Raw genomic sequence first — 72,089 nt, forward strand, 5'->3', positions numbered from 1 at the left:
CAAATCACAAGACATAAACTGATGAGTGACCAGCCTTCATAGATTCTGCTACTTTATGCAAAGTATATATTTTTTTGTGTCCCCTTCAATACATATTCTTGAGAAATTGTACCTAAATTTGCATATACTGCCTGCTTCATTGCATCATAGAGGAATGGCCTGGTGCTCAGTAAACCTAGTACAAGGTACATGTATTAGTAGGATTGTTCTTCAGGTCTAGGAATCGAGTCTGGTGTGCCAACACAGAGTTTTGTGAGACCTGACATGTTCTTCCTTGCTTTGATTACATAGGTTTATGTGATTGTTTCATTTATCATACACTTCTGAAAAGAAAACAAAACAAAAAAAAGTAAATTCAAATTATAACTCAGGGACTGAAATTAACTTTAGCTGTGTTGCATGTATGATTGTCCCATATATAATAATTTAAACCTCTTTCAGTCCCTGGCACTTGGATAACTAAATAAGGATGTTAGGAGCTTTGCCATAAGCCTTCAAACAAGACCACACCTAGACCCATCTAAAGCTCTTTGGTATCGGTGTGGCACATCAATATGAAGTCTGCTGAACAGATAGTAGATCTGGTTTCTGTCTCTTCTGAAGAAGGGAACCCAGCTTTTGTAAAATCTGGGTTCCATATGCAGAGCCAGCTATGAAGTCTTTCCTTTCGCAGGAAAAGCCTGCACCAATGTCCTCAAGTTTCATCAGCTCTGTTATGTGTCTCATGTCTCTTCCTCCCCACCCAGGAGATTCAAAGTACCAGTGCTTCGGTCAGACCTGCCTCTTCTTTACTAGAGACATATGGCGATAAGCACGTTTCATGTCTCCTCTACCTGTTGCTAAACAGAGGCTCAGGGATAAAAGCAACTGGCATGTTGCAAGGACCTTGGTAAAGAGCCTAGTGAGGAACCGCAACTTCTGGTGTCACTTCTACAAGGCAATGAAGAAAATGTGACCAGGTGGTGGACAGCTTATTAGTATAATTCACTCTCAGTTTGGCTGCAAAAGTTTGTTACAATCCTTCCCCCTTGATTTCTGGCTCTGATGAGAGGTTATTTTAAGGTGCCAAGAAGACAGTCCAGGAATATGCCTAACTGCTGAACTGATCCCTTCTTTGCTGGATCATGTATGGTGTGTTTCCTGGGGACAACTGAGCTAAGCTCACTGGTAACTCTGGGTGCAAGCAAAGCTCCAGCTAAACAGTGGATTAAGAATACAAAACAGTGACACAGTGCAGGAAGAATATTGAAGAATGATCGCTGTTTCTTAACTCCTCTGGATCTGGGGCTGAATGTGATGACGTTTCAGCTTTACCTAAAAGCTTACTTGCTCTGAGAGAGAGCTGGCATTTTGCAGCAGAAATTGCTTTTCTTTAAAAAAATAATTTAAAAGTAAAATGAGAACCAAAGTGAGTTACAGATGTCAAGGACTGTAGGCTGCTAGTGATGTCTATGAGATAGCATGCAGATGACCTAAGCAGTGCTTGAATGAACTGAAAAATCTTTTGTTTAAAAAAAGACAGGAAAGAGAAAAGATAGCTTTCAAAAGGGCTAACCCTATATTTCTTTCTTGGCCTGTACAACCTCCCTTCTCTACCTCTGTAGCCCTTGCAGTTCTCATTTATGTGCTTCAGATGCACTCAAAAGTTGGTTCTTTTTGTTTCTCCGTTTTCTATGAAAACTCTCATGTTACTATGACAGTTAGTTCTGCAGTGTGAGGCAGCTTTAAGGACACAGGTTTCTGTCAACAAAACAAACCAGAAAACAAAACAAAACAAACACACACACACAAAACAATAAAAAACAAACACACACATACAAAACAGAAAATGAAGGCAAAAAACCCAACCAAACCCCAACCAAACAAAACCAATAAACAGGGTAAGTGACTGGGATACATTAGAAATCCCACTCATTGTACAGTGTCTGTTTCTCCAGCCCCCACCACTGCCATTTACACCATTGCCGGTGGGACAAATGTGTGCTGCTCCTGCAATTCCACCACCACCACCATTGAAAACACTGACCATAACAAACACACATTTTCAGGCAAAAGAGTATGGTTTAGAGACAGATAAGAAATACCAAGGTTAGCGTGTTATTCAAAACTGTATATATTCAGGTTTTAGTGGAGAAGAACAGCAAAATACTGGTGACCATTGTGTTGTGCTTGTGACTGCAGTCTGTACCCATTCAGTCTTCCAGTGCTTAGGTCACACATTAAAGAGGGATCAGTCACTGTAGATTAGCACATATCATCCATTTTAGTGACAGCAGAACTAAGTAATACTCCCTTTCCTGCAGCAGTCAGTGGCTTCTCTAAAGACATTTCCAAATTCAATTGCTCTTGGGTTAATTCCTCTTCTCTTATATCATACTGAAAACTGGACAGCTGCCCCAGCTGGTGTCTGAATCTTCAATAGAGAAGAGGTCAGCAAAACTATTTTTCAACGTTTAGCAGAAATCTACTGAAACTGTCAATTTTAGAAAGCTGATGGCAAGTTGTTTGACAGATGCCAAGTGGTAAGAGCCCAAATATACTATTGTGAATGTTTATTTGTGGGCATAATGTCCCCTGTCAAAAGGAAGAAAAGGATGCCATGCAGGTTGCAAATATTAAGTGACAGATTTCATACGGCCTTTCTTTTGCTGAAAACGTAAGTGCATGTTAAACATGGAAGGGCTCTTCCCAGTCCTTAGGAACACATCAGTGCGAAAGGCTCACAACCCTTTGAAACTGAACTTAGGAAATAGCGTGTTCGAATATTCATTGCTTTGATAACAAAAATATTTTTAAAGCTCTCTAAATCTGACCTAATTGAATATGATAGTGTCATCGGCTGTTAGTAGCAATGCCAGTTTTAAGAACAGATTCTGTCTTCTCCTTTGTGAAAGCTCAGAGTCTACAAATCAAACTGTCTTCTAAATGCCTTGTTTTATAAGCACTGCTAATATCAGCTCTCTGTATGGTGCTTTTAATCAGTGGACTCCAAAGCCTCTTATACAGCAGGCCGGTGTCATTATACTAATTTTTTGGCAAAGTGCAGGAATGTAGAACAGTCGCAGTTCTGGGCTAGAGCCTAAGACTAGTAAATCCCAGTCTCATGTTCTAGTTACCGTCTCGTGCTGTTCAAGAACAAATGTGGCGTTGCTGAGGAAGGGTGGAGGCATCACCTGAGGTACAAATCTGTCATTATGACTGTAACAGCTTTGCCACACTTAAGCCACTCTTTTTTTTTTTTTTTTTCCCCAGCATGTGTTTCCACCCCTGGGGCTTAGCACCAAATTTTCACCCTCTCAACCCTTTGGTCTTAATTTTCTTTCCATTACCATGTGTTGGCTATATCTGTTTATTTTGCCAGAATTAACCTTGGCTTTCCCTTTTTGATATAAAATACCTCTTTCAAAGCACTCACTCAATTATGTCCAGGTTTTCTCCTCCTCACCTCTGCTACAGCCTACTGTATGCCATTGTTTTTTACAGTGCTAGCCTCAGTTTTACTATGCACTTAGTAAATCCATATCATTAATTCTGGTAGGGTAAAGGGGATTTTCAATTCTTATTTATTCTAGGCCTTTTTAAGATATCCATACTAACCACAGTGAACGGTTTTAGTGTTTCATGCACTATATAAAGGCAAATATCAATTTCAACAGGATTGCTTATATCCAAGTGTTTCAAACCTGAGAGACAAGGTTTGTCTGAGCACCAGTACTCAGAACATTCCTGGTGCTAGAAAGAAATATTTATTAAAACACTATTTCTTGTACTGTGCTTTGGCAGTTGTCTTCAACATCAAAAGATGCACGACAAGGTTCTCCACTCCATACTTTCTCAAGAGTTTCTTAAAAAAAAAAAAGGAGGAATATAGACTTCGGTATATAAAAGGGAGTCTATACCATGGCCTTTTAAGGAGAACTAAGCTAGACCTAAGCTCTTGGTCAAATCCTTAAATTGTCAGAAAGTGACACTGTAAACGATGTTTTTAACTTGAAAAATATTATTCCAACATTTTTTAAAACCTTTCAGTTATTGGAAAATGGAAATTAATTTTCCATTAATGGAAATGTTTCAATTAATGGAAGCTGTTTCAATTAATGAAAGAGATTTTTTTATGACTTTCATTTTTTTTACTTTGACTCCACATACAGCTGGAATTACAACACATGGCTTCAGGCTGATTTTCATCAAAGAAAGATCTCTGAAAGAAAAAAAGAAAAACAAACCAAAACAAAACATATGTACACCAAAAACACCAAGAGAAAGCATCTTTACCCTAAGTTTAAGAGGGTACCATGGATGAAGAGAAGTAAGTCACTGGATTAACTAGGCTAGGCTTAGCCCAGATGTCAGCAGTGGATAGAGTTGAAAGTACAGCCTGTGTTCTCCTGACTGACAGACGGGAAGATAATCAACAGCAGTAAGTCAGGGCAGCTTTGCTGCTAATCATCAACTACGTTGTGGTGGGATTCAGCTGTACTGGGCAACTACAGACATACAGAAAGGCCCATTCCTGCTCTGCAGACCTTGCAGCTTTGTCAGAGGCAGGGCAGGCCAGTGGTGGAGGGTCAGGTACACTGTCCTCCTCCCCTGACCATCGCCTTCCACAAGAGGAACCCCTTCTGCCTGGCCAAATTTAAAAAGCTCCCCATTTACCTTCCTAATGCTGGGCCAAAAGAGCACACGAGGCTGCAAATGTAGTTCAATCCTTGTGTCACAAAGGGTAATTGAAGTAAAAGCCTAGGAATGATGATTTCTCGGCCATGGAAAAAATAAGATGCATGATAGGTAGTAAGTGGTGTCTCTTTTTTTTTTTTTTTTGTGGAAAGGAGCTGTTTTCACAAGTTTTACTTGCCCCTGGTTTTATCCCTAAGATATGCAATTTACATGACTTGTAAGCATTTATAAACTATTTCTATGATTACATTTATTGGTTATTTACTCAACATGTAAAGCAAGATGTTATTCTATCAATCAAGTTACATTTGCTTCATTTGTGTTTCATGGTAACAGCAGCATCAATTGTGTTAAACTTCGTAAACCTTTCCTGTATCTCAAAAGAAAAAACAGCCTAACTTCGTGTCCTACAAGAAAATTTGAGGCTAATACCTTATTAACTCTCATTTAGCCATAATTTAAATTAACAGATGCAGGCACTACAAGATTATAAACCTTCTTCATTAACAAAAAATACACGTTCATTTATATTAAATATAAACCATCATAATCTTATGTCTGTCATAGGAAAATGTTGTTTTAATTTCTATGTCACCATGAAGCCTAATTGATTTGTATTTTCATTACCACAATCATTATTGCTGAAAGCTTTAAGATCAGCCACAAATACTGTACTGCAGTCACCCAGTTGAGCTCTAAAACCAGGCTAAAAATCCCTGAGAGGTTTGGTAAGGTTGAACCGAAGTATTGGTTCGAGTTCTTCTCTGATCCACGTGAAATGAACTGTTAACTTTAAGGGGGGCAGATTTTCACCTCTGATTGCCTGAAAGCTGATGTCAGCCTACCTGACTTCCAGTCACGTTTTATGGTGCAAATTCCGGGTTGATTAGTTTCCTCGCTTTGATATAACTAATGGAAGCAAGCTGCCTTCTTCTGCAAACCCGCCCGGGCAGGGCAGGAAGCGCTTAGCTCGGACGGTTGTCTTCACGCCGCTGAAATGAAAACCCTTTCGGTGCCAGCCTTCCAGCAAAGCATATGCTGAGAATTACACAAACTGGTGAGTTGCTTTCCCCCAACGTTATTTACGACCATGTTATTTCAAATAAGCTTAGTTTCCCTCTGCAAGCTTAGCCATTGCCAGATAAATCAGCGGTATGTTACGGATACTGAAATATGTTTTCCAAGCCGTAATCCTGAATACTTTTGAAATTGCAGGCTTAAAAAAAAAAAAAAAAATCATGTTCATGCCAGAACACCCCCCAATCCTGTTCCCCTTACTGTTAAAATAAGCAAAAGCGATGCCTTTCACCACACCACGGTGTGGGAATGCTTCTCCCTCCATCCTCACAGTGTGGAAATAAGCCAGAAATATCTGGCAGCCCCGTCTGCGGTGCCTGACGGGTCGGGCAGCGCGGCCCTATCTGTGCACGCTGGGTTTCTGCGACGTTTCTGTCAGGCTTCAGACAGCCAAAGGCTGCGAGAACAGTTTCTTGGTGACAGCAGTGCTGCTCCCAGCCCGTATAACACACTTTATTACAAGCTACTCTGTATGATATGATCTGGGAGAGTTGTAAATCATGGCGCTTCTTCTCGCTTTCCGAGCTCACTGGGCCAGAAATGAAATAGTCTTTGCTCTTACATTCACGTCATATTTCCTTGTTTCCTAACTTGTTTTGTTTTGTTTAAACTAACATTTTCTTTTACATCTACCAGGAGAGATGTGGGACACATAGTGTTTATAAATCACTGAGCAAAAATTGAAAAGCTTCTGATACTGAAGATTTTGGAAAATGGCTGATAGTCTTTTTTTAATTCTTTCTACCACTGGCCCTCAAAGCAAAACTCATTGTCTTTGGGCGTATTCCTACTGCTGTATGTTCACAGAGGGAAAATATGCAGAGGTCAGCAGTTCCAAAGGCAGTCTCTAATTTTAGGTCCTTAGCTTTGGATATTTTGGGATAAAACTTTGGACACAACAAAAGAAGTGTCAAGGAACCATAAATCTAGATGAAGTAAGTGACACCCAAGATTTCTCAAACCAGAGACCCAAAACCAGAAACTCTTCTATTTAAAAAAAAAAAAAAAAAAAAAAAAAAGTTTAAACATTTGCCAGAAAATGTTTTTTTCTTAGTTCTTGAGGTTTCTATCCTTCCCCACACTTCCCGCTATTCCTATTTTCATATCGCCATTACAGGCAACTCTGAAATTCTCTTACCGGTCCAAGGCCTGCAAAAGCCGAGGAAAGAAATGTCCTTTCTTATAATGTGCATGTGATCATCTCAAGATTGAGTGCTGTGTAATGTGTGTTTTTTTTTTTAAAAAAAAAACAAAAATATGTTCCTTGAAAGATTTATATTTAGCTAAATTCATTCTAAATAATTTAAATTGTCACTATATCGTTTATTAATGTCTTTTAAAGATGCAATATTCAATTTTTAAAAATTGTAAACAAAAGATCTATTTAAATTCCACTTATGTAATAAAGCTCAAAAGTGCTGGTTTATTAAATAATTCTTTTATAATTAGATATGAAATAGGAAAAGTAGTAAAAAATATTTGAAATAAAATTAAATTAAAATCATTTAACATAAAATATGTCACCAATACAAAAAAAGGGGGGGAGGTAGAAATTAATATAGTTCCAAGAGCTCAAGTACATTTCCAAGCAGTCCTGCTCCACAATCACATCACTCATTGTCCAGGGATTTGCTTCGAACAACAGAAAACTGGATAGGCAGCTCTCCTGGAAACTGCGAACCCAGAATTTCTGAAGGACCACAGTACCTGATCAAAGGAGAGGGAACCATCAGAATCTTTCAGTCTTCCAGGAACTGCTGTTCCATCTTCAAGTTGAAAGTCAAGAACGAGCTGAGTCCTATCTCTAGTCCAGACAAACAGACAGATGTACATATGCCTGTCAGGACACGATAACTTCAGTGAGACTTCAAAAGTCCTGAACTAGAAGAGATTTTTCAGATGCTCTGATAAACATCTTCCACATCAGTGACATGTATTTTTGTATCTTTAAAATGAGCACTGTGATACAGAAGTCTTGTTTTCCACTAAAATTTTGGTCTAAAGCAGTGGTTTCAGTTTACAGTAAGTCTTGCACTGTGGCAGATTGTGAGCTGCTTGTATTGATTCGTGGAAGGCAACTAAAAAAAGCACTACTGGACATGTTTGAACCTAAGGTACTGCATATGCATGCATATAGACGTGTACCTGCACACACGTATTTTACGTGTTGAATAATATTCCCAAAAAGCAAGTCACGTTTTATGGTTTCTAAAATTTTGAAGAGCAATTTGTGAAATGCTTTGTGTGTCAAAAAATTGTAGATGCTTTTTGTGTAAAGAAACTAGGCAAATGGATTCTTTTGCAAGCCATTGAAACACAGTTCTCTCCAACAAAGTAGCAGGACTGTAAATAGAAAACTTTATCTTCTCTGGGTTTGTTTTTGGTTTTGTTTTTGTTTTTTTTAAGACCTGTGAAGGAGCTTTTCTGAACCCATCCCTGCAACATGCCAGAATTTCTGCTTAGTTCTGCCACTTAAGCCAATGAATATTTCCTCTAACTCTGTAAAACAGGTGGAAGGGCTCTTAGGGACCTTGGTTTGAAACTGAGCATGAAATGGATGTATTAAAATAGAGCGTTAAAGATCTTGTGGCTTTTTTTGACATTGCTGACTACCGTTTTAAACACCAAAACGCAAAGCTGGTGCTTGGTCACTGCGGGTGCATGTGCCTTGGTTGTTCTGGGCGCTCGTGAAGATGGTTTGTTTTGCTTTGTTTTTCAATTAAATGATGTTGGTCAAGCTGAGCAAGACAAACTTGAGTATTAATTAATTAGTTAAAAATAAAAAAGGCTTATTACTTATGGTATGTGTGATGCAAAAAGGGGCAGAGGTTCCTCACTGCATGGAGGCAGGAAGGCCCTGCTCCCTACCCCATCTCACCCTGGAGCGCCCCAACCTTGCCCTGGCCAGCCCCCCCCCGGTACAAGTCAGACCCCCCCATCACCCACTGGAGTGGGATGGGGTGCTGGCCGGCCGCCCTGGAGCATCCAGTTCCCGGGGGTACAAGCCTCCCTTCCGGGGACAGGGAGGCTCCCCGCTCGGGAGGAGCAGGCACAGCATCGGCAGCCGCAAACCCCTCATCCCTTGCCTGCACTCGGGGAAACCAACCCAGCTGGCTAAAATATGCTGCCTGAGTCAGGGAGAACGTATAAACACCTTGGATAACGACCTCCGTGGATAGTCGGGGTGCTAATGAGTTCAGGCCAAAAAAAAAAAAAAAGAAAAAGAAAAGAAAAAGAAATAGCGCTTTTTGCGTTCATTGCAGCTTTCTCGATAGCTGATCTTGAAACCCAAAGAGATTTTGCAACACTTGAATGAAATGATCACCCCAGGAGTCTTGAACGTCTTGGTGGTGCTTCAAATGATAGGTCCAAAACATTTGCAGTGAAAATTTCATCAGCTTTTAGTGACGGTTTTTAACCGAAAAAGGAAAAAAATCTATGGAGTACTCATACTTTTTTTTTTTTTTAATATAAAATAAAAGTGTCATCGCTTCCGTTAAGCGTAAACTCTAGGTTTATATGGAAAACACAGTGCGTTTTCTGCACATGAAAGAGACGTTAAAGTGTAATCGTATCCAGCTGAGGTACCGATGTGTGTATACACAGTATCGCACTTCTGCATATATATCGCACGTTTATACGCCTATGAATGCATATTTACTCGGGCGTTTGTAGCGTGTGTGTGTGCGCGCTCGTAAGCTTGCACCAAAAGCAGATTTGCTAGATGGCTTTGGATCAGAATGGATGTGTTTAATGATCCTCCTGGCTGTGTGTCCGTGTGTCCATGAGTGCATTGAGCTGTGCCCGGCCGTTCGCGCTCTCCGTGGACAAAGACGTCTCCCGTTCAGGAGTGCAGCAGCCTGCAAAGTGTGAATAATTTTCAGTGAGGAGTTACACTAAGTGGGAAAGCTTTTAGCACATTATCCACTGGCAATTGGACTATAATCTAATTGTCAGCCCTCGGGTCTTAATAGAGCCTTTCTCTTTCCACCATCGGATTTGCATCTGGGAGATGCCTAATGGGTTTAAAATGCCTCGCATTTTGCTCCAATAAGCCACCTTCCCGGCGTAGGTGACATTGAGATGTTTTTGTTGTGAAATTGGATCTCGGGTACCTGGGCTTCTGCCTTGCTGGCGCGGCTCTTTTCGTGAAGGGAAGAGCTTGAAGCGGCGGCCAGGGGGGAGATGCCCCGCCGCAGAAACAGCGCTGGGAACTTGCTTGCTCCGAAACCGGGGAACGCAAAGGGAGGGTGAAGCCGGCGGAGGGAGCAATATAATTATGTGCAGCACAGGAAAAAAATAATTAAAAAACCCAACAACAGACAAACAAAAAACAAACAAACAAACAAACAAAAACCTGAAAGCAAAACTAATAATCGCGTGAGGTTGGAAAGGAGCAGAGCCGGAGCCAGGGAGCCCTATAGTCATCGCTTTGTAAAGGAACGAGGAACTCTCAAGACATGAGCGGGCGCTCTTACGACCCTGCCCGAGCGAATAAACAGGATTCTTAACACAGGACAAGCTGTTTTCTTCTACAAGAGAAAGAAAAAAAAAGAAGAAGAAGAAGAAGAAAAATATTTTAACTCCTCCCCTCCCGAGGCGGGGATGCGTTTAAACCAAAAGCAGCACCGCAGGTTACTTTGCAGCGGGCGGTGCGGGCAGTAGCTCCTGGCAGCACCGGGAGAGAAGCGGTTTGGGTAGGAATGCGGCAGTAAGGGTCTTAGCAGCGTCTCCTCGCACCCGTAGGCTCCTAATTAAAGGCGGGAGGCTCATTAAAGCCCTAATTAAAGGCCATACACATACATACATACATACATATATACATGCATATATATATGTCAAGTTATCCTAAGGGGCGGCAGGGAGAGGAGCGGGTGACAGCTCAGCTCGATGCTCTGCAGGGAAAGAGCAGCCGGGGGCGGTTTCGGGGCACAGCCCCACGGGTGCCACCACGGGGCTGTGTGGAGATTTGTCTCTGCGGCATGAAGTGAGCGGCGTGGGGGCTTTTGAGAGAAAGAGGAAAAAAAAATAAAGAAAAAAAAATAGAAAAAAAAAAACGGTGGCCCCTCTCATCACTGTGCAAAACAGATGCTTAAAAACTGAGCGTGGTCCGCCGCCGGGTCTGCGCCCCTTTCCGCGCACCTGGCCCGCCGGCGAGGCTGCGCGACCGCGTAAAAGCGCACAGGGTCGGAGCTCATGTCAGCCCAGCAAAGGCGCACCTGAAATCAAACCTCCTATTCGACAGGACCCTGGTTTTCTTGGCGGGTTTCTGCATGTTTCTGTCCCTCGTGTCTCGTTCCCGTCGTGATTTTGGCTAGGTGAGAAAAGGGCCGTGAAGAAAAGTTGTTCGTCGTTTTCACGGGATCAGCTTTTCGCTTTTGCTTTTCAGGGATCAGAGATAGGTTTTGGAAGGGGACTACAAGGTCCCTGTTTGAAACCTGACGATGAAACTGAGATGTAATGCTGATTAAAGCTGGTAACTGAACGAGCGCAACGAGGTGTGCAGCAATTACCCGAAGCGATTACTCGCACGCTGGTTTTTGCCAGAGCGCAAGACAGCAAGGAGCAATGTGCGCAAAGGAAGAAAAAATGTACTTCGAAAGCATAACGAAGCCTCATGAAATGGCTCTGTCGTGCCAGACTGACACAGGCGACAAACACCTGCATTGGTTAGGTAGCAAACAAACTCCGCGGTATAGATGGCGTGTTCTCTATTTACGGATAAAGAAATAACGAATGATTTAATTTAAACGGGTTCGTACAAGGCAGCCGTCCTGCTCAGGTGCAGCGGGGTTTGTAACTGTGCTCTGGGGAGCGGGGTCGGTATAGCGGGGACAGGTTCTCTGTGCCCGCCTGCAGCGGGGGCGACAGCGGGGACTGGCTACTCCGGCTCACACAGCCCGAGAAGGACGCGCGGGGGCTTATTAATTACAACCCCTTGATTGGGAAAGCAGAGGGGGAGCGCTGGGGCAGTGATGTGTGTCCCCGATACTCCCCTCCCGTCCGTGAAAGCACCCCCGTCCCCGAGAGGGCCACGGGCAGGGGTGGCCAGAGCAAAGCAGAGAAGCCAGTCTCTCTCATTTTTCCCACTCAGGTCGCCGGACCCGCGTGTCTTCTGGCTCGGCCTCGGCGGGGGAAGGAGTCGCAGCGAGGATTAGGCGGCCGGAGCCGAGCCCCATTCATTGCCCGCGGGGGAGGAGGGGGTGCTCTGGACGTCTAGACAGGACTCATTTCCTTATCGGAGGCGGAGCGAGGGAAAAACTAAGAAAATAAAGATTCTCGTGGGATTGAGCAAAAACTTGCAAGGCTTAATTGAGTAAGAAGAGTCATGCCGTAAGGACGAACCTCTTTAAAAATAAAATAAAACGAAGCTCCTGGGTTTTTGATCTCCAAGGTACGAGCAGGGACCCTCAAACCCCCAAGGCCGTTCCCTCTCCCAGAGGAGCAACCCCCTGCCCGGAGGTGATTGCCACCTCCGCTCCACGGCCGCGCCGCGGCCTCGTTCTCCCCGCTACTCTCCGCGCCCGACCGCGCAGTGCCGCTCTCACCGCGCAGCGCTCCTCACCGCCGGGGCCGAGTCTTTCTCCCCGAGCTAAAGGCAGTGACGGCTCACCCCACGGGGCTGGAAATCCGCGGCGAGGCAAAGCAGAGAGGGCTCCGGGCTTTGCCACAGCTCCCGGGGCTGAGCCGATCCCCGCGTGTCGGTGTTTTCCAGCCAGGCGCGGTCAGCACCGAAATATCCACCGCCACCCGCCGCACCACCCTCCCCTAAGCCCTGACAGGCCAGGCACGCTGGGGGCAGCCCCTGCTAGGGACAGGTATGTTACGACCTGGCTGCCCTGGGACGGAGATAAGCAGGTTCTGCGCTGTTACTTTGATGAGACCTTGGCTTTTTTGTCATCCTTATTTTGCACGGCGCATAGAGGAGGTAGGAAACCAGAGGGGAATTTAGCATCCCCACCACCACCGCAGGGAGGGTGAAGAAGATAGTTGCCCAGGCTATGTGTACCCTCCTTTTTATTTCTTTTCAGGCAGGCCGAACTCTGCTTTTCAAGCATGGACAAGGGAGAGCAGGGCCGGGACTCCGGGACCCCCGTCCCGCCGCTGCCGCCTGTCGCACACCGGGAGCGTCCTCAGGAGAGGGACTGTCCCGCAGGGGAACCGGGATGTTAAAGGAGGGATGTCTCTCGAAGTAAAGCGATAAAGGGTTTGGGGGAAATTTTGTTTGTTTGTTTTCTTGGAATTGATGTCGGGAGAATCGTTCGTCTCGTTGTCTCTGTGGCGAGAGGTGATGCTGCGTGAACTGCCCTTGCCCCTGCAGGGTCTCCTAGTTCCCCGGCCGCGGGGGCTGGCTGGGGTCTTCCTCTGCGCCCCTCTCCCCCAGCTCCAGGGTAAGGCAAGACCCGGCCCCGAGACCACTGTGTGTCGCACTGAAATCTTAGCCCTCTGCCAAAAGCTTCAGGCGCTTCTAAATACGCATCCTGTTTGAGACTATATATTCTATCTATTGGCAAATTCGGGTAATAAAAGGGCAAACCGCGGTTGGTTCTCGCTCATTTCAAAGCGATAAGGCACTATTGTGTGTTGCCCACTTCGCTGGCTGCGAAGGGTGACCCAAATAACTGTTTCTCCATATTAAATAAGTTCAGCAGGAACAGGAGTGGCACAGATCTGTACCTGACTGGGGTTAGTCCTTCCAGCGCTATGTCCCCTTGGCACAAGCCTGCGTATTGAAAGCTTCTCAGATTCTGTTTTGGGTTTAGAAGTTGGCACTTCACTAAGAAAAAATGAGTGTCCTCTTGAGTCGTTTTAGCAAGCAAATCTTGTAAGTCCTCTTTTATTTAAAGGACTTTAGTTAGATTGCCCGTTCTTTTCATTTACGGGAGGATTTTTACATGAATTTTACACGTTTACAAGAGCACTGGCGAGCAGTTTACTTAAATCACTGATTTGGGATAATCTGCGCGTTGGCACCATCAGCCCGTCCTGGTTTTGTCTCCATCTTACGTGCTTGATCAATACCATCTAGTTTGGTGGAACCGATGAAACGGAATTGAAGAAAAGTGTAGGACCAGTGGCCAGTGTACTGGCTTGGCTTGAATCCAGCAAGGGTCTCAGCTGGGCTCTGCCGAGTAGACTACATCTGATTGGGATGACAGTATTTGGGATCTGGTGCAGGAAATACAACCGCACGATCAGCCTTAAGGAACCTTCTGTCCCAGCAGAAGTCGCACAACGATGAAACGGCTGCTTTAAAAATTTCGGTCTTTTAAAATTTGAATTTTAAATAGAAAATTGTCACATGTACGCACGCGAAAAAAATAAAATATTTTCTCCTTTAAAACCATATTTCCACTGGTTCTTTGATTTTTGCCTCGACAAAGCGAATAAGCCTAGGAATCATTTCGGGAGCAGCCCCGGCCCTGTGGCCCTGTCCCCCCGCCCCTCTCCCATGGCTCAGAGGAGCGGGGGGCTCACCCCGAACCTCTCAAGCCGCCGGGGCCTCGGGAGGGAGCGGAGCCCGGTTGTTGTAAGGGGGAGCGGCGGTGGGGAGCCTGCCTGAGGTCCGGCCGCCCCCTGCCCACCCCGCGGGCGGGCAGAGCCCATCCCAGCCCTCCCCTTCTTTTTCTTCTTCTTCCTCCTCCTCCCGCCCGCCTCCGCCCCCTCCTCCGCGGTCGGGCCGGGGCCCTTGACGTGTCCCGCCACCGATTGGCCACCGGCCGATAGGATCTCCGCGGCCCCGCGTTAAGGCGGGGGAGCGCGCAGCACCCGGTGCAGAGTGTTTCCCTTCCGCTCGCTCGGTAACCGCGCTCCGCTGCCCTCGGTACTCCCGGTCCGGGCAGCGCCGTGCCGAGCTGCTTCTCCGGCGGGTGGCCATGGAGTACACACCGCCCCCCAAGCCGCAGCTCTCTTCCCGGGCCAACGCCTTCTCCATCGCCGCCCTCATGTCGAGCGGCAGCTCCAAGGACAAGGAATCCCCCGAGAGCACCATCAAGCCGCTGGGTGAGTGGGGAAGGGGGTGACCGCCGGTTTCTGTGGGGCGCGGAGCTCTCGTCCCTCCGTCAGTCTGTGCCGGCGGAGCCCGCTTTCCGCTCAGGCTCACCCCCCTCAAAGCTCCGGCAGTCGGGTCAGGCAGCCGCGGTTTTCCCCTTGCCCACAGGTTTCCCCCCGCTAGGAAAAGCCGCACCGTGGAAGCCGGTTGAAGTCTCCTCATTGCCCGCCGTCTTTTTCAGGCAAGGCTGTAGCACAAACCGTTTTCTAAATTCCTCCGGTTTAAATTGAGCCGTTTATTAAGTTTTCCGTTCCTAGAATAATCTCGCACGCTAAGGCAGTTATATTTTCTTCATTGGTATTAAATGGACCTCTTAAATACTTATTGCAAATCATCTATGTTTTTAAAGTCAAATAAGAGTATCTCTGGTATCGCGCCTAACCTTAGAAGGGGTTGTAAAACTTACATCGCTTTGCTCCATAGCTACTCGGTGTAGACTCAAAGATTTTTTCATTCTACATCGAGCCGGGACGATTTGTATGGTAATTCCTCGCGATCTTCGGGTAAGAGATTTCGCTTCTATTCGGTCGTCTCGATTCAGATTCCCGAAGACTTTAAAAAAATATTAGAACTTATCTTCCTCCTTCCCTCCCCAACCCCCAAATTTCTGCGGTTTGTGGTCATTGCATGTATCGACTTCGCAGAAAACTTAACAAAAAAGCACTAAGCTTTCAAGGCGCCAATGAACAAGGCTACATTCAAGCTTATAAGAATTAAGAAAATGTGTCGCTCTCAGTGTCTCTTCCATCTAATCAACTGACTTAATAGATTTCGCATAGTCCAGGGATTCATTGTGAACTTTATTTTTTAGTTCAGGCGATGACGTAGGCCGGGAATGGTGTAGTATTCCCGTTTGACATATTTACACGGTCTTGTGTTAAACGTAGCTATTTGTCTTTATTTTCTTTTCCTGAAAACACTCACTCAATTACTTTCAAAATTATTATTTTTTAAAACTCATTGCCCCGTGTTGTTCAGTTAGAAATCGAAGGGAAAGCACTGCCTATAACTGTTTTATTTATTAAGTGGAGATTTGAGGCGAAATCTTTCTCTGTCAGGGCAGGGGACATTCGTGCACCTCCCGTTTCTTTGGCGCCGGTCGGTGGATCCGTCGCCTCATCTCGGTGCGGCAGCGCGGGGCTGGGACAGAGACCCCCGCAGCCCTGTTCCTTTATCCTCATTCGGCTCAAACACCAAAAGCCTCCCGGGGCTTGCAAGTAGGAGGGGGAGCACCGGCGGGACCCAGCGCCGGCGGCAGCTACCACACCCGCGCAGGTTGCGTGGCCGCACGCAGCTACCCCGGAGTCTCTTTCTCCAACGGAGCGTGTTCAGCCTCAGCAAACCGTCTGGGAGGTGGGGCAGACCCGGCTTTCTGAGCGGGTGAGCCCGCGACCGGCCTTGAGTTAGTATTAGGAGCTCACTACCCCGTGGAGGAAGCGCGGAGACTGCGCTACCGCACTCGGGCTCTTTCTGTGTTACGCGCTCTGGCAGCGGCGCAATTTAGGAGAATCTGGCCGCGTTTCCCCAGTGTGACCCCAGAGCCGAGCGCTCCCGTTTTAATGAGAATTAGTGACCTTTCCATGGAAACCCTCGCTTAGCAGGGAGGCAGCGAGCAGGACGCGCCCTGTCCCCATACACCCCGTGGAGCGGGTAATAGCGGGGCCGCACTGCTCCCCGCCGTCCCCCGGGCATCAGCCTCTATGCACCTTCGGGGAGAGGCGCCACTCCGGGCTCTTCCCCGAGCTAATCTCCGAAAATCATCACCCCTGCCTTTCAACGACGACCTGTCGCCTAAGAAACAGCGAGGATCTACGGGTGTGCTGGATCAGAGGGTGGGAGCTGAACGATAAATGCCTTTATTTTAATAGTTTTTCTCGGCGGTTGTACCGTTCTGGCTCAACCCTCTCTCTCTTCCCTCCCCCCCCCTCCAAAATTCTGCAGAACAATTCGTTGAGAAATCCTCTTGCGCACAGCCTTTGAGTGACTTATCCAGCCTGGATCCTCACGGGGATTTTAGCACCAGCCCTTCGTCCTTGTGCACGGAGCCCCTCATCCCCACCACCCCCATCATCCCCAGCGAGGAGATGGCCAAAATCTCCTGCAGCCTGGAGACCAAAGAGCTCTGGGACAAGTTTCACGAACTGGGTACCGAGATGATCATCACCAAATCCGGAAGGTAAGGCTGGGCAGCGCCGGGGCCCCTCCGGGCAGCTTTGGAGGCTGGTGGTGGAGGCGAGGGAAGGCAAAACAAACAAAACCCACAGGTTTTATTTTGGGAGAACAGCACGGATAGATTAAAGGGAGGGGGGTGAAGCCCCTTAATTGCTGCCGTGCTGCTCAGCGCGGTGCTGCGCGGTGCGCGGAGCCCCGCGGGGAGCAGAGGGAGAGGCGGCCGGGGCGGCAGTGGGGTTCGGTTCGGTTCGGTACGGCCGGCTGACATCGACCCGGGGGGCTCTGGCGGCTGGGTAGAAATGTTGTTTGCTTAAAATTTGGTGTGTGGCTAAAAGCTCCTTCGTGCCGCGCCGTGATTTTGCAGTTCTGGCTTGGTGCAGATGCGGGGAAAAGCGATGTCGTGGGGAAATAATTCAGTCAGGGCTTGGTTTGGTTTTATTTTCTCTGGGTTGCAAATGATGTGCAAAAGAAACCCAGGCTTTCTCGTCACCTCAGACCATTCTGTTCCGTCAGTAAAGCTTTTTGAGTTTGGGTCAGTCAAACACAGTTTGCAGGAGCCAAATATCTTGTCGAGTTTTGTAATCCCCAAAGTTACTTGTTATTAATGTATCATCCTTGATGATTTTTTTTTTTTTTGGTCCTAACTCGTGAGCCCTACCAGCATGTGTTTTAAAAAATACTAATAAAAGTACACATAAAATCTGCAATTTGAAGTTCAGAGTCTTAAACTGTTTAAAATGATTTCACTTTATTTCTGGTCTACGGCATAACCTTCCATTTTTAAGTTGCGTTTTGTCAAAACGTAAGTGGAGAAATAAAAGTTTAGTTCTGTAAATTCCTCTCAGAAATATCGTGAGCGGGCTTAAAAGATCATGCATCTAAAATGTATGAGAATATTAACGGAAATAAGTTTTGCAATATTTCTCTAACACGGGTATGGTTCCCATTAAAAAAAAATAATAATAATAAAAATCTGTATTTTCAAAGACTAATGTACTTTAGGTAAAACTATTTTCCAAAATCGTTGTGTACTTTCAACTACCAGGCAAAAGTATATTGCTCTTTTACTACTTTTTCTTTTTGCTTCCAAAAATCGTTCCGATTTCAAGCTGCTCTTTCTGTGCATGTTAAAGAGATACACAGGATTTAACTTCTATCATGCTGAAGCAGAATCAATAGGGGCTTTGATTTTTTTCAGGTGGTTTAAATATGATTTTTATTTTTAGCAGCTTTTCAGAAGCTCTCTCGGTTCTGTTCCCCATCCCTATATTTATTTTCTCATTTGCCTATATTTCAGGAGAATGTTTCCTACGATCAGGGTTTCCTTCTCGGGAGTGGATCCTGAAGCCAAATACATTGTGTTAATGGATATAGTTCCTGTAGACAATAAAAGATACAGATATGCCTACCACAGGTCTTCCTGGTTAGTGGCTGGAAAAGCTGACCCTCCACTCCCTGCAAGGTTTGTAGATTTTACTGATGGTCATTTCTTTATATTCTTTACCTTTTTTTAAGTTTATTTTTTATTTTTTTTCCTTCAAGAAATACACACTATTAATCTTTCCACCCTGTTTGCAAACAGTGCTCTGAGACTTTGAGTCTGTGCTTAACCAAGTTGATTGCAAAACTCTTGATTAATTTCTGTGATGCAGAATCGGGCCTCAAATCTCTGCTTGAGGCTTGGTTTATACTAAATGTTCCAAGGCATGCAGGATTTGGCTAAAGGCTCTTTATATATGTGTATATATATTTATACGCACATATAATTTAAATGAAGTTTGCCTCAATTCAGATAAGAAAGCTTTGCTATTTTTACTTTTTTTTTTTTTTTTTAATATATTGATTTGTCTCTTGGGTTTCCTTCCCGCGGCATTTCACCTCATAATTCAAAACAATCCAGGCACTACCAGCCAAGTCCACATACAAATACAATATTACTGTTCAATGCTGTTTATGCTTGAAATTATACTATTTCTTGTTAACATACTCAGTGTTTACTAACCGATAATTTTACTCTTGCTTTTAGTTGTCTTTTAGACAGCAGACAAAGCATGGATCTACAGTTCTACAGTGCAGAGATTTATTTTTAAATTTGTTTATTTATAAATCATGACATTTTCTGAGATATTAGGGAAAAAAATCAAGTAAATTACCCTCCTTTTCTATATGGAAATAAAACGCTGTTAAAAAAAAAATCTAAAATAATTCTGTTACTTTAGTTAATGACCAAGTCCTTTCAGCATCAGGAAACTGAGGCTGCAGTGCTGGGCTGTAGGGTAGGAGAGCACTTCAGCAGAGACCCACACTTCACTGTATTCAGCCCAGCACTTCAGTACGTACTTAAGCACCCAAGTCCAGTAAGACTGAAGCACATGTTGAACGGCTTTGCTGAGTCAGAGACGGAGATATGGAAATAACGTGGATGCCTCTCTGGCTTCAAAGAAACTTTCCGTAGAGGGCTCTGCGCAAGGCAAACAGATCCACTCCAGGTGGCTTAGCGCAGGGTTAAGAACTTGCTTATTACAGAGAGGGAAATTAGAAGTGAAACACAAGAAATGCAAGCACATTCATGTGTGTGTGTGTAAGAGCATGGGGACCCAGTCCTGCACACTTTCTTCGTATAAATAGTTTGACTGAAATCTTGCTGACTGTTGATCTTTGGAAGGCGGCTCAGGGAAGTAAACAAACAAAATGCGCATGCAGAGAAGCTGTGATTAAAGACAGCAACCTAGGAGTTATGTCGGCTTTGTTTTCATGGCCAAAAACTCCTTCTTGCAATGTGGTTAACGTCTGAGGGCTTCATTTGATGTATGGTAATAGGCACTGATCAAAACCCAAAGGAAAAACATGGATCCTGCTCCAAAAGAGTCAGCTTCAAAAGAAGAAATAAGGGAAGGACAGAAATAGGTTTAAGGCAGGGTTCTCCCTTTCTTATTTTTCTGTTCAAGTGCCTTTTGGGATACCTTTAAATAGACTTCTAATTCACACTGTCTGTCATAGACTAGTTCAGTGAGGAAATACTGACAAGAGTATAAGACTAGATTGATTCTTGGAATAATTAGCAACTGCCATACTGATTGTTTTATATCTAGGGTCAAACCTTCTTGAGTTTAATATTTATTATCATAAATATCATATTATACTATGGTAGCTCTTTAAGGTCCTCATCGAGTCAGCACTGCTATGTGCAAATGCGTACCTGTGCTGTTTCATTTAGGGTTGTCTTCAAGAAGTTTTGCCCTTATGTTCAGTGGTACCTTTCCTGTTTCATTTTCAGGATGTTTAGCCAAAAGACACATAGCATGGGCACAGATAACTTTTTCTTTTTAGGAATGGTATACATACACATTTATACACTTTCTCCTTATGCTCCTGTTTGGTGAGAAAAATTATGTCAGGAGATTCAGTGTGCCAATGTTTGCACTGTCTGTGCTTTTTCTGGAGTGTTAATACATCTTTAGAGGTGGGAGGCCTCAGTCTTGCTCAAGCAGATTAAAAGTAGTACTCCTCCCCACTTGAAACGGGTTTGGTCCTGCTCCAGTAACAGGAACCCTTTATGAAGTTATGATTCCTTGTCTCCCAAACGTGGTTTTAGCTCTCCTTACTTGAGGCTCATCAGTGAGGGGTGTAGGCATGCTGAGCATCTGGGTGCTGGTATCGAGGTGCTAAATGCTCACTCGCATCACTGCCTGCATCTACATAGGCATGATGGCATCGGGGAATTGTTCAGGGCTCACGTTATGTATGGATTAGGTGTTTTGCTCTTTCCACCATAAAAATAACTTTCAACACTAAGGCAGCTTTTTTTTTTTTTTTTTTTTTCCAAATTTAATAAGCATTCTGTGATTCTGTTTGAAAGATTAGCCCTTCAGGGAACTTTCTACAAAAACCAGTTTTATCCCTGTCTTCCTGCTGTCAGCATTTAAGACAAGTTTATGTTGCAATGAGCACTTAAATACTTTTCAGAGAGTCTTTTGTAAATGTTCTGAAGTGCTCTCTGAAGATAGAATTCCTATGTGATGTTTTGTTTGTTCTTCCAAATTGGTAAGACTGTGTGAAACATCAGTTTAATAAGTTTCAGCATGTACCTTTATTTGGTGTTCTTCCTTTTTTCACCTCCTTTCACTCAGAAGCCTGTCTTTTTTCTTTTTTATTTATTTTTTTTTTAAACCGTATTTGGCTACAATAATTTGTTTAATGAAGTTATAGTGTTTGCACACTTAGAGAACTCTAGGTAGGAAACCTTTAAAAGGTATCCTGTTTTGGAAATTATTTGAGACATTGAGGTAATTAAAAGCAGCATCCACAGGGCTTGTAGGACCAGACCAACTGTTAAACTAAATAGAAGGAAAGCAGTGTCGCATTCCTAAATATGCAAGAAGGAAGCAGTACCCAAACTTTGCATATATCATGAAACATTATACACCATGGAGCAAATTCACATCCTAATATGGCTCCGAAAGCCTTTGTGAACTGGAGCGAGCAGCCCTTCTCATCTGGCTGGCCTTAGAGCTCTTGTGAACTTCTCGGGGAGCCTCATGTGCTGCGCTGGAATGTGCACACTTATTTCTCTAACCCCTTTGCTCGTGCGTGCTTGTGGTCTCTTCGGCTTCTTCTACTTCAGAGGGCAATATGTCAGGTTTTCAAGCCTCTTTGCTGAGGCGTATGAACTCAGGCTGTAGGAGAAGTGTATGGGTAGGTGTGGTTCACCAGGTGGAACCACATGTTGCAGTGGGATTAATGGTGCGTAGCAAATAAGTGAAGAAAGTCGAGGTCTAGTAACATGTCCATGTAACCAATATTCAGGTGCCCATCCTTCAGTGACTTTCCTGTCAGCGCTCTGCAAACTTCCAGGTGCTTCCTAGTTTGAAAGCAGTGCCAAGTATTAACTGCCTACAGTGTAAAGCAAATGAGCTCAGCTTTTAGACACATGAAGATCTTTACTCATTCCCCAGCACATACTTGAAATAGTTTGACTTTTTGCTCCCAGTTAGTCAAACCTTGCTGAGCATGATGCTCTGTGGTCACAGCGAACATTAGTAGTTATCCAGACGTTCAAAATTAGGAGTCAGGCTCAAAAAAAAAAAATCACAAGACTGGCTGAAGAGTTGCAGGACATATTTGGGACTTTTTTTGTTTGTTTGTTTTGTTTTGTCTTCTCTAATTCAGGGCTCTAAGGATTGAGCTTTTCATTTTTTTCAGGAAGGCAAACTATTTTCACGAGAGGTAAAATTCTTTTCACATAACGAGATTCCAGGTCTTGGATTTTCAGATAACAACATGATTTTTCGCAGGCCTTGCAGTGCAATCAGCTGAGTCGATAACAGTGAGGACACTTGTATGGTAGGAATATTTTACTGTGACAGGAACCCTGGCTCAGCATCTGTCCCATGGACTTAGCTATACCAGCCAAGTTGTGCTTTGGATCAATATAAGGAAAACATCCTGCACATCTGAAGCAAGCTGTGCTAGTAAAACTTCAGTTTCACTGTGTCTTGGGGATTCTGCTGGCAAAAACTGAGAGTGCAGGATCAAATATCCTTCCTCTTTGAGCAACAGAGTTGTGCTCCCTGGAGCCTTTAGTATAGGCATTCCTTGATTAGGGATCGTGTAGTGTATCAGAGAGTTACGCCCCATCATTTAGTGTTTTTTCCATTCTCCTCTCGCCTAACCAAAATCATAGCTCAACAGCAACAAAAAATGTTTATCTTTCTAATCCAGCATCTCAGCACTGCGCCGCGCACCTAATGGAATAAATTCATCCGTGTGGCCAAACACGTCACCTGAAATGAGAATCAGGCCCTCAGCAAGTGATAACCGACACCAACAGAAGCAGAACAGGTCTGGTTTGCACTAGTTGAAGGTCTAGTTCAGCTCTTAATTCACTATCACAAAAGAACATTTGAGTTAAATAATTTTCAGCAATACATTATTCCTATTAAATCATTGTTTTAAAATAGCTTGGCAGTTGTAATTAGTCTAGTCATAATGTATATACCATTGTATCTACATGTCTTCTGTGCTTCCTTTTCTTCTGCTTAATTTCCCAAGTGGTGGGTTGTTAATTACAGAGCTGCAATTAATTTTTTCATGTCAGACCACTGTGCTGGACTGCAGCCTTCAACCTCTTATAAACAGATGTCACCACAGCTAATGCGTGATCGAGTGCAGGTTAAAATCATTATCACGGCTTAATGTTACATATAAAGAAAAATGCATTTTTATCTACATTCCCCCATTATCTCTCTAATGACACCATGTTTTTTTCTCTTGGAGCTGTAGTCATTGTTATTTTAAGTGCTTGTTAGTACAGCTGTGGGGAAAGACATGATCAATTTTTCATTTGGGAAAAGACACAACAGCAAATGTTAGTTAATGTCTCAATTTTAGATAACTAGATAAAATAATAGGTATGATTAGAGAGCAATCTAGCCCTTCGACATGGAATTCTTCATTATGTTCCAGTGAACTAAACAGCTCAAGTCATCTGCTTTACTGTCTTTCATTTATGGTCATATTTTAGGCATACATTAATTTGGGGGGAGATTGTGTCTTGCAGCTCTGTATTAACCCTGAGCTCTCAGGAAATCCCTGTCTGTGAAACCACTGCATATCCCAAAAGCAAGATATTACAGGCTTTTAATTTCATGTGGAAGTGGTGCCCATGCACAAGACAAGAGGTGAGATTTTTTTTTTGTAAGCAGGCCTTTTTCCTGTTTTTTTTTTTAGGTTGTACGTACACCCTGACTCCCCATTCACTGGAGAGCAACTGCTGAAGCAGATGGTGTCCTTCGAAAAAGTCAAACTCACCAACAACGAGCTGGATCAGCACGGCCACGTGAGTAGCCTTCCTGGTGGGAAAGGGTAGAAGATCTGACATAGAGGAATCACTCGCTTGTGCCACAGGGATAAACTTGTGGGAGACACCATGATGCTGAAAGGCTGCTATGGCCCTCACCTTACAGGTCTCTTGGCTGGCCCTTCATAGTGCAGTGGAAGAAGATGCTGTGTGAGGCTTAAACATGTTGTGTTTTAATCTCTGTTGTAGAGAACAGGTGACTTCAGAAATCAGGTTTTTTTTACCTGTTGTAAGGTAAAGCCCAGGCCAACAGTAGCGTTCAAATTATGTGCCTACTGTCATCAGAGACCAAACGTCCATCGGGGACAAGCTCAGGGTGGTGTTGAGCATCAAAGTGAGGGAGATAAGGGAGGCAGGTGAGCTTTTTGTTGTCCATTTGCCTGCATTATGCTGTAATTTCACAGTATGCTCAGCTAGCAAGCTCGTATGCTTTTCCATGTGTGCTTGGATGCTTGCTTTCTTCACAGACGACCTGTTAGGGTTGGGTCCCTCAATAAGAACTCTTTTACTTCCTGACTCAATGCAGCATGGGGACAGAGTCAGCAGAAAACACTGATGTGGCACCAGAGTGAGGGCTACTGAATTATAAAAATAAAACAACTGTGCCTCAATTGCCCTTGAAATAACTATAGGTTACTTGCAGGTCAAGGTGCCACAGGGTGTACTTGCATCTTTAAAAGACACAGGTCCCATCTCTGATTGGTACTAGTTTGTTGTCACAAGCCCCAAGGCTGGAAGCTGGTAAATAGGATGCAGAGGGCTCTCCTCTCACTATGCTCCACTGGTGAGGGCAACTCCTTTAGCTACCTGTCTAATGGTCGGTGGTAAGAAAAAGTGTTATTTGTCCTGTCCCCTCCCCAAGAGTGTCTATAAAGTGTAGAAATGGCTTGGTAGTACCTCTGAATTGCAAAGAAAGAGCTAAAATCATTGTCTCTAGGCTTGGTCATTCCTTGGAGGAAGGCTGGAAGAGCCGGGGGATGGATCTGAAAGGGCTGTTGGCTGGGAATGGGGCAGTTAAGATGAAAGAGCATAAATGTAGAGTTGGTAAATGAAGTGCTGGGAAGAGAAGAGTGATTTTGAACTCCAAATCACGCGTACAGGTAACTAACCTGTAAAGCCGAATAATTGTGCTGTACACGGTGTGAGAAATACCTTTCCTAGTGTGGTATTTATTGCCTTTTTGGACTGTGTGAGACAGCGGCCGTTTGTCTGAGCTGTGTTCTCTGCAATGCTTCTCCATCGAAAGAGAATTCTTACTCATTTCGAGCCCTAAGAATTGAACTGCAGCCATGATAATTTAAAGGACATCCTGGAAACAGCAACAAAAGTTGTTAAAAACCAAAAGAAAGTGCAGATAGATGCCTCTGTGTTGTTCTTTTATAAAAGATCCATTTGTGGGTATATTTTTCTTTAACCCAGTTCCCACCGTTGTTCCTTTCCTGACTAGTGGAGAATGTATTTTTTTTTTCTCTTTTATTTCATAATCTGTAGAAGGGCAAAGCTGAAGATTTGTGGGCTCTATCACCGAGTGATGATAGAGCAGTATATGTGCGCATTTAAAAAGAAACATTTTTCATCATAACAGGGGCCATGTGTGCCTCTAATAAAAGGCTCGCAGCAGTATATTGCAAACTAGTTAGGAGTGATGCAGTTCCCAGAAGCCCAGACGAGTATAAAAAAGAAGTAGGTCTAAGAAGCTGTCGGGAACAGAGACATGTGACAGAGCAAGAAGACGTAATTGTCTCAGATACAGGCAGTGAGAGAAAATGATCCATAGTGTTTGAGATGCGGCATCCTGATTAACTTTCCAAGAAGTGGCAGAGGTGGATCTCATTCTTTATGCGAAGGCTTTGGACAGCTGAAGTTGATGGAAAGTAAGACATGTTTGGTTAAGAATAGGCCCAAAAAACTTGATCCCATGTTGAGATTTACATGACAGGTGTTATGGCATTGTGGAATGATCTCTTTTTAATATTTTGTGGGGTTTTTTATGTTCCAAATTGCGGTGTCAGATTTTATCTGCTGACTTATTGAAGCTATGTAAATACTATCTTTGGATGACCACTATAATTAAGGAAGAAATTAATTCTCCGGAGCTTTCAAGGAGGGCTCACTGTGGCATTTCTGAGCTCTTGTGTACTAAGAGAAGGGGAGAATTGAAAAGCCTCCTGAAGCCTCTCCATTTTGAAAGAGCCCTTCACTGATGAGATCCTTTTAATTAACCTGCTAAAAATCTTAATTATGTTTAATAAGCCATTTTAGTTCCTGAGGAAATTCTAATGACCTAGGACACCTCTAAATACTAGTTATTGAGAAGCTGGATCCAGCCCGATTCCAGTTTGTTATAATTGCTTGATTTCTTCATCTGCCAGGAGACAGTTTTGGTTGTTAAGGTAAATATGGCATTTTATTTGTAGGGTGGTTCATTTCCTGAAAAGGAATCTGAAGAGAGGCATTTGTTTGTTTTCTCTTATTCCAAGACTTTTGGAGTTGGCATGCATCTCTTCTTGTGTATCTTCAGCAGCATGCATAACCCCATAGCTATGTACATATTCTCCCCAAGCATCAAGCAGGAGTCTTATCTCTGTATGCATGACATACAGCTTGCTCCATGGAAACACATTCAGACATCTTTATCAGAAGAAGGAAATGGCTCCTGTCTCTGGATTTTATAGCCTAGCGAGTAATTCCCATTTTTCTCATTGTGGAACATTTATGAATGTGATTTTTAAATTTTTAAATTTATTTTTAGATTTACTTATGTATTATGTGATGTTTGTCATATGGACTGCTTCTTTTAGGACTTTTGGTTGAGTTTGTTGGGGTGGCATTTTTTCCTGCTTTACGGTGAGGTGAAGCATGAGCATATACGTTATTATAAATTGCTTTTCTGGAATTTATGAAAACAAGACTCAAACACATGAATGTTTGCAAAAGTAAAGACAAAGGTGTGAACATGGCCAACAAGTAACTGTGAAAGCAAGGGATTCAGAATAGCCACAGAGAGCAATGCCCAGGTGTTGTTTGTTGTTGTTTGTTTACTTTTAAAATCAACCTGGCAGAAATTAGGAACCTCCATGCTTTTAGAACGCAAATTTTGTCAGGTAACAACCTTCTTTAGTGAATGTGGAAGCCACATTCACAGCGTATTTCATGAATTCAAAGCCACCTTGAGGATTTTGCAGCTGGCATCCAGATTATGGCTGGCGAGTGGTCTGGAGCCAGATGCCTACAAACCTGCCTGACCTTACAGCAAATAGAAAACCTTATAAGGATGGAATCTGGTCATCTCCCCTGCCACAGGCTGTCAGCACAAATGCAGATGGGATGGCTGGGGGGTCTGCAACCATGCTGTACTGTCGATAAGTGTGTGCTGGGGGGGGTTGCTGTAAGTACATGCCCTCAGACACATGGTGTGAACTGTGGAGTTGTCCTATGCAGGGACAAAACTTGGATTCAAAGATCCATGTGGGTCCCTTCCAACTCAGGGCATTCTATGATAGTGCAGCTCATATTTCCCTCTGGGCAGACCAGTGTGAGTGTGCAGAACAGGCATCCGGGATTTTCTGACAGCTACACCATACAGGTAGGGGGCTGCTCAGACTCTGAGACCACCCTTGGATGCAGCCTGTGTATCCAACTCCCTTAAGCTGTTTTGATGGTCCTAACATAAGATGCATGGATATTAAGGAGCAACTTTGTGGAGTCTCTTGCTGACTTTAATATCAGTGAATGCTGCAATGTTGACGGCCTGTGTGGGGATGCAGGTAGACCACCACATACACACACCCTCATGAAAAAGAAATAGTGAGTTTAACCTTGGCCATGGGTCTTTTGTGACCTCCTGGCTATGTTCAGTGCTTATTTTGTACCTGAATGAACTGACTTGCCTCTAGTGGGAATGTGCAGGGTAGAGCATCATGGCAGGGGATGTTATCCATGTGCACTTTTGTTTTGGAAAACTCTCATAAAGGATTACGTAGTCTAGTTTGAGAAATCGAGTTTCTTTATCACAATTCAAGTTCACAGAGTAGTAAAAGGGAAGGGCATGTGTGGGAGCTGCTCTGTCACAGCTTTTTCCTCCTTCCGCTCGGCTGCTGCTCAGATGTAATGTCTCGGTGCGGATAATGCAGCCTTGAAAGGCAATGGGAAGCGCTGAGCTCTGTGGGCCAACCCCTTGGTAAGCTCATAACCATCTATGCACCATCTTTTAAAATGTCCTTTCCAGGTGCTTAAAGCAGTCCAAGTTACTAGGATGGTCAGGCAAAATTGTGCAAAGAGAAGGAAAAGTGCTAAGGACATTAAAGGCAAGGTCAATGGCCATTGTGTGTGCACGTACATAAAATGGTGAAGTAATTCAAGAAAGGACCTGAGTTGCTAAAGTAGACATGTGCAACTTTCAGGATGGTTGTCCCCCATCACTGTAGTGACTTTCTTGTTGCTGTATGCCCCTCCCAAAGTCATAGTGCGACTCTTAGCAATATTTGGCCCCAAAGAAGCAGCAGAGAAAACGTTAATGGAAATTTTAGCCGTGACCAAGCTGTCTCTAAGCTCTCTGCTACAATGCAATGTGCAACCTCTCTCATTGAGCATGAAATCCTGTACCACTTCTGCTGTGTTTCAGCTGTAGTTAACGCTTCCTGAGGAATGCACATTAGCTATTCCAGATGTACAGACCTGCCTGTAACATCATTATGGCCCCTGCAAAATAGAACCACCCACACTATTGCCAATTTCGTCTTGTGACTGTGATTATGTCCAAAACAAGAACTGGTGTGAGCCAAGCTCTGTATTTAATTCTTATATTGTAATACTGTGGTTAGACGCAGCCAAACAGGCCTCCAGCCAGTGGTAACCGAAGCAAGCGGGACTCTGTTTGACTCCAGTGAATGCTGAAATTGGTTAGTTGATGCATTAGGTTTGGAATTGTTTTGGGAGCTCATAAACAATTATTAATGAGGATATAGTGGCAAAGCCTGGTCATTTTGGAGTTCTGTACTGGTTTCCCTCATTGCTCTTATTTTTGTTAGTCTGCAGTGAAGAGCATCTTCGCAGCAGTTTGCTTTAGAGGTTTGCCATAGTGAAAGGATCTGGGGAGTTTTATTTTGGGGCAGGCAGTTTGTGCTGCTGCTGGTGGTGGTTTTTTGGGGTTGGGTTTTATTTTTTTATTATTTTTTTTCTGAGGGGTTCCCGGTTGTTTTCATTCTGCACAGTTTTGCAAGTGTGAATTCTCATTCATGAGCTTTCAAGAGTTACATATTTACACCTGCAGCTGCCACCTGCAAACTGAGACACACGCTTGCAATAGCAAATTATGCATGTAAAACACCTCACCTGTAGGAACAGGTATTTGTGCTTCAGAAAGTGTGCTCACCGGTGGCGTAGGAGTGAGAGGAAACTAGCTCTTGAGATGCCTGCTTTTCTACCTAAAATTTGGGAACTGCCCAAAGAAGCTGTAGACCTTGTCTGGAAATCAACCCCTGGCCAGTTAGATTTCAGATGTCTCCTCTGCAGTGTTAATTTTATATATATAGATATATATATAGATCTATCTATCTATATATATCTAAAATTTCCCCTGTACAGTTCTGTAGCCTCCAAGGGTCCTGTTAACCTTCCTCTCAGGGCAATGCCTTCTCACTCTTTCTTGCAGATCATTTTGAACTCCATGCACAAGTACCAGCCAAGGGTCCACATTATTAAGAAGAAGGATCACACAGCTTCTTTGCTAAACCTGAAATCGGAAGAGTTCAGGACGTTTATATTTTCAGAGACAGTTTTTACTGCTGTTACTGCCTACCAGAATCAATTGGTGAGTACAGTTGTTGATTTCCACTGATTTGACTAAATCCCACCCTGCCAAAAACTCTCTTTCCATCAATCTAAACTAAGAAGCTTCCTGATATAAGCTACCTCTCCATGCCAATATCTGTAGTGACCATGCCCAATCTAATTCATATTCAGGAGTAACTCTTACATATGTGGGTAGTACTACTAACTCCACAGAGCTATAAGGATTATTCATGGGAGTAAAGATGGCATGAAAGAGGCTTTTGTTTGTCTTCCCTTTTGTCTATACAAAGCCATTTGCATATTATCATTTAGTCCTTTTCTACTTATACCTCATTAGGGAACTGTTCTTACTTGCAGTGAACTTTCACACCATGAACCATTAGCTGAGAGATATTCTGGTTTGCACGGGATGATTTCATGGGCTTAAAAAGTCGTCTAATTAAGCTGTAAGGCTCAGACGTAAGGGGAATCACTCAGATGTGCTTTTCGGAGGCTGCCAGATTACATCCAGATGTCTGAATTGCAATTTGCATGCCAGTGAATAATATATACAAAATGGAGGAGATCATAACAATGGATTGCTAATGAGTAATTTTAGGAAGTATATAAACAACCGGAGAGCGGAGGCTTTGCTTGACAGTGGATAAGGCTTTAATATTTAAGTCAGTGAAATATGTTGGTGGCTTCAGTGCAATTCAGAGTGTGTTTTAAGGGCCTAATGACCACGTCACTTAAAAGAAAAAACAAAACAAAAACCAAACCTCTTTCCCTCTCTGATTCCCCCAAGTTAAGACAAATATAAGTACCGTTCAAACATGTGGGCAGGCAGCATCACAGAGTCAGTGTACCTGCTGGTTTATTTTAAAGAGTCTTTACTTTTGTTTCATATTAAGAAATAATTAATTTCTAAATGCAATGAATAAAACAAAACTACTGTATAGGGGGACAAAGAAGCTATGAAGTTAATACTGGTAGCATTAAGTGGATCCTTATGACAGACCTGACATCCTGCTTTAAGGCTTTAATATCAGAATGTATTGATTTAAAACTCAGATTTGTATACTGAATGCTGCAGAAAAAGCATTCAGCATCTGTAATCTCAAGCAAATAATATTTGGACAGGCAATTAGATTTTTCCACTTTCTGTAGAAACCAGCAAAATAGTAACAGGCACAAAACCAGCTGAACCTGGTATTTATTTCTGTAGGATGGATCTGTGTTTACTGTTGATATTTACACTAGAGACATGTCTAAACTAACCTTCCCAAAGCGTATACATTGAGTCCTGTAAAATTTCTCAATGGAACATCTCCGGAACCCCTAGAGGTTGATGCTGTCTTTTTATTTATGACTAATGAAAATGGAGCCTTTTCTCATTTTTGCCATTTCTTTCAGAACTGTTTTAAGGAGGGGTTGATTACATTTCTGGAGGTTATTAGATAAAAGCTAAATACATTACACTTTCAACAAACTATCTCATAATTTAAAATTTAAAGGGCATGCATTTATTTAAACAGTCAAACCACTGCCACAGAGTTGAATTGTAGGTCAGATTTCATTTTAAAATGCTTTCTAGCAGATGTTCTCTGATTGTTTGTGAGACAGTCTCTCAGGAAAAATACGGCCATAAATGACCATGAGTCTCATCTGGCTTCGGTGGATACAAAAAGTTTATCTTGTGATGTCATACCAAATCTTTAATATTAGGAAAATGTAAGTTTGATTGGTGAAAATACGCTCAAGAGATGAATAGACATCCTTATTATTCTGCAGTGCAGTTGGCTCGGTGTGTTGGTGATTTAAGTCAATGGAACTATTTAGAAATTTTCTTCTTTTTTTTTTTTTTTTTCAAGGTAGTTCTCAAAATGCTGCCATAAAAATGTTTGCTGGACATGAGCCACTAACCCGCCGCTCTTAGCAACATCACCACGAGTCAAGGGCTTATGGATATCTTGGGAGTAGGATGACACAAGGTCCTGTGGCAAGGCTCAGGGTAGTTTCCATCATCTGCACCTGCACAATGAAACAGCCTCAAACTCTCAGCCAGAGCTGAGGTCCCGCACTGCTTGCCCAGCCTGCAGGGACAACTGGTGAGCTGTAGCACCTCAAAGCAAGGACCTTCCCCAGAGAGCTGGCCCTGGGATGGATCCAACATGCCAGGCAGGGCAGGGAGCAGCCCAGGGGTGCAGTGAGGTTTCCAGGATGGTGGAGCAGCCACTCAACACATCGTTCATATACCGGACATCAGTAATTAAATACTTAGGTTTTGCCTTTCTAAGCCTGTCCCTCTCTTTCTGAGTCTCAGAAGCCAGCTATTAAAAGTGAGGTGGTGGCCTCATCAATACAGGCTTTTTTTGAGGAAAGCCAGGGTGGCATAGCTACTCAGTATGAAATGCTGAGAGCTGTTGATTTTCGTGGGCTAGAGTTAGTGGCATTCACTGCCTTGCAGTATAGGTCCTGTGTTGTCCTTTGTCAATCTCTAACTCCCACTTATAGTCTTATTTTTAATTATTGGAAGAAGTATGGCTGGGAAATTTGAGTATTATGATGATGTCTCAGGTTTTATTCACCAAATCTCATTTGGTTGGACAGCTAGAAAACTTCACAAGGTGTATTTTTTTTTTGCCTGCTCCCAAAAAGCACAGTGGAAGCTACAGGCTATGCTGAAAAGTTTCACTGCAAAGTTAAGGTGACCCCCGATGCCTTGGTGCAGAAAGACTCCTAATCAGTGGGTTACTCTGGCAGAATGGAAAGAATGCACTGGAAAGGTTTGTGGCTTCATTTGAAGAAGGGAGGAGAGTTTTGGTTGTAAGATCTCTGTTTTTCCAGGACTGTGATGGCTTTAATGGTGTTACTCCTTTAACCCAACCTGTGTCACTTTAAATCTGAGTTCTCCCCACGTTTTCCTTTCCTCAGCTTCCTTCCATGCAAAAACAGTTAAGCTGCCCCTGTCATGGCTGGTAGGTCTGGATGGGGACATTTACATTCCAGTAATTAAAAAAAAAAAAGGTGGGGCTGAACCAAGGAAACATCTTCGGGTCTGCAGGCAGTGGCTCCTACTTTGGGTTCATAGTAGCTGGTGTGAAGCTCCACCAACGAGGCTCAGATATTAGCAGGGTGCTGTGCATTGCTTGCAGAAAAGACAAACAGATTCATGCTGGTGAAGTATTTGGAAGCAGCAATGTTGTGCCCTGGGCCGGTTCCTCCTGCTCTGTGTAATGTGAAGGCTGAGCTCACTGTGCCTCCAGTCTTTCCATTGCCGTGTGTACAATACACTCTGGTTTGCCTTCCCAGCTCTGCAGCATATCAAGACTAGCGTGCACACACACACAGGAACATGGATAAAATTAGCAGTGAAGTCAGGAGGATGGATTGTTTAACACTTTGTACGCTCCAATACCTTAACACTATATTCATGTTGCATTGCTCTTTTCTGTGTTTCCAGATAACCAAGTTGAAAATTGACAGCAACCCTTTTGCTAAAGGATTCCGGGACTCTTCCAGACTCACTGATATCGAGAGGTAATGGGGACTTTCTGTTTACTTTCCATGCAGATAAGATAAAGAGAAGAGAGGGTTTGTAGGAAAAGCATCCTTTCAACTCCTGAGAAGCTGTGCATTTTAACGTTATCTTGTTGCATATAGTAAGTCTCCTCCACCTCCTTTAAAAATACTTACAAACTTTATGAAGGGAGAGCTTTTTTTGAGTTTTGACATCTGTTCCAGTTGGGGCTGATGTATTCATCATCCTGAGGGGGCTTCTTGGAAGGAGGAGAGGGTCCATTTTACAACTTCAGAATGAAAAGCTTTTTTCTTATCATGCCGTTTAATCCTATTGAGGGCTGTGAATTGGGTCGATGGGAAAAAGGGCAATGGTCCTGTGAAAAACATCTTTATAGCTCCCCACTGCTCCACACAGTGGAAAAGAGAGAGGGGAGCTTCCCAAAATACACTTCAGCAGTCCCAGACACTGAAGTCAGCAATTATTGCCATCAGAATGAATCCCATAACTCCCACTCTGACGACAAAGATGCCATTTTTGTTTCACCAAAATTGTACTGCAGGCTGCATCAGGCGAAAGCTTTATCTGGAAACTGTTGAGTTTTGTGTACAGCTCATTATAAGCAACTGCTGCCATAGAGACAGAAGCATTAACCCTCAGTTGAGTAGGAAATAAACTTCAATCTCTTGGTAGCTTTCCAGCGTGTCACATTTTTATGATATCACGTCAAATAGTTTGGCAAATGAAGCAAATTAAGCTGCCTGCATTCTTTAGGCTGGAAGAGAACTCAATGGAGATGGATATAGCACATCCAAGTTTTCCTATGAGCACACAATCATGAAAGAAATTTTGGAGAGGCCAAAACTCTGTAAGCTCTAATGTGGGGATATCCAGATGTATCTGTGAGTCATCTTTCATGGGTGCATACAGGGGACAAACTGCTCAATGAAGTCATAACATACAGCTCTAGAAAGTCTTTATACCATTTCAGAAGCACATAAATCTAAGCAGGTTCGTGGCTTGGAAATAGGGGTGTATTTTATACCTTACTAGTAATCGGATCATTAGTGATCTGTTGAGTAACTGGGTGAAAAAACAGTAATTTGGGAAAGCAAGCTTGTACACTGCTGTGCACACTAGAAAAGTTGTTAAAAAATGCTTCCAAAATGAAAGTTTTAGTTGAAAATGGGGAAAAAAAACCCAAACAAAGCAAATTTAATTAAAATAGCATAGGCTCCTGTATTGACAGACTACTAAGGTAAACATCAACCAAAGCTCAGGTTTGTTTGTAATAACTAGTCAAGAAAGAACCTGTTGGAAGAGAAAATACTTTCACTTTTCACATTTCAGTTTCCTTGTTTTACAGACAGGCGATATCTAATGAAACAACTTTGCAAGGGCTGACAGAGTCTGAATAGATAAGCTGGGAGAAAAACTTAGTTACCTCTGTGCAGATGAACCAACTATCGTAGTGCTGGATATGAAGGGAATTTTTCCAGAGGACATCTTATTATAACAGCACATGGCATGAAGTCAGAAATGCTGAGCATAAACCACAGTGCCCTTTATTGATAAGTGTAAGAATAGAGCCTGAGACAGGCAGCCTAGCCCAGGCACGAATGTTGCCATGAAAGATAAGATAACCAAATGTGAAACCTACAACAAATACAGGAAACAGAATGTGAAAAGTATTGAAATGACATTAAAACTCTGACTTTGGGAGTCCAAGTTTGGTTCAGGTCTTGTTTTGACTTAAGTTGGAAATCTTAGCCCTGATTAGGGAACAACAATGTTTAGACAAACAAACAAAACCCAACAAAACCAAAATAAAAAAGATGCTGCACAGTGCATCAAGTGATGAGATAGTAAAAGTGTAGCACACAATAGGGCTGGTAAGAGACCGTTTGAGAATTTCCTAAGTTATCTGACATGGTCCAGAAATACCAAGGGTTTTATTCAGTTTCAGCACTAAAGTATTCAGGCAGATGAGAATGTCATTCTCCAAGTGCCCACTCATCTATAGATTTCATCTTAGAGCCAGGAAAATTACTTAATGAAATATGATGTAAAGCAAAAAAAATAGCAAAGTGAGATATGTCAACAGGAAGAATTTCTTGCTTGATGTACATCATGACATGCATTACAAGATGTAGATGATACATTGAATGACTATTGCTTAGTCTAGATGGAAACTTAGTTATTTTTGTAAGATCACTGTCTAAGAAAAATACTTATTTTCCAGGGAAAAGACTATGCAGGTCAAACGCACATTTGAACAGCTCCTGAAAATTAAATCGTTATCTAGAAGCTGTGAAAATACCTTCCATGCATGTAGGAAGCGCCCAAGCAGGCCTGCATACAGCACGTATGTGCATATTCTGCAGTGCTGTGCAGTGATCCTGATGGTCTCCTGCAAAGCATCCTGTGATGTTGGGGCCAAGAGAGCACTCATTTATCGCAAGTTCCAGCTTTTCCAAATGACCTAAGTAGCGTGAAAGTGTACAGAGCTTTGTATTTCATTTCCAGGTATTTAAGCCTGCTTTTTCCTAAACAGCCTTTGGGGAAGGAAACAAATCAGATCAATTGATCTTTAGAGACCTAAAGAAATTAAATTAGTCTGGAGTCAGTTACTGCACTAAACCATCCAGTAATTGGATTGCTCCTTGTAACTGATTGAAAACAGCCTCTATCTGTAACAATATAGGGAGCTTTTCTTTATAGTAGATCTGAGAGAAAAACACATCTTTTTATGACATGATGACAGAAATTGCACTTTTTTAACCTAATTGAATATGATTTTATAAATATGTGACTTTAACGATTTCAGGCTTCCCACTCTAGATTTACGATCCCTATGTAGAAAATTCAAGCTGCAAATGCCTTTAGGATTAAATCTGTTTGCATTGTATGTGTTGGAGTTAAAATAATATATGTAAAGGTAGTGAAATTTGCAAAATGCTAGAGGAGATAGGCAACAGAAAAGCTGTTGAAGTGCCTGTATTTTCTAAATACCTTACAATGGTTTCCTTGTAATCATAGGTATATATACAAAGCTTTTAACTATCGAAAAAATCTTTGGTCAGTTTGGTATATATAGAATTTTCAGTAGGATGTGAGATTCCCTACACAATCAACTCTTTCCATATAGTACTTGTGGTAAACTATTTATGGCAACAGGGCAGAGCTTATCTGGCACTACTGTGATTTAGATAAGTTGCTGACTCACCTTTTGATCTTTTTACATGGTATTTACATTTCCTCTATTATAAAAAAGCTCCCATAGTGGTTGCGATTGAAAAAACGAACATTTAGCAGAGATTGTCAGAATGTGGAACTTAACATCCTGTGTTGTTGTCTATGAGATGGCAAATGCAGGAAAGTGGATGTGATCTCTTTCAATGGCCACCTTTGTGAAAAAGATTAATGCAGGTTTTATAATGAGCAATTCACTTTGGAGATGGGCTTTAAAGGAGTATATTTATGCTTCTGCTTAAGAACAAAACGGCCAAACCCATGCACAGTCAGAATCCAAGAGATTATTTTTTTTTTAATCTTGAGCCTGAATTTCTTTGGAGTTGTTGTGAAGAATTAGCCTCTTAAAACCCAATAAAAAAATAAAACCATCACAAATATAATGCAAACAACCTGGTGAAAAAGGTGATAATTTCAAGAGTCTGAGTCAACAGAACTCCTGAATTGTAAAATAATGGTCAAACGAGAACTGACAGATCATAATCATGATCTGAATGTTGTTTCTCTATTTGATCCAGCATGTGAATGGCAAGTTCAGGGTGTGGAATTGTAAGTAGTAAAGAGATCTAAGGCAATATACCCGTCTGCACGAGTCAAATAATGCTTCTGGGAAGTAGACATGTATGCGGGAGGCAATAGGGAAAAGTATGGCTGCAGTAAGGAAGGACTAAAGGGATGGGAGAAGTAAGAGACCTGCACCCCAGCATCTCAGTGGGATTTGCATGGTAATCAGATTCTGAATTTTCCCCTGAGGAACTTCATGTCTGAGATGTGGAAACACATTGTACTGGCTTACAAGGCTGTAAGTGAAATGGATGTTAATGCTTGGATATAGACACTTCCCCATTGAAGTAGGAGTCAAAACCATGTGCTTAATGATCTGTCCATTCCCACTTCTTATTGCTAGTCTAGAACTTCCCTGGCTCTTAAAAGTCCCCTACCAACAGCCAGAAATATATTCTCTCGATGACCTACTGCCATGTCCATGGTTAAGTAGGGCTTTGTCATAGTTTGCCAACAAGCCAAACTTAACCAGCTGATATTTTATTCTCAGCTGGTTCTCAGTCTGTGAATGTCAGCAACCAGCCATGGGAGATCATCTCCTGTGTTTAGGTTGGGAGAAGTGAAGTCCTGAGTTTAGGGAGAAACACCAGGGACTCTGGTACCTAAATGGCTGGTATCTGGTGCCTTTCCAGATGTGCTGAGGTTACTCCAGCCTCCACCTCCTGCTCCAGAGTAGTAGATGGATTGTCTATATTTTCTGTATCATCCCTTCCAGACCACTGCAGATGGTTTGGATGTCTTAGGACATCTAGAAAGAACTACCTGCCTACATTTAGACTTTTGAAGAATTTCCTTCAGTTCTCATGATTTTTTTTTTTAAGCACTCTTTTTCCCACATAGGTTTTCTGTAATCTATATTTTGATTGGTGCAACGCACTACTAAACTCTCATTTTGCTAGAGTTTTCCACTCATGTTATGCAGGTGTAGTGTGTGCATAAGGGTAGGGGATGATGTCAGATCACACCTCTGCTTTCTACCCCAGGGGGACTTTTCCAGGTACTTCCCCCAGCCCCAGTCTTAACAGCACCGCTCTGTCCTCACCTCTCATCCTTTGCCTGACAGTCAGAAATAAATGATTGCTGTCACTGGGCGAAGTGGAGCTCCCCAAAGTTAGTTATGTTAGAGTTGTGTCCCTGTATTTGGGGAAAAAAAAATATACAAAGAAAAATATTTGATGTGTATTTGCAAGTGTGTGCTTTTATCCCAAGTCAAAGAATAGAAATGTACATTTCTTTTCCATTCCCTATATGAAGGTAACTGTTTTGTTCATTGTTACTTGCAGTTGAGGGAAGAGGGGTGGGTCTACTTAAAGTGTCATTACTTTTCCCATGTCACGGTTTCAGCCAGGCTACATCATCTCCATGCATATTATAGCTCTTCCAGGATTGCCATCAGTAGTCAGATGTTTATTTCAAGGGCACCAGTAAACACCACTTTGGAGATACACTTGTTCTTTCTCCTGCAGTCAGAGAAATCTAGATTTTTTTTTTTTCATAGTTTAATTCTGATTTCCCTGCTTTCTTAAAGTCATATGTATTCTTGGAGTATTGCATCCATCCAACACTTGCCCCATAGTTTTGACTCTGTGTGAAAGTGTTTGGCTGTGTATCAGCTTTCAGGACAAATTAAACTTCAGCTTATGTGAGACAATGTAGTTTGATAGGTCCTGATTCTTCCCTGGTCAGAAACGGTTTAGTTTTAGTCCAAGCAATGGAACTGAGCTACCTCGTTATGGTCAATAATTTGGTCCATTCTGTGTCAGAGCTGAATTAGGTTCCTATGTTCAGTCTGTAATATTCGTTTACCAGTATGGGAGCAACTACATGTAACAAATTATTCCGTGTCTGTATCTTTATGCATGTGTAAAATAGCAACTAAAAGTCACAGGAACATGAAGGCTGTGAGATATCTGAACAGTGGTACTGACAGTATTTGTTGTTCACTCTTAGCTGTTATTATGGAACAAATGTTCCTCCTGCTGTGCTGGTTTTTTTTTTTTTTTTTTTTTTTTTTTTTTTTGTTTGGGTTGTTGCTTTTTTATTTTGCAGCCTTGTTTTTAGCACTTGTATCTTGGACAAATTAGTCATCTCTTCCCTTAAAAAAAAAAAAAGCAACTTCTACTTCCGACAAGTTTATTTTTATGCCTTCTCAGCCCATTTATTCCATCTGTCTTCACCTCACCTCACTTCTGATGTCTTCTGTTATCTGGGCTTTCTTCCAAACATACTAACTGGCAGCTACAAAAAAAGGAAACCTTTGAAATGTAGAACTAAAGAAGTCATTCAGGCTGCAAACTGATAATTCATACACTTTATATCCTGTTCTGTATTTTTCTTTGTGTTGAACCAAATGGCCAAGTAAAACATGGTTGTCAGCTTCAGTTTTTTATTATTTTCCCTCTATTATTTTTTTAACATTTCCTTTCTTGTAAAGAAAAAAGACAAAACCCATGACACCAGGAACAGGGAGCAGATCCTGAGTATATTCTTACCTTGTTGCTTGGGTACTTGGGCAAAAAGTTGGATACTTGGATACTTGGGCACTTGGATACTAAGGGCAAAAAGAGAAAACACTAACAGGTTGCTCAGTCTTGCCCTGAAATTTGTACTCTTTGTAGCCATTCCTAACCGAGGCAATAACTTCTGCAGAGGACATGAGTTCAGAGTGCCTGGCTCTGCCACCTGTTCTTTTTCATCGCAGTCTGGCTTTTGTATTTTGTCTTCAAAGGGGCTGAACCTGGCTCCTGGTGGAGTCATCAACTCCATCCTCTTTGGAGCCATGGTATGGATCTAAGATGGATACTAACCCAAGCCTGGCTCCAGCAAGATAATTCTGGATTAGCTTTCCTAACACCTTCTGTCAAAATCAAATATATTGCCTCGAACCTTCTCATCCCAAAGGGAGAATGTAGGCTTACATTACCATCCCTTGGGTGTGCTCTCTGCCAAATTTGGGAAAACCCACAGCTCCAGGTGCAAGCATGTAGAGGCATCAGTGTTGACAGTGCATTGGTGCCAGGAGAGCCATCTTCCATATCAGCAGGGCTGTTGGTCATGAGCTTCAGAATCAGAGTCATGGTGACCACCAGCCTGCTGTGAATGCACAGCTGGAGTAACAGCAAAAGGAGCAGAAAAAATGACATGAAACATCAAAGAGATGCCTGCCCCCACCTACAAAGAAGCACTGTTCTTCCATCTTGATTGGAGATCCTGCTCACGGTAATCTGGGACTCTAGCGTCTCCCAAGAGAGTTTGTGTAACCTCGGTTGACAGTAAAAGTGACTGAGCATCCTCATGCTGGGCTTTGCTCCTCAACTGCTTCCCAAGTCAGCTCTGTTTTCTGCCATCTCCCCATTCATATCCATGGCAAGATCTTGGGTTTAGTCTATAAAGTGTCAGTAAATCATTTATCAGCCACATCAGGATTTTCCTTTCTACTTTTGATCCTCTGAGACTATTCTGCATGTACAGGGCATTGTTAACTAAACAAGGCTGAAGACTCAGCTTATAGCTGCAAGACACAAAGCATCCCTGGCTGGAAGTTTAGCTTTGACATCAGTTGCTGGCAGAGGCAAGAGGGAAATGTTCAGTTGAGAGGTTAAAACCTGCAGAATGGCAAGATGTTCTCTGTGTACCCTAAAACCTTGCAAAGTGATAAATTCTCCCAACCTTTCATTTCCTTGGTTTCCTGGTCCAAAACTTCCTGGTTTATTTCTTGCATAAAGGACATAAGCGCTCCATTCATAATAAGCACAGGTTTCTTTACAGGGCTGGGCTCAAGGTGTGCTTCTGTCAGAATGCAGATTGTTGGGATCAGCCTAAGCTCCTTTTCTATATTACCTTTATTTGCATTTATCCTGCCTCAGTGTCTTCCTTGTGGATGTGCTAGCCAATATGAGCTGTGTGGGTTTTTTGTTGTGGGTTGTTTTTTTTTTTTTCCCCTCTTTATTTGGCACATGGTTCCTTTTTCTCTTTGTCATACAGCTTAAGCCCCTAACTTGCTCTTCTCCAGCCTGTCATCTGTTACTACTATCCAGTTGTGCACAAAGCACAGCTTAATCGTAGTGATACGTTATGCCTGAGTGTGTGCTTTTCTCCTCCTCTGGATATTTACAAGATAACTGTGAGTTGAAGAGCACAGTCCGGAAGACTGAAAATTGTTGTTAGATCACACAAAATAGTTTGACAGAAAGACCTCTTTCCTTTATCCAACTGGCAGATTGTCTCTCAAAACAAAGTTTATCGCCAATTTCTTGCTACCAGAAGAAACTGTGGAGTTCAAAGATACATTAAAAGGTAAAAATTGTTAGGTCAAACTATTAGAAAACAAGTGTCCGATTACAAACTGAGTAACAAAAGTACAGAAGTTGAGCACAGAGTAACTGGAAGTCACTTCGTTGTTCAGCCAGGTTACTGTGGATCAGCTCTGAAGAAAACTGAAGGAAAGCTTTAAAAAAATTCCACCATACTCTTCACTTGCTAATTATTTTTGTTGAGCAGAATCATAAATGGCAAATGTTGATTTATTGTTCAGTAATCTATAAAATTATTTCCATAAATCCTTTGAACCACTTTGAGATACCTGAAGGTGTTGCATACAGAACCACAAAGCCAGGGGTTTAAATTAATGGGTCTTTCCTCCTTCTCCTATTATAATTATAATTATAATACTTTAAAAATACTTTATTGACACACTCTACAGGCCACTATGTTCTGTATATCCTAAACAGTTCACACTTCCATAAACAGAATTTTCAGGAAGATTTTGAGATTTAAATCCTTTTCACCATGGTTGAATAAAAGGTATAAGCAGGAACCTGTGTTCTAGATTGCCAGCTTTGTTCCTCCATTTTGAACTAGATTTCACAGGCCCTTAAATCTTCTTGTTAAGGTTTTGCTTCCTCCTACACATCTACTTTGGAGCAAGTCCTAAAGCACCCCTGTCTTCAAAGGGTGGAGATGTTTGGGGTCCTCTTTCCAACCTGTGTAGGAAACTCCACAAGTTTCTATAGATTAGATGAGTTGAAACTCCTTTCTTCTCTGAGAAGACTTGATCTCTGGGTAGTTGTTCTCTGAGCATGAAATATTTGAGCATGGTGCAGATGCCACCACCCTTTTCCTTTTAAACACAAATAAATGGCAAGAAAGACTATCCCTTAATTTGCAATTAGGTCACTTGTTTGGGACCTGAGTGTAGACTTCAGCTCTTGTTTTGTTATATGGAAGAAACAGTGCTTTGTGGGATAACTCAGAGTTATGCTTCATAAGTAGAGAAAATACACCACTTCTGCTTTTCTTTGTTTCCTTTTGCACACTTAGGTGGTTTCCTGCTCAGCCTTTTGCATTTTGTACGTCTGCTTGGAGGTTTATATACAGCCTGTGTTGCATGTAGGAAGAAGAGTGTCCACCTGAAGGCTGTGGGTACCTAAATTCTGAATTTCCGTGCTGTGCACTCATAATGTGAACCACAGCCTCACCCTCTAAAATTAAAAATTAGCAGGCGTGTTGTGATTATAGTGTAAACCACTAACATGTTTAGGCTAGATAAGCATATACAGTTTGGAATATCAAATCCCAGCTGCACAAAAGGAACAGCTTTTGTGAAATGAGTTGCTATCCCTGATCCAAGTTTCTTTGTTAGACCATTCCCTCTGCCATAAAAACCTTTGCTTCTTGTGCCAATGAGTGAGATTAATCTTCTAAAACATGTGGCATGCTACCTGCAACATTACAACATAAAAATTAAATAAATAAATGTACCACATAGTTTCCTGGTTTCAAACCTTGCAGAATCAAGGTTCACTAAGAAGTCATCTCTCTTTTTCCTTTAAAAGAAGACAACCACACAGAATAATAGAGTTCTCTGTCTAGCATACAAACCCATCTGGAAAGAATTTAGTTTGCAATAATTGTGGGCATTTGATTTAGCTTTAAATCCCTGTAGGTAATTCAAAACTAAATTTATTGGGGTGAGTTTATTCCCAAACCACCTTTGGATCCAATGTTTTTGAGATGAATTTGGCCCACTGCACTAAAACTAGAGCCTGCATTGTTTCTGTTACATCAGGATATTATTACATACTGTAATGTCTGTCATTATAAGCAGACCTTATAGAAATAAAGTCAACAGAGACAATACAGCCAATCACCTGAACCACATTTATTTTTCAGACCTTTGAAGATAAGTAATTCTTTGCTTGTTAGTATGTTTATAGACTGGTATCTATATCACTCAGACAACACAGGTCTATTTCATTATTCATTTATTCTGTACTCATCTGAGATAGCCTTTTTGGTTAAGTAAAATTCTTTGCATTTCACATTCTTCTTCTTAAAAAAAAAGTTTCAAGAGGCATTCAGCACATAATGTAAACAATGCCATCTGTCTTTTTCTTTGTAGAATCTTCTCTGAGATAGCTCCGATATGCCTACTGTTTTCAATCACTTAAAAGGCAGTAATTCAATTATATCATCCTCTATGTAGGAACTGCCATTGCTTTCAGTCCACTTCCAGTCCTGACACAAGTAAATCACTTTGATAAGATCCCCTTTTTATTCATTTTTTTTTTCCGAGGAGACTAGCATAAGTAATGATGCCACTGATAGACCAAGGACGAAATGACCATAATGGGCTTTCTGTAGGAAAGGAAAACATGTGCCATTATGATTTATCATGTTGCTTGGAAAATTTTTTTCCTTGGAATTTCTGCAACAGCCAGAGTCTCCAAACAAAGGGCACCAGCAAGTATAAATGGCCAAATGGCCAAATTCAGATAAGACCTTCACCAAGCAGCAGATTTAAACAGCTATTGCTACCTAGATTTCTTAAATTAGGACAGAAGGTCAAAGCCATTTTGAAATGTGCCTTGGTCGTGTTCATCTTTGGTATAATGCCATCCACTTACATGGAAATGCGCTGGGAATGTGTAAGGTTGGATCTTCCTTCCAAGCTGCTATGGCTTATCGTGCAGATACGCTTTCCTTCTATTTAAAAATTGTTTGGGTGACTTCAGTGCTTTGTGCCACCAGCGACAAAGGGGCCTGGCGGACACGTCTAACCTCCCAGAATAGACATGGCACGAGATCGGTAGAATCTGTAGACTTCCTGCTACAAACTGGCCTCAGCCCTGATGCTGAGAGAGCATGGTTAGAGCTGAGCTGTCTCTGCACACATCTATTAATATCTCTTGCCCCTGATTTCAGAAAAAAATTGGAGAACACCCAATGAGGTGGTCAGGTGTGATGCGAAAGCTTGTTTGAAAGGAGCTGGACCACAGGTGTCTCTTTGAACCCATATTGGTCACTCAGCATGAAAAACCCAGAGGCTGTATTTTCAAATTTGTGAAGAGTGCTGGTCTTATATTCCTTGCCTGAGACCACATTCAGGAAACACAGTGGAAAGTGTACTTTACTCTCTCTGCTGAAGAAACAGTACCACAGAGGTAAGAGGCGATCAACAAGGTCAAAACACCACAGGCCAAACTCAGAATTTCCAAGTGACATGCTATGAGGTAATCCTTTTGTCAAGTAATTTTGGAGAGTCTGTGTGAGAAGGCTGTGATCTGGACAGGGAAAAGGGAGCATGCTCATTGTATTTAACTTAATGAATTAGGAGGCTGTTTAGGGTGTTATTGATACAGTAGGTTTTTTCCTTTCACAGAGAAAGTGTGGAGAGCCTTATCCAAAAGCATTCCTATGCCCGATCCCCCATTCGAACCTATGGAGGAGAAGATGATCTCGGAGATGACAGCCAAGTGACACAAAGCAGAGGTAGGAAAATATGCTCGTGAGGTAAACTTGGGGACCTAGTTATGCTTGAGAAAAGGAGGACCATAGCATTTCTCTGGTGCATCTCTCTGCCATGAAGTCCTATAATGAAGAAGAATACTTGTTACTTTATGGCTCTTCCAGATATCTGATATGCCTACAGCACTGGTGCGGGTGGGTCAGCAGAAAGCTCTAGAGATGCCTATGCAGTCTTTGCCATTAGAAGAGAACTATCTCTGCTTCCTCTTCAAAAGTGTTGAAAAATAGTCAACTTCATTACTGTGGTGCTGAGAACAAGTTAACACTCCCCATCCCTTGGAAGGACTTACTAACTGGGGCTCGGCACCACTTGTAAACTACTGTGTAGATGTGCCATTATTTTGCCCCTTCAGCCTTCTGTGAACAGAGGATTTGGTTCTGCCCATCTTCGACGAGGCTGCTGTTAACCTGCTTTGCTTCTCCAGGAAGAAAAGTCTATTGCTTCCTGGAAAATTGATGTTTAATTTTTATATCTTGGTCTCTAAAATGTGCTTTTCCTGCTGAGGCAAATACTCTCAAATGTTTTATCGAATGACTTGTCTACTTTAGCAATCACAAAAGAAGTAGCAGAGTTGTTCTTTGTGGGGATACTCACTGGACAAACTGCATCTGTCACAGTCTGCCTCTGGAAACAGATCTTAAACCCATCTTGTGGGATTGCTGACTAGCATAAACTCATGTTGCATTATACTTTGCATGTTGACTTCATGACCTGCCTGATATGCAACAGCCACTTGAAGTAAAGCAGTTCTATCTGCCTTTCGACTGGCAGTGCCCTTGTCTTGTCCTCCAACTTCATACAGTGTTGCTAAGATAAGAGCATTATTTCTGGTAATAAGCCCTTTGGACTTGTGCAGGGAAAACACACATATTTTTAACCATGAGTTGCTCACAATGCAAAATGTGTTTAGGTGGGCTTGTTCATACATGTCTATTCCAAGAGCAGTTCCTTAGATTGTGGAGTTTCTAGAGCAACTCCTCAGCTGGTACCATGCCATCCTTTCACATACTTCTGGGGGATTGCCTCACTTCCTATCAGCTTAGATCCTAGGCCAGTTATTGCTGAAGAGAGTGTTCAATTTTCCCTTGCCAGACTTGCTCACAGCAAGGTACCTTCTCTCCAAGAATTACATTTCTCTCTAGTATGATGTCCTCTTTTGGGAATGACAAAGTGAAAGAGGTGAACCTCAATATGAGAACTGGCCTTCAGAGCCTTTCTCTTCTGAGGATAATCCTGAGGAAGGTCTCAGAGGATGTAGTAGGTTATTAAAATTAATTTTATGTATAATATATACAGGGTACAGTTCTGCATTTGTTTGCAATATGGCAAATGAGTAAGTGAGGAAGATGATGAGTTGTAGTAACTACCTTTTTTCTAATCTGGGAGCCATGTCCTAACATAGGGCATGGTTGTTCTGAGCAACCAGAGTCATGCACAGAGGGTAAAACATACTGGTCTTGCAGATGAATACCTTATACTGCCTTCACTCCCTAGGTCTGGTGTCCTTAAGAAAAAGTCCTCCAAGATATGAGGAGAGAAATAATGGTATTATAAAAACTCCATGGACATTTTTATTTCTTCTGATGCATTTGAAAACTAGCTTGCATGCAAAATTGAGGAGTGTCCTTCCATATGTATGAGAATCGACAACTAAATACAAACTGTGCGGTGTATGTTTTAAGGTCTCTGAAGCCTCAGCTGCCTCAGAATTACTACTACAGCATATTTCCTTGGTGCTGGCAAACACGGCAGACATTTTGGAGTACTAAGTTGCAATTAGAGACCATCACAGTTCGAGAAAGAAATGGCCCGTTTGGAGGTTACTCATGAGATGGAATCATGTACTTTGTTCTATGTAGAACAAAGAAGGTCTATCACAGCTATTTATTTCTAACTACAACCAGAGCATTCTCTTCTCAGTCAATTTCAGCCATCTAAAGATGGAAGTGGCTAACCTTCAGTAGCATATATATCACAAGAAGTCTTTTTTTTTCCAAATGAATTAACAGATAATAAATAAATAAATAAATCAAAATTAAAGTCTTCATTGCATAATGTCTGGATGTCCGTGCTCCAGCATCCACACAAAGGATTCATGGTAGCCACCTGGAACAGAGCCAAACATAAACCTTCTTATCAAATCCAGGTTCACATCCCTCTTTTCCTGTAGTGCAATCATGCTGAGATATCCCCTGATTTGTAAAGGGGTTTGCTTTGGTCTCTGAGTACGGTGTTACAGTTTGGCTCTGGATTGTGACTTCCCAGCAGCTGGGATTTGGTTCAGTGGTGGGGTCATGATTTGGTTCAATTTCATTTCTATTGCTGAACTGACACAATTTCTCTTTCCTGTTACTGGGCCATTTTACTTGTTTCATTAACCAGAGGAGGAATTATTCAAGAGTAGCTCTCTTTCTGATTTGAGAATATATCACTAAAGAGATTTATGATTTTTTAAAAACAATAATTTGCATTTTTTTATTGTGTTTGCTCATAGTTTTGGTTTTTTTTGAGTATGTGGCTACAACATACATAATTCCAATAAATTTACCTTGGCAGATAGATGTCTTAGTATTTTTTCTTCTCACAATTTGGATGAACCTATCTTCTAGAATAAGATTTATTAAACTAATACCTGTCATTTTTTTTCTCAAAATGTTTTGCAATGCTGGCTTGAAATTATATTTTGCCAAATATTCTTGCCAGTAAATTTATTTCTTAAAGGAAGAAACATTTTCTCAATGGACAAAGTTGGACAAGAAGGAAAATACAGAAGGGACATGAATTGAATTACTGTTTGAATAGGAATAAAAAAATAAGAGTTTATAGGATTTTATTGTATTCCCTGTTTCTAGAAATCAGACATCTGATGATGACCAGATGCATAGAGGAAATGCAGAGGTGAAGGGCAACATGACCACTAGATTATTTGAAAATGACCATTTATAATTGTCAAAACAAATTATGCATTGGTTTCCCCAAAATTTTACTGTCAAAATCAAATAAGTAATTAGTTCTAATTTAAATATACCATTTTTCCTTTTCTTTTTTCCTCCCCCCCTCCTCATTTTTCAGTCTTCAGAGAAAAAATGTTTTAAAGATGTGCAAGATTTGTGAAAACAATTTTTAGAATTTTTGAGATTAAAAAAAAATAGCAAAGAAACCACTTCCTTTTCAAAAGTAGATAAATTACCCTGGGAGCAAGTTTTTAATATTTTTGTGCTCTCCACTTAAAGCCTCACACCTCTTACTATGATTTAGCATCAATGTTGTTTCTTAGAGCACTGTGCACAGTTGGAAAAATAACAATAATTTTGATGTTTTAGAATTTTTTGTTCTATATTTTGGAAAATGTCAAGTTGAGAGCAGTGTTGACAAGTTTTACTGGGGCGTGTATTAAAAACAAAATAATAACTTGTACTGCAAATCGCATTTTTCTACATTTTTGCCAGACTAGAATTTTAGAAAAAAAATGAGTAAAAAAGTTGAGTAGTTCTACTGAGGATCTGATATAAAAAGCTACAAGCATGTCTTGGAATCGGGTGTAATGCAGTGAGATTTCACATCAGAGATTTTTCAGTGTTTAGTGGTAGCATCATAAGGTCCTTCGGTGTTTAATACCAAAAATGTCCAATGTGCAAAACTGATTTTCCTGTTCAAGCCACTGCAATCAGCTTCTTCAAATCAAAATTCGTCTAAGATGCAGTGATAAGGACAGCAACAGGCAAATAAGAATAATATAAAGAAAGATATGAGAAGAAGTATTTGATAAGTCTTTCCAATGACAACTTGTCATTAAAATTAGCCTTGCTGTGAAAAACTTCTTTTCCCTTTTTGCTATTTTTACCTGCTTTGTGTGTTGCAGTGCAAACATCAGGCATTCTTTCTCTTTGCTTGCAGGGTCAGCTTTTACAACATCTGATAACCTGTCCCTCAGTTCCTGGGTATCCTCCTCAACCAGTTTCCCTGGATTTCAGCATCCACAGTCTTTGAGTGCCCTGGGTACCAGCACTGCATCCATAGCTACTCCTATTCCTCATCCCATCCAAGGATCTCTGCCTCCATACAGTCGCCTGGGAATGCCTCTGACACCCTCTGCTATCGCCAGCTCCATGCAAGGTAGTGGCCCCACTTTCCCTTCCTTCCACATGCCGAGGTACCACCATTATTTTCAGCAGGGTCCTTATGCAGCCATCCAGGGACTGCGTCACTCCTCCGCAGTGATGACGCCGTTTGTATGACTGATGTAGGACAAGAGAAACGTGAGATTTTAAACATGCAAGTTTGGTATGAAAAAAATACAAGCGACCTTCCTGAAAGGCCTGTGGGAGGAGTGCTGAACATTTAACAAACCAGCGAAGAAAATGCGTTATGCATACAGATTCCTCCATTGAGGGATCACAAGAAGCGAGCATGCAGCTTGGAGCTGCTCACAGATCTATGTGTAACACAGCCGAAATGGATCCCAAAGTTCCCAGGATTCTTGGTCATGTGCAGCTTGTTCCAAAGGTGCATTATACCTAGTGGAAAGAGATTATGTTTATGCAGCAGTGTACAAATTAATTGTGTATAGGTCTTTTTTCATATGCTAGATGAATTCTGAAAAAGGCAATACTCTTATTCATCTTCATCTCTCCTTGTGACTGATATGCATCTAAACAGGAAAAAAGTATTGCTATATCTTTGAGCTTGTTTTAAGCTATCTCAGTATACATTTGCTGGGAATGGGACAAAGTGGAGAAGGCCACTGTCCTTCTTGAAAGACTGGGTTATATTCACCAAAAGCAGTATTTCTTAGTTGCTACTATAATCCCAAAGAGAAAATTATTAACAAGTCTTTCTTTCTTCCTTCATTTCTTTCATAAAACACTATTAGTTAAAAAAAAAGAACAGTGTTTCAAGACTGCAGCAGTAATTGTGTGTTCTACCCTTCAGTCTGTAAAAACAGTTTGTCCTATATCCTAGGAGGAGCAATTTAACTGTCTATTAAGATATGATGAAGGAAAATGTTGATTTGGGAAATTCTGTTACTTAAATTTAGAAACCCAAGATATCAAATCAATGCTTGTTTGCTGCTGTGCTTGCCACCAGAAACCTGTTTCTAGCTGCAAATGCGTACCAAGATAACTGCATTTCAGGCTACATCAGTTTATAGACTCTAGATCACACTATAATCAATGGACTGGTATGAGTGGCATTGCAGTATCCTTTTACTTTTTCTGATTTTCTTGGGTTTGATCATGGCTGTTGCTTTACAAGCTGTTTGGCCAGGAAAACGAGGGTTATACTGTCTGTCTTTCCATGTACCAGTAGAAAGGTGGAGTTTGCTTGGGAAAAGATCAGTGCAGAATTTCACACTTCTTTGTTGTTGTTGTTGTTGTTCGTATCTGCCATTTTTGAGTTAGTAATTAGGGTTCTCTTTCAAAGTACTGTCCACTTTTTCTAGTACGTTATGCCCAAGGCAACAGAGGAACTGTAGAGGTGTAAGAAAAATGGACCTCTTTGCAGAGAGCCAGCATGAATCCTTTGCACTGCTGAAAAGAGAACCAGTGCCACGCTGGTTTTCTGTGTGGTGGGTGCCAGGATTTCACTGTAAGAAAGAAGTCAACACAGAGTTTCTGTATAGAGTGGCATCCAAGTTATAGATGATAACATATCTACTGATAGAAAAGAACCAGCAGTCCAATCTCATATATTAAATGTCTGTGTTGACCTAGAACACAGAATGGAAAACAGACTTTTTTTGGCACTATTCTCTTATACTTTTGACCGGTGTGTGTTGGTATCATATGGTAGGAAGCAGAGTGCAGATCACCGAGTCACCTACCTCCCATCTCTGTGAAGTGCAAGGCAAGTCACCTGCCTTTTTTTGTCCCACTTCCATGTCTTACATGCCCCGTCACACAGAGCAATGACAATTTTCCAGGCTTTTCCCAGTTTCTACTGTAGGCTGGTACTTGCATCCTACAGATAAGGGCCATCTTAAGTATATCCCAGTAGCTCAATTGAAAATCTTGTCAAATTGGCCATTTCAATCACCTCAGCTATCTGCAGTATCATCCTAATTTCCCCTCACTCACTGTTAGACCTGCTGATAAAAAATGACCTGAGACAATTTGCAACTTCTGTGGTCTGTATGTGAACAAAACCACACTTTTATTTACAGTTTTTGAGTTCAGAGCTACTACAAGGAGTTGCACAGATGAATATAATAGGCCAAGCTCTGCAGTATTTGAATGGCTTAGAGTCAGACACTGAATTTGACTTGATGTTTCCAAACATCAGATTTTGCTCCAGGCTATATGATTCACCTGAAAAGTGCATGTTGCAAGGTCTCATCTACTTATGACTTGTTTTGATATAACTCCCCTTTTTTTTCAGGAAATTAGGTGATACTGTCCCCACAACAATGTAACTCTCCAAGTACATATTTGATTCCACAGAAACAAGAAATTCAGGGGAGATTTGGAAGAAAATTTTAATCGCTCTCCTTCAGTTGCTTCACTTCTGTTAGAGTTCTACGAAGGTCCTACAACAAGATGCACGAAACCCTGTGGGAAAATTATGTTTCTTTCCTCTGTTTCCTTCTTCAGCTCCATTAACTTATCTGGAGTTGCAGGTGATACGGTTAGGTTCAGAATTCAAGCCAGTAGCTTTAGTGCTGATACTTCCATCAGGAAATGGTCAAGTAAGCAGGCAGCTTTTACAGGATTCCAGAAATAAGTTTCGAACAGGTAGGCTGATTTAGGCATGTTTTCCAAGTCATATAAAGCCTGCTCATATGGTGACCTGTCCTTCCTTCATCAGGCACATTCAGAGAAATAAACTGTATAATCTCTTTAGCCCTGTCCCAGTCCCTGTTCTGAAAACACCAGTGTTTGGCATGCAGAAATGCCTTTGATACTGTTTCAGAGCAAATTCTTCAGGTTCTTCCTGGAGAATGAAACTGGCTTTTGACATAATTTACCAAAATATTAAATAAAAGACAAGTTCTTTTCACTATGAATAAAATGTGATTCATATCTGAAAAAAAATATGGCAGTAGACTGTTCCTGTGAAAAAACACGATAAGGCCAATTCCTCATCCAAATTCTCTGTGGTGAGTTTCATATTGTAGACAATGCAGAACTATCTGTCAAAATCCACAGCTTGCTTTTTCCGGTCAGACGAACTTTCAGTGTGCTCATCCCTCCCTGTGCTGCTCTCTGGCATATGCTGCGCTCCAATGGTTTCATTCTTTTGCATCAGAAACCCACCAGGTTCCCCACTAACACAGAATCATGGGCAGATCTCTAGCAATGAAGGGAATGAAGGCAGCTTGTGAGAGCCATCCCCAGGAATAAGGTCAATAGGTATATACAGTTCTTGCCTCCTCTTCTTTGCCCTCACAATCCTACCTCTGAAACCTGTTGTGTAGAGTTGAGGTTGAAGGGATTAAGTTCACAGAGACTGCACAATGCCCAATGAAGAGGTCTTGCCACCTCGCAAGGTTTCTTTTCCCTTGTCCCACTCACCTTCCTGTGGACAGAGAACAGCATGGGAGTGATTCCAGGGATTAAATTCCTGCCCCAATAAAGTCAGCTGCAAATTTCTTGACTGTAATGGAGACGGGATTTCATTCAGCATGGTCGCCTAAAAATAAAGTCTAAATGTAAGAACAGTGACTGTGGTGATAGCAACAGTATAGGAACTCCGCAGAAAGGACTAAAACCCAACTACAAACCAGCTTTAGCATTGATTTCACAATTGGAAGAAAATGAATGTAAATTCATAATTAATTGGTTAAAGAGGGAAATAGTGTTTTTCTTTTTTTAAAAAAAATATCTGTACTACTTTGACAATAACTCAGTAATTTATTTAAGGAATTGCTGTACTGTTGTCAAAACTATATCACTTTCAGGACAGAACATCTGTTGCTGGTAGATGCTCTAGGAATGCCTAATACAATCTAGAGTTTATTTTCCAATATAATTCACATTTTATATCCCATGAGAAGTGCTCTTCACCTTTATGAGCTCTCTTGGCTGAGCAAACCGGTGCTGGTTTATGTTGTTGGATATTTTTTTTAAGGAAGAGGAAGAGAACATGCCTAAATGTGCTTTCCAAAGAGAGTAGGATTCTCCTCTAAAGTGTTACAAGTACTTTTGTTTGTTTTCTGGATTACCCTTTTATCCATAGATAGTCAAAGCCTCAGGTCTTTAATCCAACAGAAGCATCCCAAAGAGTAACAAAGCTGATTTAGATACATTTGTCTGAATTGGGTTTTCTTCTACTTTTGGAGCCCTAAGAGAAGCCGGACATAAAACTAATTTCAAATTTGGCTGTTGTGCTTGCAATGTTGCTTTTTATGGTCTGAGGTGCTGTCAAAGATAGAAATCCAAAGTTATGGTGTTTCAGTGGTAGTCTTCTAGGCATAAACGGACAAACAAGCATAGATGAAGTGGATAAAGGTACAGAGTTTCTAATGGAAATGCTTCTTCATGGGTTCAAAGATGGCAAGTTGTACAATAGCTAATATACTTGTCGGTACAATCTGCAAAATGCAATTGCAAATTTTCTCCCAGAAGGCTTTATCTGTGGAGGCCAGGACACTGTATGGGCATCTACACCTAAAAAGATGTTGCTGCTTCCAACAATACTAAACAGCTTTCGAAAATTAACCTCTTTTAAGTTATGGTTAAATTGAAAACATTTGGACTGGCAACTTGATTTTGTTCCACATCCTCTTTATGTGTGTGTACTATCAGGAAACAGAAATATCAATGAAAATTATTGTGAAAACTTGGAGAGCTTTCCAAAACTGTAAGTTAATACAAATTGTGGTAATTTACCCCTAGATAAGGGGTAAAAGCAACAGTGAGATCAGTGTAATGATTAGGGGTCCTAATCTGGGAGGGAGTTGTGGCCACAGTGCTTATACTCATCATCTGCAGAAGGATGACATTCACTCACTGCAGGATTAATTTTGGTTTTAGTGAGAACTTATTCTCACTACTTCTTACAGAGCATTTTCTGCTGCAGGAGATGTGGTTTCTTTACTAACCACTTACTTCCTGGCCAGAGGATTTATATATATTACTCTGTAATAAACTGTCCTTGCATATAGTCTCTAGTTTATCAAATGACAACTTCTTTATTTTATCTTTTTAAAAGAAATCTAAGCAGTGATTTAAGTAAACTCTGAAGTAACTTCTTCTCATAGTTTAAGGACAAAAAATACAGTTTGCTGTATTTTACCTTTAGCACATTTAAACAATTTTTTCTTTTTTCTTTTTTTTTTTATTTTTTTTTTTTTTAATTGTACCTTCAGAAACATGAGGAAAGATTTGGTTTAAAAATAAGGAAGGTAAAAAACTGGATGTAACCTCTTTAACAGAATGTACCACAGTTCTGCTGTTTGCTGTGTTGACTTTGTTGTTTATGATGCATTGCGTGAGCACATTCACCATGTACTGAAGTGTGTTTTTGTGTGTATGGGGTGGGGGTAGGGGGAAATCTTTTTATGGAAAAAGAAGTTATGAACATAAACTATGAAGCAACATCTAATGAAAAGTTTCTTTTTAAGTGCAATATATTTATTTCTGCTAGAAATATAATATCAACATTATGTAATATTTGAAGCATTAAATGTTATTTGTAAACAGCTTAAAATTATATATATATATATCACAAAAATTGTACAGAAGTGCAAATGTGTGGATATTCTGTTTCTTTCATTAAAATATTGGGTGTTTTGATATATCATTCTTATTTGGCCAAATCTTTCTACTTCTGTTGTTTTTCCTCTAACCAAGTCATTGAGTACAGCGGAACCAGTGCCAGATTTCTCTGAGAGTGCACAAAATCTGGTAAGGCAGGTCATCTGCAAAATGTGGTCTAAATCTTGGATTCGTGTGGAGTGACCATTGTACTGTAGTTAAATACAATTGTAGTTTGCAGATAGTTACACAAACTATTTTTTTCAAAGTGCTGTGCTATCATATTCAGAAAAATTTCTGGGTTTGCCACTGGAGCCCAAATAAGTGGCTGAAATATGGGGTTCCCAGGACCCCAAGATAATAAACAGAGACCTAGGAAATGTAGTCTAAGAAAAAAGTGGAAAGGAATTAGGTCTGTTTAGTCTGGAGAAGTGAAGATTGTGGGAAGATACAACAAAGTTTTAAAATGTATAAAGAATGTAAAGAAACAAGGAACAAATTCCTCTCCATATCTGCTGCAGGCTTTTATTTCATATGATTTTATTTCTATTTTAATAGCATATATTAAAGCAAAGGAGAGTTACCTGACATCTAAGATATTCAAAGAAGAAGGATAGTGAAGCACAGCATGGGGTTGTCTAGAGAAGATAAGGCACAATGTCTATCACCAGAAGTCTTTCAGAACAGGTCAAACTTGCATTAGTCAAGAATCATGTGATTAGAGCCAACCTTGCCTTGGGACAATCAGATGTTATACACCTGTAGTTCAGCTTGTCCCCAAATCAAGATCAGCTGCTGGGTCATTTGCAGGTAGTTCACAAGAATCACTGGTTTACTAAGAAGCTCAATGTGATAGAAGAGCTGCAAGGTCCTAATGAACAGCAGCAGCAGTGCCTTAATTTGGTTTTGTCTGTGGATGTAAGCAAGGAGGGAACAGCCTGAGGTAATTCAAATCCACTTTTAACTATGCTAAGTTACAACTGTGCATTAATGTCTATCTCTTACATTTGGAATATATGAAAATGAGGACAGCTCAATGACTTGGCAGCTCTGTATGATGCCTTTTGTCTTTGTAGTATATTTTTATGTTGACTTGGTAGCAAAAAACATTAATTCTCTCATGGATATTTAGTGCTGTGGAAGTCTTTCACATAACCTCAGGCTAGGAGGCATCCTAGAACCCATTTAAATATGGCCAACGGGGGTATTTACAGGAGGAGGTGCGCAGCTTGGATTCAGTGGGATTGCAGCAGGGGGCTATTTTTGCTGTTTGGCCAGGCAGCATTTGCCTGGCCGTGCTTTGAGAATGGATCCAAATGTTCTAGGTCTGAACATGACTGATCTTTCCACCACACTTCAATGTCAGCACCGCTCACTTGTTTCTCATTCCCATGGTGGTCTGTTGGCACTGTCCAGCTCAGCCTATGGCTCTGGCTAAACTTTTGAATTTCCCCAGGCTGTGGCTGCTGAAACCAGCTCCTCTTATCCCTCTTATCCCCTCATGGTCAGCAGTAGCCCAAAGGCTTCCTCCAAAGGGTGCTGGGCAGAGCTGTGGTGGGCGGGGCCGCACAGGTTGGATTCTGTCCCCCATGTCACTGGGCCACCACCCGGCAACGCTGAGGTCACAATGCCCCCGGGGCAGGATCAAAAGGAGCAGCCGGGTCCCATGTCCACCGCCAGAGCTGGCCCGGGGTCAGCCCCAACACATCCCAGAGGAAGCATTTGAGGAGCTGGTGGAATCACAGGGCAGGGGCTGAGGGAGGAAGACCTTGCATGAGGCTGCTGTAAGTTCTCCACTGCAAGACAATCTGCTGGCAGGGCCACCTTTCAAACTCAGCTAATGGATGGAAATCCTTTTCAGCTGGACAGCAGTGGCAAGACCAAGGGAATGCCTTCTTGAGGAGCACTGCAGAGCTCGCCATCCTCATGCCCCTTGAAGCCAGAGTCAGCAGCTGTAAGAAGTGGGATTCCCAAATGCTGCAAGGGGGGCCCAGTGCTCTCACCCCCATCAGAAGAAGGCACTTTCTTCCTTCCAACAAGGTGACAGAGCCAGGGCCTGGGCTGGAACAAGTTTATGAGTATTTGATGCCTTCTGCTAGTGCAGGGCTGGGAAGAAATGTCATCAGAGATTTCCTCAGCACGTACTGCTGGGGAAAGGAAGAGGCAGGAACAGAAGGAGAGGAGAAGAGAAAAGAGGAGAGGTGAGGAGTTCATCTGGAAGAGACCCACAATGATCCCAAAGTCCGACTGCCTGACCCCTTCAGGGTTCACCAAACGTTAAAACAGGGTTTAAAGGGCATTGTCCAAATGCCTCTTAAATGCTGACAGGCATGGCGCATCGACCAGTTCTCCAGCAAGCCAGCTCCAGGGCTTGACCACATTCTTGGGAAAGAAAAGTTTCCTCTTGTCAAGCCCAAAGCTCCCCTGATGCATGCAGCTTTGAGCCACTCCCACACATCCTGCTACTGCGTACCGGGGAGAAGAGATCGGCACCTCCCTCTCCACTTGCCCTCCTCAGAAGCTGCAGAGAGCATTGAGGTCGCCCCTCAGCCTCCTTATCTCCAAAGTAGACAAACCCCATGTCCTCAGCATCTATGAAAGAGAAGAAAGAAGCTCTATCTCACGGTATAGTTCAACAGCCCCCATACTCCCTCCCAGCTGAAGCTCTGACGCAGGAGATATCCCCTACATCAAGAAACCCCTTGTCAAGAACTGCAGGGTAGAAACAGGGAACACAACGTCAGGTGGAGCACCATGAGTTTCTGGCACCGGTTGGACACATCAGTGTAGCCAAATCCTCCTGGAGGCATGAGTAGGTCACAGGGGGACTACGAGCCATGAATGTGATACAGGAAAATGCATTCTGGTGTGCCAGGCAAGGCATTTCCATAGGAAAGGCAAACCCCGTGCAAAGCCCTGCTAAGCAATTGCCTTTACCACTACGGACATTTCTTATTCATCAGCCTCAAGAAAGATTGAGTCCATCTGGGATGAAAGCAAACAAGGACTAAGTAGTTGGTTAGGAACATGGACAGCCAAGACAAGAAGAGAATGGCTAAAAGGAGCAAGACAAAGCCTGAGAGGGCTGCCATCACTTTCTAGAAAGATACCAAGGGAAAAGGCCAGAGGAGGTAAAAGGTATCAAAGTGCAAGGAAAGACATGGTCAACAACACAAAAGCATTCAAGGACATCTTTCCAAGCAGCCAACCTCCACAAAAAAGACGGCACAGAAGCACATGTCACTTGGTGCATTGGGAAGGAATGGTGAGGAAATGCGGCATGCTCTCTTCATCTCTTTGGCTTTCCACCAGCCTACAGCTCCTGAAAGCTTCCCCTGTTATCCCCTCTGAAAAAGGTTTGTGTCCCTGGTAAGCCATAAGGAGTGGGATACAGTGTGGTTGCAAGGGGGCCCAGTATTTTGGAGCAGCCACTGGTGTCCCGTCAGGCACGGGAAGGATCCTTGCCCCCAAGGTCGATCGGGCCGGGGTTATGTGGGAGCTCTCAGAAGCCCCTGAAAGGGCTCCAGGTCAAGGGAGAATAGGGCTTGGGCGTCTCCTGGGCAGCACGACCAGCCTGTGGGCCGAGGAGCCAGGTCTTGCTCCCATGCTCAGGGAACAGCCGATCGCCAGCACTGGGGTCAGGAAGGAATTTTTTCCCCCGGGGCAGATTGGCCCTGGTCCCCGGGGGTTTTTTGCCTTCCTCTGCAGCATGGAGCATGACCACTTTGCAGAGCTCCCGTGGTCCCTTTTGGCTCGGTTCCTGCCTGCTGCTCATGCACCACGAAGATGGCCTCTCGTGTCCTGCAGCTGGGGGAGGAAGGCTTTTTTTCTCCCACGTGAGTATCAAGTGTCTCCATGGGTTTTTTGCCTTCCTCTGCAGCAGTGAGCACGGCTCCTCAGCCTTGGGCCACCTTTGGGCCATTGTGGCTGGGTGCCTGCTGCTCCTGCTCCATGAAGGTGGCCCTCGTGCCCCGCATCCGGGGGGAGGAACTTCTTGGACTCCCAGGTTGAGCCCGCAGGGTGCTCCTGGGGTCCACCATGGCCTCCCAGGTTGAGCTCCAAGGGTGCTCCTGGGGGTCCTCCTCGGACTCCCAGGTTGAGCCCCAAGGGTGCTCCTGGGGTCCATCAAAGCCTCCCAGGTTGAGCTCCAAGGGTGCTCCCGGGGGTCCTCCACGGCCTCCCAGGGCGGGCCCCGAGGGTGCTCCCGGGTGTTGCTTCTCAACCTCTGTCGCATTGAGCACAAGCCCTCTTCAGGGCTCCTCTGAGCCCTTTGCCCGCAGTTCCTGCCCACTGCTCTTGCATCTCTAAGGCATTGCTGGTGTTCTGGATCTCTTGGTCTCTCTTGCCCAGGGCAAGTTTGCAGCAGGAGCCAGGGAGCCAGCTCTGCTCTTCCCTGGGCTCCATTTCCCCAGGGCTTCTTGCTTGTCCAGCGCAGCCCGTGCTTGAAGGGGCTTCAGGTTCGCCGCACCATCCACAGCCTCTGCTTGTCAGCTCTCCCTGCGGGCAACACAAGCGCCGGGCAGGGATGAGAGCGCTTGTCATGCATTGCAGGCCAAGAAGCCCAGCGGCACAGCAAGTTTCAGAAATCCAAAAGCCAGCTAGTAATTGCTGCGTATCACACTTTGGAAAATATCCCATGGTACCACGCAACTTCTCCTTCTTCTTTTGTGTGTGGTCGGTCGGTCCTGATCCTTATTCTTCACGTTCTCACTCTTCAGGAAACAGGACGGTTTGGCCTGTGTTCCTGCTGCTGCTCTCTGCAGCTCTGTGACTTGCCTTGGCCAGGCTGCAAAAAAATAAAGCAAAATCCTGTTTCCACTTGTATCCTTTGTGTTCTGTGTCCTTGAAATTAGTTTTGGAGCTCAAACCCTTGTGGCATTTCTGTCAAATAATCACATCTTTATTTGACTCCTTCTGAATGTACTGAACAGCACAGCACAGCACAGCACAGCATCGCTATGCTCTCTTATGCCTCAAGTTCTGCATGACGAGCTCTGACCCAGCGCTGACGGCTCCCTCCACCCAGGAGAGCTGCTCTCTGCAGGGCAGGGCCCAGGCCCAGCCTGGGACAGAGGCAGAGACAACACGAGCACACACACCTACAACACGGCTCAGGCAGGGGCTCAAGGCCCCAGGCTGAGCTGAGACACGACCCCTGGGCCCTTGGCAGGAGATGGTGGCAGTGGGTGGGGGTCCCAGGGGAGGCCGGCTCCAGACACTGAGGCCTGTGAGCACCCCCAGGACCCTGGAAGAAGTAGACTTGCACTCCTCATGTGTTCTTCTGCACAGATGGATGGCTGGCCATATTGAAGACCAAGTATTGGGCCAGATGGACCTTCTCTCGGATGGAGTTGTGTTGTTCTCAGGCTCTTTCGTTCAAGCACATTTTTTCCAAGGGCAACAGCTCAGGCATTTCTAGAAAATGATTGCAAGGAGGGCAAAAAAAAATTCCCCTGGGAAAAGAACAGTTATGGCTCACCTGAAAAAGATTTGATTTGCAGCTCTTTGTTTCAGCAGCATGCCCTGCTCGAGACTGAGGGCCTGATCTGTGAGCCCAGCTGGTGTCAGAGCCGTGGGGTTTTGCAGTCCTGTGGAAACCCAGCTGAACTGGATGAACAGAGATGACTTTCCAAAACCATGCCTCACACTTTCTTTCTGCAAATTCATTCAGACTGTCCAATGATCTGAAGAGTATCAACAGCTCTCGCCCCCATCAGAAGGTATGTGCTGCTTTCCCACAAGGTGACAGAGCCAGTGCCCAGGCTGGGACACGGTTATGGGTATTGGATGCCTTGCGCTGGTGCAGGGCAGGGAAGAATCATCAGAGATTTCCTCAGCATTTACTGCTGGGGAAAGGAGGAGTTAGGAAGAAAAAGAGTAGAGAATTGAACAATTTAGTTCAGCTGGAATTGGATTTACAATATATATTCATTCCAACTGCCTGACAACTTCAGGGCTGACCAAAAGTTAAAGCATGGTATTAAGGGCATTGTCCAAAGCCTCCTTAATGCAGACAGGCATAGGCCCTTCCTGTTGTCCTGGTTTTGTTAAAAACAAGACCAGTTTTCTTTTAGTGATTTTTCCTTTAACTTAAAGTTCTTCTAGGTGGCTGTAATTTTGTGAGTTTTAGCCTGCATATTTTTCCTCAGATGCTGTACTCGGTGCTGATAAGAAGACCAATGGAATGCTGAAGAAGCTCATGTTTAGATTTAATACTATGGTAGTCAAGAAAGACTGATAAGTTTTCCCACGTTCCGCCTTGAGAGGGGCGTGTTTGAGGAGGGGTGGATGGAACAGGTGACTAGAACCGACCAACTGAAGTATTCCATCCCATAATCATCATACCCCCTATATAACAGGATGATCACAGGGGTCAAGCTCTCTTTGACCATGGTTGGCATTTAGAGAGGACCCTGCCTGTCTGCCTGTGATCCACAGGCCTCAGCCCCTGTAATCCCTGCAACCAGTTTCGGGTTTGCTGTGAAGTCCCGCCCATGACTTCTGGGGGCCTGAGCTGCAGCTGCTGGAGCCGTCAGCTCTGCACACCCAGCTCTGCTGCTGCTGGAGTGATGCCAACTCCACATCGAGCACTCAAGATTGGTTTTGTATATTTTGTCTATATATTCTCTATTTATTAGTAGCCTTAGTAAAACCCTTTAAAACTCTGCAACTTGAAGTCTAAATCTCTCTTCCTTCCTCATTATCTTCCCTATCATCGTTCCAATCTAGAGGAAGGGGGTGGCGGGAAGTGAGGGGATAACAGGGAGCATCTGCCATGGTTTATTGCCGCCTTGCCTTAAACCTTGACACCTGTATAGCCTTTGTGGAGACTATATTACTAGCCTGGATGGGATTATCACTGCCAAGGTCTATTGCTATTTTGGGTGTGGTGAGTCTTGGTATAGTTTGGTAACTGCCATCAGTGCTGCCCTAATGAGATCCATAGGAAATGGCTGAAAGTTGGAAATGGTTGATTTTGCACTGTACAGTTGTGGGCTCTACATATGCACCCATGTGTTCCTGACATTTGCATCATATCATTTAGCATTTAGGTGTACAGCTTTGTTGGAAAGACAGGGGAGAATGCAAGGGAAAGTCAAACAGAATGTAGGGGAGAGGTTTGGCTGTCTGGTGGTTACAGTTAGAGGTGATGTGGTTGAGAGCCTCTGGGTGAGAATTAAGGGGATGGAAGATGAAGCAGATATGGTTGTGGGTGCCTACCATTGATCTCCCAGGCAAGACACTTGTTGAATATGGTCACCTCATAAATAGGGATGAAGACAAATCAGAGGTATTAGATGCTTTTTTTGCCTTGGTCTTGAATAATACTGACAGACGTTGGGCTGACTTGTCCCCTGAGTCAGAGGACCTTGAGTGTGGCAATAGTGACGTTCTGTCTGCGGGCACCGAATTTGTAAGGTGCCAGCTGTACCAGCTGAATGAATTGCAAGTCCATGTGACCTGATGGGATTCATCCCAGAGTACTGAATAAGCTAGCAGATGTTACAGCAGGACCCATCTTGGTCATCTACCTAAGGTCTTGGGAGTCTGGGGAGATCCCTGCTGACTGCAAGCTAGTTGACGTTATTCCAATTAATAAGAAGGGCATGAGAGAAGACCCAGGAAACTACAGACCTGTTAGTCTAACCTCAGTACCTGGAAAAATTATGGAGAGCATCATACTGGCTGCTAACGAAAGACATTTAAAGAACAATGCAATCATCAGGCACAGTCAACATGGTTTCACAAAGGGAAAGCCCTGTTTAATTTAATATCCTTCTGTGATGAGGTCACCTGCCTAGTGGATGAAGGGAAGGCAGCAGATGTAGTTTTAGTGAGGCTTTTGATACTGTCCTTCACAATATCCTTCTGGACAAGTTTGAACGTGACATGAGGTCCTTTCCAGCTGAACTCTTCCTCTCCTCTACAAAAGGTGAAAGTCAAAATTAGCTGTGGAAGATTTATGCCGTGGCTGAAGTGGATTTTGTATCACATATAAACACGGCCAACAGGTGTGTTTGATGGAGGAGCTGCGCAACTTGGATTCAGTAAGATAGCGGCAGGGGGCTATTTCTCCCATTTGGAAGAGGTGGCGTTTGCCTGGGTGTGCTTTGACAATGTATCCAAATGTTCTAGGCCTGAACTGGACCGATCCGCCACACATCTGTGTCATCACCGCCCACTTGTTTCTCATTCCCATGGTGGTTTATTGGCACCCTGTGCCCTTGTGGCCAGGAAGGCCAATGGCATCCTGGGGTGTATTAGAAGGGGGGTGGTGAGTAGGTCAAGGGAGGTTCTCCTTCTCCTCTACTCTGCCCTGGTTAGACTACCCCTGGAATATTGTGTCCAGATATTGGAATATCTGGGCCCCTCAGTTCCAGAAGGACAGGGAAGTGCTGGAGAGAGTCCAGCGCAGGGCAACAAAGATGATTAAGGGAGTGGAGCATCTCCCTTATGAGGAAAGGCTGAAGGAGCTGGGTCTCTTTAGCTTGGAGGAGACTAACGGGTGACCTTATTAAAGTCTGCAAATATATAAAGGGTGAGTGTCACGAGGGTGGAGCCAGGCTCTTCTCAGTGACAACCAATGGTAGGACAAGGGGTAATGGGTTCAACTGAAACACAAGAGGTTCCACTTAAATTTGAGAAGAAACTTCTTCTCAGTGAGGGTGACAGACACTGGAACAGGCTGCCCAAGGGGGTTGTGGCGTCTCCTACTCTGGAGACATTCAAAACCCGCCTGGACACCTTCCTGTGTAGTCTCATCTAAGTGTTCCTGCTCCGGCAGGGGGATTGGACTGGATGATCTTTTGAGGTCCTTTCCAATCCCTAACATTCTGTGATTCTGTGAAATGCTTGCAACTGAATCTGTAATTGATGGTATTTAGAAAAAAATACTTCCCCAAAAAGTGGAGGTGATGTAGTTGCTTGAACAGCTTCAGCTTTTCTTCATTTAGATGCTTAAGTTTTGGTCGTTTTTTCTGAGAGAGTCATAGAAGAAATGAAGTACGTAGCAAAAAAATTTTTACCTGCATCAGAGGTCTGTTATCTGCTCTTTCAGAGGTAATGCATTTGTGTGTTTTTGCCACCTCAAACCAGAATTACTACTGTGTTTTTTTTTCCTGGGCCTTTGTATTAAGGCATCTTAAGATGTCCTGAAAGCATTAATAAGGAATTGGAGAAGTTAATTATGCCTTGTAGTCTGCACTGTCTTCCAGTCAGCTTATAGTGACAATGCATACCATAATTTTAACTATAAAATACTAAATCATTCAGGTATTTAGTGTCATCAGAATCCACTCTCTTTGAGTTCTCACAGAGCTGGAATAAGTTGTGATTCTTATACTGGTAGTCTGTGATTAACAGGGGCTGCTGAAATTGAACTGCCTTCAATCAGGGGTCTTTCTATTGAAAATCACTCCTCCTGTTCTGTCTGTACCTGCATTTTTGCATGCTTTTATAAGACAAAATGTCTATTGGTCTTCACTGTTCTCTGGTATGAAAGCTGAGTGTGGGAGAGAGCAGGTTTTTTCTGTTTATCTTACTCCATCTTAAATTCATGTTTGATACATAGCCACTTACAAATCTATAATTATTTCTTCCTTGCTGTCTCATGGATTGATCCCCAGGCAGCCAAAAGAATAATTAATTTTTATCTCGATGCAAATCATCAGCTGTAAAATTTGCGTTGATAATATCTGAACATGTACCCCAGGCTTTGGAATGGCAGGCTTCAATTACCTTCCTCTGAATATCACAGCTTTTAGACTTGAGACAGCAGTCATACTACTTATCTTCAATGGCATTACAAATAAGTTAGTAGTATTCAAAAGATTTATTGGCCTAACTTTATATAATCACTCCATTTTCAGTTAACATAGTCACCCCAAACTGTGCATTTCCAGAGGATGATTAGATTGTTTCAGATGGTTAAAGACCTTGGCCTTCTTTGCTCCTTCATTTTACAGTGCACTAGGAATCTCATGTATTTTTGTATAAACATATAAAAGTCTAACACTTGTGTCCCCTAATTTCCTTTATAAGGCTTTAAACATTTTTCAGTTGTTCTTAAACGAATTAGTATGTACCGTATAGCCTGCCTAGCACTTATGACAATTTGGCATGATTTCCAGTAGTTCTGGATGGACAATTACTTGTATTTTCTGTCACAGAAAATGTTTTCCTTCCTACATGCTTGATGAGGAAAAAAACTAACCAAGAATACTATAGGCTGAGATTTCAAAGCCATTATGGATGTAGATGCACAGCTCCCACTAATTTTAGCAAGGATCATGATTCCAAGTCCTGTTTTGAAAGTCTTCACTATAGTGTTTGCTGTTTTGAAAGGTTTATCTTTTTTTCAGAGACCAGCCTGAATATTTTATCATCCCTTCCTGAAACAGTATTTTAAAGCTGCTTTTGCTCCATGCTATAGTATCATGCCTTTGTTCTCCTGTTCTTTCAACCTTGGCCAAACTGCTAGAGAACACATGGATACTTCCTTTTTATTTGCTACCTCAATAATAAGAGCACTCATCTAAGTTGCAGAGGTTAATTAATTTCTCTCTTTTTTTTAGTGGGGTTTGGGATGTGTTTCCTTTTGTGGGTCCTCTTCCTAGGAGCTTAGCTCTTTTATGCTTTATGTGAGAATAGTCTATATACTTGTCTCAAAGACAGAGCTGCCATCCTGACAATATAGGCAGAACTGAATTTTGCTGTCTGAAACACAAGGGATGGGCTAGAGCTGTCTTGCCAGAAAAAGAAGCTGGGTGAAGTCAGAATGTAAAATTACGTGGAGGAGCGTAGGATCAGAATGCTTGTACCACCACCAGCAAGCAGTGCCTCCAGCCTTGCTCCTGAACTGCTGCCCTTGCATGTTCCATTTCATCCCACAGCAAAAAAACAATACTCTTTGCTCCTCAGGGCTTTGGAATAGGCAGCGAGGCAATGCAGGCAGCAGGGTTGGAACTGGTCTGTCCCCTCCATCTGCCAACATAGCAAGACAGATTATTTGATGCTGAGGAAATGCTTTGTCAGCTTGTGCCTAGAGCAACTCGAGGCTGTGGATTCCCCTAGTGATCTAGCAGCCTGGAAACTAAGATCTGTAACTCTCAAGTCTCTTTTACACATACAACAACTTATGACTTGAAATATTTTTAACACTTGGATTGTTCTGGAAATGTGAATCCACAATGCAGCTGTGAGGAGATGGACACTTTCACCAGAATGAAAAAACTGGAAAAACAAGAAAGACATAAATAGCAACTGTCCGGATGCTACAGTAGAAATAAATTGGAAGCTGATCATAAGATCCAAGTAGGTATTTAGAGTTAGTGTAAATAGAAATACCAAATTAAGCAAATAACATGTAATTTTGAGATGAACTGCTCTATGAGCCATGCACAAAACCTTGCACTATGTACTGTACGATAACAGGAGACTAGGGGAGACATTTTAAAACCTAAAATCACATGAGAAATTGCAAACCACAAAAAAGAATACTTTACGAAAATTCACGCGTGCAATATGATCATAAAAAAAACCCCGTGCAGTATGGTTAAAGAAGACGACTCTAGCTTCAGAACAAGGTTTCCATTATCATGTAACCTGAAGGAAATCCAGATCATATTTCCAACTTTCAGCTATACCTGATCCTGATGGAAGAAAATGTTAAAAACCACCCCTGTAAGCATGCCTAAGCACAGGAAAAATGAACGCTTATCCTAATATTTGTGTTAGCACTGCTAATTCCCTATTTACTGCTTAGGTTCTGGAGTATGTCCATAGAAAATAACTTGCAAGGCTGGGGCTAAACTAGTTATTCAAACACACAAAGACAACAAATGGGATGGCAATAATGGATTTCTGCTTTATCTGTGATTCATGACAAAGGCTGAGTATGCATCCAGATGGAGAAATTATTCAAAGATGATGAAAAAGATCCCAGAAAAGGAAACAGAGAAGTGCATATCATCTTCATTTAAATAATGAAAACCATAAGAATTAATAAGTGCACCAAGCTGTTGGAATAAAATTGAGAAAAGAAACAGAGCTCTGCAAAATTTCCTCCACCATTGAATACGACATAAATAATCTTAAAATGAACAATGACTTCATTTTTTGTTTGCTCCATACTTCACTGATGTTGAATTAACAAATGCCTTAAAATAGATTTCTCCATGTGAAGTTGCTTTGAAAAGTAGCACTTGCAAGATGAATTTTAAGCTAGTGAGGAAATCGCAAGTTTAAAAACAAAACCAAACCAAGCCTTTGCAAAAATGTTACGTGATGGTTTGCACTTCTGCCAGTAAAGAAAGCAATGATTCTTAAGGATTATAAAGTTCAGGCATAAACCTGATTCTATAAGTGCTATGTATCTCTATGATGGAAAGGACTGTAGCAGGGACCTTGTTCATGAAATGCAAATGTGGTTTCAGCTATTCTTACTAGATTTTCTTATTTATATCTACAATATGTTATAAACCAGTTGTTTTGCTTTGCTACAACCAGCCTTACGTGTACCAGATATCCAGGTGTAGAGGTGTAAGGTACAAGACTCAATTTAAATTTGAATATGGGATGGCTGCAATACTTATAATCTAATTTTAAGACTAAAACATTTCAGCATTTGGGCACCTTTTTGCCTCCAAGAGACCCCCTGATTTTTCTTTTATAATTTTGTTGTGAATTTTGTAGTGTTTCACTGTTTTGATTAAAAGCACGCCCATAAGAAACAAAATTTCATGAGAACCCTAGCTTCCATTAAAAATTTCCCAGAGGGAAATAGGCAAAATAAATCTACTCCAAAATTCAGGATAATAATATCTAAACCACTTTGTGATTCTTGTTAAGTCACTATTTTTTTTTTTTTGTTGTGTTTTTTTTTATTTTTTAGTATTTGAGACTGGAAATAGCAGAATAACTTTTGCTGTTATGGCAGCAAATACATTTATTTCTAACCATTTATTCCAGTTACAGTACTGAAATAAACAACAGCAGCAAAGTGACTTTTTACTTTTACTCTTTATGCAGCTCTACTCAGGAGTCTAAAATAATGGGCTTGTGGATGTTTTTTCATTGACTGATGAACTGGAAAAACAAGGGAAAATTAGTTCAGAATGAATTGAAAATGCAAAAATCAAATTTGGAGGAGTATAAAGGGCTGATTTAAAAGAAGAAGAATAAGAATCCTGCATTTGGGTAAATGCGCAATGTTACATTCACTGAAAATATTTGACTGTGTTCTCAGGTTAGTTGCCACTCTTCCTTAATTTATTTATTTACATCCGTTTCAAAATGAAACATTAAAACACTTTATCACCTATCAAAACAACATTTTTTTTTTTTTTTTACTTGTGATATACTTCCCTCTTTTTACTTCCATCTGAAAACCTTTTGGTCTGAATTAGAAACTCATTTCAGTTTCAAGAAACCGCTTCTTTCTTTTGACAAATTCACTCATCACTTAACTTCTCAGCCATGTGGGGTCCTAAGTTATACTCTTTCATTTGACTGTCCAATCTTTCCATTATTATACACTGCTTCTCCATCATGCTTTTTTATTGTGAGTTGAAAAACAAACAAAGAAACAAAGCACCCTAACATAAAACTGCAGTCCTGATTACTGTGAAGGCTGAGACAATATAGAATTTCACACTCCCTTCTGTAGCTTGGGATGCTGTGATAGATTTTTAGACCCGTTTTTGCACATGCAAGATCAGTGCTTTGAGGACCACTGTTCCTTCCTCACTGCCCTGTATGTCACACGATCTCGCACTGTTGAGTGCTTACTGCTGGAGGATGGAGGTGCCCTACACGACTGGGCTGCTGCAGCCCTGCCTTTGTCCACCAGCTTCATTCTACAGGTAGACAGTCACAGTTCCCTCTTGTTCTGCTTGGGGTCAACAGCTGCCACTGCTTTGTGCCACAAGCCTGTTTCTCTGCTGTGCTGCAGTGGTTGGAAGCTTTGCATTGTACTGAGCCCACCTGACATCCACACTGATGTCCATGTGTGCAAGCACACAACTCCTGGCACTGTTGTCTCCTCACAGCACGATCTTGCTGTGAAATGTCATAGCTCAAGGAACGATCAGGGAACTTTTTCACAGGGAGTAACTTGCTGAGAAGGCCACTGCAGGGGAGGATGGAGTGTGCTGTCGTGAGTGGAGGTCAGGAGGCTGAGGGGAGACTCCATTTCTGTCTACAGCTTCCTCACAAGGGGAGGAGGAGGGGCAGGCACTGATCTCTTCTCTTTGGTGACCAACGACAGAACCCAAGGGAATGGCGGGAAGATGTGACAGGAGAGATTTAGGCTGGACATTAGGAAAAGGTTCTTCACCCAGAGAGTGGGGAAGCACTGAACAGGCTCCCCAGGGAGGTATCACGGCCCCAAGCCTGACAGTGTTCAAGAAGAGACTGGACAATGCCCTCAGACACATGGTGTGAACTGTGGGGTTGTCATATGCACGGACAGGAGTTGGATCTGATGATCCTTGAGGGTCCCTCCCAACTCAGGACGTTCTATAATTCTATGGTAATTTCTTGTCAGACATCAGTGAGCTGTTTTTGTTTGTTTGGTTGGTTTTTTTTTCTAATTCTTTCCCTAATGCTCAGCCTAACCTGAAGCCACGTAGACGCAGGGACAACTCCCGCCTTTGTTTCTAATTAAAAACTAACGGCCTTTGGTGCATCAAATGTGGTCCTTCCCCTCCTGTGCTGGACACAACCGCCACGAAAACGCCGCCCGGCAGAGCGCAAGCTCCGGCCCTGCAGGGGGCGTTTCACGGGCCTCGGGCGCCCCCTGCCGGGCCGCCCTCGACGGCAGTCACTGTCCCCGCCAGTGCTCTCGGCGGGTGGGAGAGTCAAAGAAAAAGGGGAAAAAAAAATCAGGAGGAAGCCAAAAAGATCTGTCCTATCCAAAATTTTCCGTGTGCACCAGATGCCGTTGCTGGTATTTTCCAAATTCCCTTGTTCCCGCTGGCCTGCACCCTCTGCCCTCAATCCTCTCTGCAGCAGCAGTATCATTTCAGTTCTTTCCTCAGAAACTCACTTTGTCACTGCTGCAAAATGTAATTGTAGTGCTTCAACTGTTTTTCAGGCAGCAATATCCATTTTTCTTTTTCCTACATGATATGTAACCTACAGTCTGCCTCGAGCATATCCTCTCAGGTCCTCAGGTCCAAAATCCACATGGTGAGTGAAAGGATGCTGCCCTGCATCAGCTATCTGTTTATGTTTCTTAAATTCATGAGGCTGTTCTTTGGTTTGTTTTTATCCTGGTCATTTTGTTCATTTGTTTTCTACTTAGCCAAAGGAAAGAAGATTTCTACTCACTCAATCAGTTGTAAACTGTAATGTCTTTTTGGATTATGGATGGTAAGATATATAAATATATGTATATCTTACCCTCTTATTTTCAGCAAATATTAGTGTAATAAATGCTATCTGAACAAGAGAAAATAAATAGCTCATATCCACATGCATTACTTCTAATTTCTTTCTGGTAGACAAAACAAGTGTACCAGTGCATGTCTTAACAAATAAGTTATCTTTAAATGCTTTTGAAACATGTACTCAACACCATACCAGGCAGAAAACACACGCAGCCTGATTTTCATTTACACAAAGGCCAACTTATAATGCTCAGGAAGCCTTGCAAGGCTTAAAGCAGATGTCTGCACCCACTTAAACCTTTCTTTCCACACCAGAGCTCTGTAACTGAAGAGTTGTTCAGGACTTGCTGCTGCTGAACTGGGTAAGTGTGCCGCACCTAACACCTTGCTCAGGGCAAAACTATGTAGATCTCATGTTTGCATAAAGATGCATGTTGGTTTTTTTTTTTTTTTTTTTTTTGTGGTAATAATTTTCATACATTTGCAGACCTTCACTTTGAGTCTCAGAAAGCATGCTGACAGGGAGCTATAAAGAGACCTTGTGATTTATTATCTTGCAGTGGTCTCAAACATTTTGCCCTCTTTTCCTTCCACTGTTTGCGTAGACCTAAATTGTTATTAATACAGAAGCCATCTGAATACAAAAATATATCTTACTTTTGTAAAGTGTAATTGTTGAATTAAGTTGAAATTGGCTAAACAGCAAAGAATCACTTGGTATAGTTAAACAAACTCATATATGCATATATAGAGACTTATTTCTGTAGGTAATTGAGTAAAAAAACATGAGCTTAAGGACTTATTTTTTGTATTTAACTTCATGATTTTGAATTCTCTATTCAAATAGTTCTAATGAGAGAAATGGATTAATCCCCTGAAAGGGACAAATACAGTCTCTGCTGAAGGATCCAAATGTCTCAGCTGGACTCCCTAGTGAAATGGGGATAAATCTCTTCCCAATGGAAATACTGAAGTCCAGAGCATGTGTCTGCCATAGCCCTGCCATCTCTGAGAAGCAGATACTTTTGACTGGTCATGGACTTTGAACTCCTCGTTGTTCTTCTAGGCCACATTTGGGGAGATTTTCAAAAACAGGGAGGCTAAACCCCAGGAAAGAAGATTCCAATTCCATTGGGGCTAAAATTACAGGGACCGTAAGACAAGGATAAGCTATCTTTGCAGAGTAAAGTAGAGAGAGGACAGAAATCTGACAGTATTCGTTCAGGTGAAGCTTACAGCAGGAGAAATGTAAGAAAAACTTGAAGATGCAGTTGCAGTCTTGTTGTAAGGTATGCATTGGTGTGAACTCCTTTGATGTCTTTAGCTTTCCTTCGAGCACAAGGGATACAGTTGTTCTTTTTCAAATTGTAGTGACAATGAGGAAGAAAGACCAGCAACATGGTATCCATGAGACACTTGGGACTTGTTTGTGGAAGCTTTGAGGAGGAAGAGACCTCCAGAGTCAGTTCAAGAGAGGAAGGCAGCAAAAATCCATCACGAGAGACAGACCGACCCATTCTTGAATGTGGGCAATAGAGTTGATATCATTTCACAGAATCGAATCACAGAATCGACGGGGTTGGAAAAGACCTCAGAGATCATCGAGTCCAACCCTTGGTCCAACTCTAGTCCATTTACTAGATCATGGCACTAAGTGCCATGTCCAATCTGAGTTTAAAAACCTCCAGGGACGGCGAGTCCACCACCTCCCTGGGCAGGCCATTCCAATGCCTGACCACTCTCTCTGTAAAGAATTTCTTTCTAATATCCAGCCTAAATTTCCCCTGGCAGAGTTTAAGCCCATGCCCCCTTGTCCTATTGCTAACTGCCTGGGAGAAGAGACCAATCCCCACCTGGCTATAACTTCCCTTCAGGTAGTTATAGAGAGTGATGAGGTCACCTCTAAGCCTTCTCTTCTCTAGACTAAACAACCCCAGCTCCCTCAGCCTCTCCCCATGGGGCTTGTGTTCAAGTCCCTTCACCAGTCGTGTTGCTCTTCTCTGGACTCGCTCTAGCACTTCAATGTCTTTCCTGAACTGAGGGGCCCAGAACTGAACACAATACTCCAGGTGTGGCCTCACCAATGCAGAGTACAGGGGAAGGATCACTTCCCTTGTCCTACTGACCATGCTATTTTTGATACAGGACAGGATACCATTGGCCTTCTTGGCCACCTGGGCACACTGATGGCTCATGTTGAGCTTCCTGTCAATTAGTACCCCGAGGTCCCTTTCTGTCTGACTGCTCTCC

General features: G+C 42.5%; 1 protein-coding gene across 1 annotated transcript; it reads left to right on the top strand.

Annotated features, from left to right (window-relative positions):
• The first annotated feature begins 14,580 nt into the window (after window positions 1-14,580).
• Window positions 14,581-54,489, top strand: TBX20 (T-box transcription factor 20). Its single transcript, XM_082044473.1, has 8 exons — window positions 14,581-14,757; window positions 16,748-16,982; window positions 18,276-18,440; window positions 23,708-23,816; window positions 29,491-29,649; window positions 33,076-33,152; window positions 44,609-44,718; window positions 48,653-54,489. The coding sequence occupies exons 1-8, from the start codon at window positions 14,631-14,633 to the stop codon at window positions 48,991-48,993; spliced, it is 1,323 nt and encodes a 440-aa protein (XP_081900599.1). The 5' UTR covers window positions 14,581-14,630; the 3' UTR covers window positions 48,994-54,489.
• The last annotated feature ends 17,600 nt before the right edge of the window (window positions 54,490-72,089 follow it).

This window comes from Streptopelia decaocto, assembly GCF_964273445.1.
Source record: "Streptopelia decaocto genome assembly, chromosome: 2".
NCBI classification, from domain to species: Eukaryota; Metazoa; Chordata; class Aves; order Columbiformes; family Columbidae; genus Streptopelia; species Streptopelia decaocto.

What these genes read in the sequence shown, in the direction of transcription:
- TBX20 (XM_082044473.1), top strand. Translation starts at nt 14,631, where the DNA reads ATGGAGTACACACCGCCCCCCAAGCCGCAGCTCTCTTCCCGGGCCAAC. An exon ending in ATCATCACCAAATCCGGAAG is followed by an intron (nt 16,983 to 18,275) that starts GTAAGGCTGGGC and finishes CCTATATTTCAG; the next exon opens with GAGAATGTTTCCTACGATCA. An exon ending in AGACTCACTGATATCGAGAG is followed by an intron (nt 33,153 to 44,608) that starts GTAATGGGGACT and finishes TTCCTTTCACAG; the next exon opens with AGAAAGTGTGGAGAGCCTTA.